The following is a 60,948-nucleotide window of genomic DNA, read 5'->3' as shown; positions in this document are numbered from 1 at the left end:
CCTTGACTTTACCTAGATGGAGAATTTACCAATAAACCAAGATGTTTTCTGCATCAAAACAATATTCAAGTCAGTCTGACTTGGAAATCAATAAATTAATACAGCAGCTGGATCTTTACAGTGAGCTTGGAGAATTGTTATCCAGACATAATTTTCCAATTCATCATTGATTTTTCAATTGGTGCAGACTCTGGGATGATAGTACATTTAGTACATTCAGTAATCTATACCATAGATCATTTAGATCTTATATCACATATTCATCAATTATTATAGTATCACATAATATCAATTATGCATCTTCTTAGCAAGTTCCTAATTACTGTAAAAATGTTATTTACAACATGTATACATGTGCATGTATTTTACTTTGATGGTTTTTCATGTTCATAACAAGAAAACAAATAACTTATCTTTAACTACAAAAAAGGGGGTGAAGCAGAGGCTACGCCTCAGAAGAACAAAAACCCTATATATTTTACATTCTCGAGAAAAACGTGAAAGTCTTATATATATTGTAAATTTTCTGAACAGTTCTTTCTGAACAGTTCTTTTACAGAACAAGCTCCACCAATTATCAGGTATTTTTCTAACGGTTCTCAGGAGAAGTTGGGGGAAGATCCTTTGGTGCTGGTGAAAAATCCAGAAACAAGACAGATTAGAAGTCCATTTTAATTAATAACCTGGAGGAAAAGGTATCCTTGTGTAGCCACAGGTTCAAGGCAGAAGTAACTTCCTAGTGAAGAATATGGAAACTTATTGGCTGCAGAAACAAGCGGATGACCCCAGGAGCAGAGAAGTGAGCACACAGACATGAACTGCATCAAGACCACAGTTGACAGCCAACAGCTTTTATCCCACATGCAGAAGCAGTGAACTTTGGGTTTCATGTAAAAGTGTGGGAAATTATTAATATGGTAACACCTTGTTTGTAAAATCATGGTGTGAATCGTGTTAAGATGCAGAATCTCGTGGAAGAGATACAGCCATTGAACATGAAACTAAATCATGTATCATCCTTGTGCCTTATCACTTTGTTATCACTTTAAGTGATGCTATCTTACCTGCATCACTTCTTTTGACTGACTCAAAACAAAATGGTTAAGTGACTCTGGCCAATGCATCAGGCCTGGGCACCATCTGCTTGACTCACTCAAATCCAGAAAAGCCATTCTTGACTCGTTTGATAAACATGCCAATGAGTGGATGGCCTATTACAAAAAAAATCCCTCCAGAAACTTTCATGGTTCATTTTAAATCTTACTAATGGATAAAATATCTAAATCAAATTCCTCCATGAGGTATCCTAAGAGCCCCGAGAATTAGAAATCCTTGTCTCAGTAAGAATGGAGTTGTGTATAACATTCAATTTTTCTCTGTTAAAGCAGAACAAAGATAAAATTATAGATGTCACTCCAAAACATGCTTTATACAAGAGGTGACATCTTGGTGTAACTTCACATCAGTCTTTGGCATACCACCCAACCATGGTCCAGCCATTGCGATTACCAAAAAATAGAGATTTTCTCATTTCTAGAGATAGAGTTTAGCTCACCATTCCATCAAAGGTCAGTGATGGTCCATGTAGCAATGGGAAACTCTGCTGACACCCAGCATAAAAATGATAAGAGAGGGGAGTCACAGAGCGAAGAAGTTTGTCAGTCAATACACACCTGATTGCGATGAGTTTACTCATGGAACTTCATACAGAGATTCATAGCAACTCTCCTTTCACCGCCAAGTAGCTTCAGCAGAAGCCTTGAAACAATTAAACAAATTAAGCTACTTGTTACACAAGCAATCTCGGTCCACCTCTCTTGCTTTGAGTGGTTGGTTAACTGATGTTCAAAGTGAGACATGCCACTTTGCAAAACAGAGTAGCAATCGATTTCTTCTTATTAATGCATAGACATCAGTGAAAGAAATACCCAAACTCAAAGTTTAAAAAAGGTCATGGTTGAATGGTTTTTTTAGATAGTTGAATTTTATACCATCATAGAGAGAACTTACAATAACAAGTATATTCATATTTATTGTTATCATAATTCTCCTGGTGTTTATACCTTGTCTACTTCATTTGATCCAACAGATGATAGACAGGGCTGCTAAGGAAGTGTTCTTAGTTCAAACAGAAAGAAGGAGGAGATGTTGGAGCCAGAGGCACAGTGTCTGCCCTTATCTATGATACCTGGCTCTGACATCCAAGAAAGCACTGAATTTCATATAACACGATGGAAACAACTGTTAAACAGAAAAACTAGGAGTGTGAGTGTAAGTTAGAGAGTTTTCTTAAGTCACTAGGTAAAAAAGTTAGAATTTAAAGTTTAAGCTCTTTTAAAAAACAAAATATAAGATGGAGCATTTAGGGTGTTGTCTCTTCTTCCTTCTTCTTTCTTCTTCATGTTCTTATTCTAGGGGGCTTTGGGTAGTAATAAATGATCGGATAAAAAGTGCTGCAGTGCAGCACACAGGTGTTGGGTCATTGGGTCACAAAGAAAAATAATTTACTTGGCATTTATTAATTGGGTAAACAGACATATAAAAAGCCTTGAAGAAATTCTTTGTTATCCATTTTGCACCTTTCTATCTCAGTACATGTAATATAGATAAGAGAAGAATTAACAACCAAGTCTGAACATGAGAAAACAGCCTCTTTCTTATCAATCTCAGTCCAAGAGAGAAGAAGAACCCAGCCACCAATGTTGCATTCCCACAAGTGCCAGCTCTGCAGTATTAATAGCATGTGATGAAAGGTTCCAGAAGCTTCCAGTAAGGTCTTCTTTTTAAGGCTTGTCATTCATGGTCACCTCTTTGAAGGTTTACAGTGCTTGGACAAGCTGAACATATTTTTTATGTATTTTTCACATGTACATGGTCCTGAAAGCCCCTGTTTCAGTGTGGCCTTCAATACAAAAGGCAACTACTGCCACTTCTGAAGTAGGTGTCTTCTCTATGACATTTTTCTGTACACATGCCAATATTTTTGGGTGGGTAATTAATGTCTGAGATGTGACATAACTATGCTACATCAAAGTAACCATACGGGTAATTTCTCTAATAGTAACCATGAAAGTTACTAAAGTTACTAAGTTTACTTTCACCTAAAGATTCTGTGGAAAGACGGAAAGTTAGTTTGGCTAGTTAATAGTCTGTAAACTGACTGAATCCATTTAGAGTGGATTTGAGTTTTCTTACTTCTGCCTTCCCAAGACCAGGTCACAAACCTTATGTGGTCAGTGGCTCAGTGACACCACTTAAAACTGCAGTCCTGCATCCTTGAATGGTCACAAATGACAGTGGGGATTCCTGCCATGATTTGCATCAGCCTTCCCCCAGTGACTGCATCTATGCTGTCAGAACATCATCTGCTATGATGTGACTTCCTAGGAATTTTGTTTATATATCTTTCTGGTAACATTGGAAGTTGCCCTCAGTTTTTACCCCAAATGTCATTCTTTGCCATTTCTATCAACTTAGTGACGCACCAAATATAGTAAAGTAGCTCTAATGACATTTATTAATATCCATTGTTTGCGCTTGTTGCCAACATGTTTTGCTGTTGTCAACTTAGTTTATATGTCTCCTTTTGCAGACCTTTGATGTCGTCTTTTTATTACTTTGTTTGAAGCATTAAGGGTCTCTGGGAAATAGCTTGTCTGATTTCTAAGGAAGTACCATGCTGCTCATCCAGCCATTGGCTTCTGTGACGACATGATCTGCTTTTCCATTATCTTTGAGGCTCCTGTTGTCAGTTGTTTGGCTCATGTCATGGCAGCAGCTCCTATAGTAGCCAAACTCTTTAATCTATTATCACATATAACCGGTCTGGAAGATACTCTTGCCCATCAGAAAATAAAAATCCAAACATATGGTAATTGACTAACTTTCCAGACCCCTTGGCAGGGGGATTGGACAAGATAAATTCCAGAGTACCCTTCCAACCTTAAGTATTCTGGTGGTTCTGGCCCATGGTTCTGGCCCTTCTCTTGCATCTACTGCCACACTGAGATCTACAGACATCTGTTCATTTGTGTGTTTTGTGATTGGTGGTTTCCTTTGTGCTACACTGAGCTCATGTATGTGCAAGTTGTCACTCCTTGGATGCCTGCTTGTTTTTGTGGTTTTGTTCCTTTGTTTCCCTTTTTTGTAGACTTTTTTTCCTCATGACATTCAGAGGGTTTCCAGTTTCTTTTTTCTCTATTTGGGCATGTTTTTCCTCTTTATGCCACCACATATTCTGGCAGCAGCTGGTTTTTGTATCTTATCTTTGTTCTGTCCTCAAATGGAAGGTTGTATACTAGACTTGCCCAAGTCATTCTGGAGTTATATGGCCGCTTTGGTAATTTTCCTTTGAATGCCATTTCCTTTCATCCTGATTAGGAATCTAGCAATAACTATTTCATGTTTTAAAGCTGCTCCTTGCTCAAGTCAGTGCTTTTGCCTTCATTATAATTTGATCAGTCTCTTGTTCTCTTTTTTTGAGTACTCTCACTCAAAAAATAGATGATTGCTTTATGTCTCTGGGAAGCTGAGTGTGCCTTTTGAGTGTTTTAAGATTTTGGATGGAGCCTCCCAGTCTGCCATTTCTGGATGCTGCTGTTGCAGGTGATGGCATTTCCCACCATCTAATACTGCATTTAGTTCTCAATTTTACTTTCTCTTTTTTTAGCCAGCCTCTTGCAGTTTTTTAGTTGTTCCATCACAATCAAAAGAAAATAGTTTTGCCAAAAGAATTAATAAATTCATCTATTTTCAAAGGCCTCTGCTTTGGAATAGGATATTGGTCACAACCACAAGATTGCTTTCTTCATCTGAGGAGTTTAGATTTCACTGTTGGGAGCACTTCTGGGTTTTTTCCTGACCCTGATTTGTGTACTCTTTGAAAAGTCTTCTGTCTTTGTCAGCTGTATTTTCCTGAAAAATGGCTACATCTGAGTAAAGACCACAGTCCCCTTCTCCCTTAACTGAGGGACTGACTGCCAAATTGCTATAGCTTTATAAAGAGAATGAATAATGACAGCACCATCTTCTCTTAGGACAAAATCTGTGGGGAAAATTCCAGGTGTTCTTCCAAATACTACAATATGCTCTAGCCTGCTCAAAACTGCAATTATATGCTGTCAGTATTTAACAATGCTTCACAAGGAAATGATTTTCCTCTTTGCTTACAGTATAGTCCATGCACCAGTTGTCTTCTCTGTCCGTATTACAGACGTGGGAGACAACATGACACAAGTTTATCCGTGGTGTTGTGTTAGAAGTATTACGCATTGTGCTTAAAAATATGCTGAGCATAATAAACAGTGTTAAGTGCATCTGTCTCATGGGGGGGAAGGGGAAGCCAAAGGCAGAGAGCCTTTTGGAAGAAGTACTTCCCACTTTGTGGGAAATTCTTCCTTTTCCACTGCAAAAATGTGTCTTACAGCAATTCTTTCCCAAATCTCTGCGTTAAATCATGTTGTGATCAGAGTAATGTAGTCACAGTCATATAATGCAGGGCATTCCTCCTACTTTTGGTCTGGGCAGCAAAACATTAACATTGACAAGCTACCACACTAATGTGGTGACATTAGTGAAGTGCAGGGTGGGAATAGCAATTTACCAAGACATAATTCCTCATGCTTTGGCCCTGAACTGTTTAGGGTGCTGCTGGTCCACTAAGGCAGCAGGCTCAGATCTGTGAACAAATCAGACGAGTTCTACGGAATTAACAAATCAGACCCTCTCAGAGAAACACTCTGCTCTTCTGCCTGTTTGAAATTTCCAAGCACCAGCAGTCTCCCACATGCTCTGCACAAAACTCTTGTGATAGCACCCGCGTTCTTGTTGGCCAGACTCCTTGGCTTCCCTAGCCTTTCAGCTAAATGAATCCATAATCTGGTGTGACCTTGCTGTTTGCTGGTGAACGAAGCTTTGGCCAGACTTCCTGCACACCACCTGAGGCTGGTGAGCAAACAAGCATGTTTGTGGGAGGCTGCAGCATACCCACTCCATCAGAGAGGCTTCCTGGGTTGGTTAGTGCTTGGTTTAAGTTATTGTTATCTTGATTATTTATGTCATTATTATGACATTATTATTATTATGTCATGGCACTGTTGGCACAGCTGCTGAGGAAGTAAAAGGTAGGACAGCAGCTTCCCACCAGCCTTCATGATCCTTGTCAGACCAAGAAGTACATGGCAGAAAAAACCTTACCTAACCTCCAAACACTGTTCACCTCATGCTGGAGACTCTTGACACTCACCCTGTGCCCAACAGCAGGAAAAAATATTCAGGATATGCACTTCTATGTCTGCAAAATTTTTTGTATAGTCTATAGTTTTGGTAACAAATGTCAAGCAAATTATAATAATATGTCTACTGCTTTTAGATATTGATCCCTCAAACCACCTTGTAAAAAAATAACAATTACTGTAAAGAATATTGCCGATCACAGCTAAGCTTCAGGAGCTCCAGCTGGAGACTGGGAGACGGGCTTATCTTCTGACTCATAACCCAAACAAGCTCCTGAATATGTATTGTACATGGGAATAGATGAGAATGCTCTGGAGGAACAGAGCCAGTAAGAATAGTACTGAATGCAGATAAGGTCAGACCAATTCTGGTAATAAAGGCTAATTAGTAAATCAGCGATGGAGTGTTTCAATAACACTGGCTGCATTGCATCAGAAAAAGGAAAGTCAGAGTGCACCAAATGTCTGAGGGGATGCCCAAAGGGATGAAGTCAGCACACTAAAGAATTATCTCTACTTAACCATTGAAGGGCTGTGTATGAGACCCATGATTTTATTCACTTGACATTTTTTCAGTTCTGGAGACCAAAAATGCTCTTTGTAGAAAGAGAAGTGTTGAATGATGTATTTTCAGCATGAAAGGGAAGCAGTTGGTCTTAAGGAAGGGTTTAGATTGAAAGCTAATGTTCCAGAAAAAGGTCTAGCCCCACTTGAAAAAGATTTTCAAGGCAGAAATGACAGGTCATTTAAGTGCTCAAGTGAAAATGTAAGTATACTATGTTGTTTTGCAATGAAGAGGAGAAATACCAATGACATGATCTGGACCAAGCATTAGTATACAAGTCATACCACAGATCCATATCAGATTTGGCATCAAACATTACTGAGACTAAAAATGTAATACTGTAAGAGAATTTCTGAGAAAAAGAGAAGTGAGCAAAGGAATAATTAACATGTGTATATCACTTATGTTTGCCTTTGTGTGTCAACAGCCCTGCCTTTTCAGTGAGAAGGAGTAGGACTGAAAATAGGAACATTTCTTTTGCTGTAGAGTGCAGTGCCATTTTTATGAAGGTGTCAAATGTTAGCGTTCCCTGAGGGGGATGAGCTGCAGCCACTCAGACCTGCGGCTGAAAAGCAAGAATGAAAGACAGCCTTAATCTGTCAAAGGGGTGACTCTTCAGTGCCTGTGCAGTGGAGATCCAGTGGGGAGAGCTGATTGCCTGGTGAAACAGACTGCTGACAGCACTTCAGCACTGCAGACATGACAGTGGTCACAGCACCATGTAGAGACTCCACACCATGGGATTGCCAGCCTTGAGACAAAGGGTGACTTCTCTTCACATCGTCACTGTTGGAGTCTGGAATACAGAGTGTGTGCCCTTGTTTCTGATACTTAGTTATAAGATCCAGAAAAACACTGAATTTCATATAATATGAAATTCATGAGCATGTTTTCATGGTGATACATGAAAACAAATGTTAAAGTTAGATAGAAAAAGCTAAAACCGTAAGTGTGTAAATTAGAAAGTTTTTTTAATCACTGGGTTAGAAAAAGTTAGTTTAGAGAACAGGAGACAAGATGGAGGATTTAGGGTGCTGTCCCTTGTCCCTTCTTCTTTCTTCTTCATGTTCTTCTCCTAGAAGTTTTTGAGTAATAGTAAGTGATTAGATAGAAAATGACGCAGTGCATCACAGAGGTGATAGGTCATTGAGTCATTAAGAAAAATAATATACGTGTCTACTGTTAATTGAGTAAAAATAAGTATAAAGATAAAAGAACTGCGTAGTTCAGGGCCATTTTGTGCATCAGACATGAAGTGTGCCACAAGGCCTTGTTTGTACCATCAGAAGAAAGAAATGTACCAGATTGCAAAGATTAACCTTTTATAAACAGCCTGGAGAGACCTGTTAAGTTTTGTGATCGCCTGTTAATAAACACAAGAAACAAGATTTTACCGAGCTCAAGAGTTTTCTTCGAACCAGAACTGAGATAAGCAGGGCTCCCCACGAGGGAGGATCCCAAAAAAATTCAGTCCAAAAGAAGCTGAGAAATCCAAGAATATACAGAAAATTACAGAAGAGATGTAGCAAAAACAGAAAAACAGAAAAAAGATTTTTTAGAGAAAAGTTACAGTTACCACTGTCTTGACAGCTACAGGACCTAGCTACACAGCTTCTAGGTGAGTATCCCAGTGACCCTGGGAACAAATCTCTGCCCTAACAAATAGTAAAACACCTCCCTTGTCCAGGGAATTTCTATTTTTTTCATCAAAAATGAAGTCTAGAGTACTCTGCAGACTAGGGAGACTAGAATGAGTGAAGGGCTAATGAGATGGTGAGATTACATAGGACAAAACACTCATTAAATACAGGTGGGAGCGATGGGATTTCAAGACATCCTTTTCAAAGCTTTGTCATTGTAGGGTTTTTGTTTGTTTGTTTTTCAAGGGTTTTTTGCTTTATTAACACCCAGATAATATCAATTATTAATTAAGAGGTGAAACTAGGAACCTTTTGTAAAAAAATCCAGTCTTCCCTGCTTTTCACTCAAATAGCTAAATGCTCCTGAGACTTCCTCTTCTACTCCAGGAAACCCAAAAGACCAGAATTGCTCCATACAAACTTTTTTTGTCTGCCTTCTGCCTCTCCTTCCCCTCTACCTGCTAATAACAATGCTACAATATATGGTCTCTTTCTCAAAATTGATAATTCACTTCAGACCATCCTAAATCAAATAGATGTTATCCACAGCAGTCTTGGTGTGCATTTTTTGTTACAAAATGGGAAATGGTCAAACCCATATTTAATAGAGAAACATGAATTTGGAGGGATTATTTTACTCTATTGATTGGATGGTGATCTATAGCAGAGTTGGAAAGGAAACTGGTTTTTTGATTAAAGCTTTCCAGGGAAAAAGAGGTGATTTATTTACTTGTGAATGAACAGTGTCCCAATCTTAGGAGTCTAAACTCTTCTTCCAAATAACTAGTGTAGAGAAAAGGTATCATTCCCATATTGCAGGATGACAAGATAATGTTCTTGATGAGAGAGACTTTCTTTCAGAGTATCCAGAAATGAGGATATATTTATCTGGGCACAGTTGACTTAGCCAGCTACAGGGTCCCAGTTGGGATGTGTGCTCCACCTTGGGCTCATAGGCACTCCAGCTGTAAGTACATCCCCTTCTTGGGCCCTTATGAGGAGTTGTTCAGCAGCAGATGAAAGCAGTTGATATGATGACCACTCTCTCTTTGTGCTTTCCACACTTTTTTGTATTCAGTATGCTCAGGGTATATGTGTGACAATGAGCTGCAAAGTTAAATAAGTAGGAGGAGGCAAAACTTGTGAATTCCAGTAAGACTTAGTCGTGAGTTACTCCCTGGACAGCACTGTCATTTGGATGTCTACCTGCCAGCAAAAAATATGTTCAGATTTAGAATCCTTTATTAGAAAATCAGATTCAGAAGAACCTACATTGTCAAATGACAAGCTGTGAGCAATAGTGGTGCCTGGCAGCCAAGTTTTGATGCTGACAGAGACATTTAGGCTAACTCTAGGCAGCCTTTATGAGCCATGAAGGGAGCCTCCCATCAGCTGGTGAGGGAGCTCACGCCTTTTATGATCAGCCCCTGAGGAGAAGAGTGACTTCTCAGCAAAACTCAGAACAAACCTTGTTGAGGTATCAGTTCCAGAGTCCTTCATATTCACTCACCAGTGCTCCCCTGAACTTCACTCCTCACCATCTGTGCTGGACTCTGCACTAGGTCACACCAGAGCACACCAAAAAAAGGCAGCACACCTTCTCACACATTAGCTCCCTGGCAAAGCTAATCCTCAACTATTTCCTGCCCCACTTGCACCTGCAAAATTTTGCAACATGATAGCAGAAGATCTTCCCTGGGTTGGCCTCAGCCTGGAAGAGCCTGGGGCAAGCCTAAATGAGGAGTACCATCGGATAGGGTCTAACTGCAGCTCACAGATCTCCAGACCTCCTTTTCTTCTAGCTTTCCTGAACACATCCCCACTTGCTAAACAATCTCAGTTCTGACTGCAGCCTATGGTGGTCTTTTACCCTGTGCAGGGAAGATTTGGGGTTATACACCATTGTCTGGTACCATTGGGATTAACCATGTGAAACTGCCAACTTAGAATGCAAAGTTTAGAAGAATGGAACACCATGCCTAAGGTGACTGGATGGGAGCTGAGAGCCTCAATGGAGCAACATTACCATGTTTAGAAGTCACCACGTTTAAAAGTCACTCCCATGGAAAAGGTATCAGATGATGCAGTCTTAATGGATATAAAAATAGAAAAAATGACATCGTAGTCACACAGATGATAGATGTTTTCAATGCCACTCTGAAGACTCTGTATCCACACTGCACAGAAAAGATTACCTATTTTTGGGCAGGAGCTGCTGATATGCTCCATACTGCCGTCAGTGGGCCATAGCAAGACAGTGCTAAACAATTTCTACAAGTCTGTTCACAAGGACCTGCCTCTCAGATGGGAGGCAAGTGTTACTGACATCTGAGCAAGTGTAGTTACCCCAACAACAAATGATCCTGAGCCTGGCTCACCCAGCAGCAGCTCTCATTTGCTCCCAGAGGTCTGGTTTCCCTCTGGAGCACCATCTCATCAGAGTCAGGAGGGAGAAAGATCCAATGGTGAGGATGCACTCCCTCTGGTTCCTCCTATTTAGTGCTGAGGGGTGAGGACATGGAGATGGCAACTGGACTCCCTGGTCTGTTGGGCTTGAGACAGAGCCCCAGGCCCAGACTAGATAGACATTGAACATGGTACAGGAGCAGTGGTACTGTGAAGACCTCCTCATCAAAGAGTGAGTGCTGCTTGCACATTTGTGTAAAGATGCATTGAACCTTTTGTTGGAAAAGGTTGCATTAAACTTCTGAAATGCAATCTGACACAGCTCATCACAATGGTTGTACCTTGTGCCAAACTGTTTTGCCATCTTGTAGGAGATGATGGAGTCCTGAGGGCATCTGGGATGCCTCTGAGCTGTCAGCCCCAGCTTGCCCCTCTGTGCCCCTGCAACATGCTAGTTGTTGTTAGTATACCAGTTCAAGATAAGACAAATGTGTTTAAAGAAGGAGTCTTGACAGCCCACAAGAACTGTGTTTTTATCTCAGGAAAGCAGTGGTGTCTCATGCATACATAGGATGTGGGGGAGCCCACAACTTACACAGATAATGTTGGAAGACTTGTGGGCAGAGCACTGAACCCTTGCACAGTTCCAGATCCCCACTGGCTATGTAGAGCAGATCCTGGAGCAAAGTCCTCACCCTGCAAAGACAAGGAAGCTGAGGAAGCTGGGGCTGTTCAGTCTGGAGAAGAGAAGATTGCACAGGGATCTCCTAACAACCTTCCAGTATCTGAAGGGGCCTACAGGGAAGCCAGAGTGGGGCTCTTTAGCAGGAACTGTAGAAATAGGACAAGGTGTAATGGGTACAAACTGAAAGAGGGGAAATTTATATTACATATTAGGAAGAAATTTTTCCTTGTAAGGGTGAAGAGACACTGGAGCAGGATCCCCAGGGAGGTTGTGGATGCCCCAGTCCTGGCAGTGTTCAGGTTGGATGAGGCTCTGAGTAACTTGGGGAGGTGCCCCTGCCCCTGGCAGAAGGGTTGGGAGTGGATGATTTTTAAGGTCCATTCCAAGCCCTTGACATCTTATGATGCTACAATTCTGTTCATCAGCTCTGGGTTCCCTCTTGAGAGGAATTAGTTAGCCCATGACTCAAAGCTCAGGAGTTAACTAGCACAATTGCAGTGCTGGTCGAGATCCACAGGAACCCATGGAGAAGAACTTAGTTTCCTTCCTCTCCCTTGGAAATCTGGAGCACCCAGTCCCTCACACAGCCCTAACAAGCTGGCAATGCTATAATTGGAAAAAGTTTATTCCTGCTTTGAACATTCTTGTGTGAGGGGTGGGATGGAAATATTTTTTTTAACAGTGATCCCAAGACATTGCACATATATGGTCTCCTTGTCCTGGCGAGTTAGAGGAATAGCTGCCCTGCTCTGTGCTCAGCTGGGGATTTCCAGAAGGATGAGAGCTTTCCTTCCTGTCTCTCTGATGAGTCCACCCGGTGAGTTCACCAATTCCCCCTTACTCTGCTGTAATCCTGCACATTTGAACCAAGGGCACTCATTGCAGAACTTAACCAACTAACAGTCCAGGTTTTCTGGAACTTGATTAAATTCCCAGAAATCCAGGTGGCTGGCATAGCGTGACTAAACATGCCACTAACCACAGACCCTCCTCGGGGGCACTTCCCATCCCCTGCTTCTTATTTTCCTATAATTAATCCCCCTATCTAATTTCTTCCCATTTTTTAACTCACAGAGTTGAGAGCTTCTTAGTAACTGTACCTGAAGGCTGTGCAATGCTGTACAGCAAGCTGCTTTTCTCTCATGTTAACTTTAACAGCCTCTTGCACTCAACAAGCTGTTTTCTGACACTATAGGCTGTATTTGTTATACTGAAGGATATTATTTAGAACCACATACTGCATGTGCAAACAATTACATTTTAAAATAAATCAGGTACAAGGTAAACAAATGTAAGAGCAGTATTATTTAATTTTATTTTTTTATAGATTAAAGCCTATATAGGAAATTGTATTTCTGATTTAGAGACTTGTAGTAAAACTCAACTGCTGGGTAGGAAGTGCATGTGGAACTTCCTGAGTAATAACTGGGCCAGTTTACCAGCATGATTAGAAAGGGTCATAGTATTTTATCAAAACTGAGATCTTGATCAGATGGTACTCATTAGTTTTAATGCATAAATTACAAATATTTTTCTTTAGGTGAAGTGAGCAGAACTTTGCTAAATTACTTTCTCTTTGTTTCTGGTATAAACCACATCTTGGTCTAGGCTGATTACAACTAAGGTGAAAGTATTGTATGCAACACCATTGATACCTGCAGCAGGCACCTTTCACCGCAGAAAGACAGTGAGACAGAAATGCTGTTCTCTGGCGCACCAGAGGAGATACTGCATTACCACAATCACTGTGAAGTGGCAAATGTTATTTTAATGACGCCCAGCTTGGTAGTTTCCCAAGGGTGAAATCAATATCTTGATGGTTAAACTGAAGCGACCATTATATTAGTGAGAACATATGTATGACCTCATTGACAGCACTCAGAACATTGAGCTGAGAGAGGGCAATCTCCTTCTTGAAAGGCTGCAGACGTCCAAATCCATCTGCAATATAGAGAAGACGTGTTCATTTAGATAATGCTAGAAAACAGCAATAAAGTAGACATAGCTAAATGTTCATTATAGGCGAGGTTCCTTCTGCTGCTTTTGAGCTTAAGCAGTAAAAGGTCATACTATCTCTAATTGAATTGCTTTGTATTGTTTCAATCTACATAATGCACTGTTTACAAATAGAGCATCATCTTAAGCACTTTGTGCCATGTGGCCAAACATTGAAATTTTGCTCTTCGTTGTACTTATGCATTTTGTAATTAAGTAATTAAGTAATTTCTGTGGCATCAGAAAACCGTTGGTCCTTTTAGAGATTTATGCTACCATGAATGGACTGTTTGTATTTAGTGTATCTTCATTTCACAATCTTTTATTTCTAAAATATGAAACTTGGATAAAAATTAAATAAACATCCCCCCCCAAAGCAAACACACAGCCAAACCCACAAACAAAACCTAAATACACACACACAAAGAAGCAGAAACAACAAACAAAACCCAAACCAAACAAATAACCAACAAAACAGACAGAAGGAAGGAAATGCACTCAGACATGAAGTGCACATCACAAAAATTTTGTGGATTTTTAAGAATAAGCAATATTGTTAAGAAATGAGAGAAGGTATAAATGAATATATAGAGAGCTATTTCATAATTGCACTTCTGTACCTTTATTGGCTGAATGGTGACTGTCATCCAATCACAGCAGTGCCAATACAGGGTTCACATACAGGACACAGTAGGTATTATTCTGGTTTGCTGAATTTAATGCAATACTCCTTATCAAAATCATCCACTGCAGGCTTCAGTTGCAAACAACTGGCAAGAAAATACAGGTAAGCATTCAGGTGAACTGCTGTAAGACTTTTCATATGCAAACTTTTTAATAGAGCATTTCTAATCACAGGCAATATATGAAGTGAGAATACGGAAGCTGGAAATGGAGTTGGTATATGAAAAATATTTGTGGCATTACTTGAATTCCAGTACCTATTCAACTATCGGTAACAGGCATGAAATATCATCCAAAAAATAATTTAAAGAAAACATTTCTTCCACGTGACTTTTCCACTGCACCGTGCTTAAAATGCATGTTTTGTATATCATTTGCATGGTTATCTAAAAACCACTCTCTTCTTGACAGCCAGGACTTTGACATGTGGAAGGCAGCTCAGCCTATCTTGGTAAGAACTTAAAATTCAAGTCACTTTGACTTTAAGACAAATGCACTTCATCTGCAAGTGTATGTGTGTACTTCATTGAGCGCTCATTAAATTCAAGTAGCTGCCTAGTAATAGTAAAAATAAAATGATAATACAGAACTTCCATAGCAAATACCAGTGGTTCTCTGAGCAGCAAAGAAACCAAATACTGTATTAAACTTTAAGTAAGCAAGAACCAACCTGAATCATTTGGATGACCAGGGAAATTAGGAAAGACTATTCCATTCTATCTAGCTTACTAATGAGGTACAATTGATAAAAAGCTGAGAGGCTTTTTTTAATCTAAAATACTTTTCCACTGAAAACGTCTTCTTTTTTTCTTTCTTTTCTCCTTGGGTTTTTGTTGTTGTTGTTTTGTTTGTTTGTTTGTTTGTAGTTTTTTTTTCCTTAGAAGCATAAGTTCTAGGAAAATTCAGCAGGAGGAAAACAATTTCAAAAAAATTTGATAATCCTTCAAATAATATTTTCAAGGCAGAATTTGTTTGGAATGCAACAAATTTGTTGACTGAAGATTTTTAAATCTTTTTATTGCTTTGTTTCTCTATATCTTCACGAGGTCAGTAGTTGTATATGCTCTTACACAACAGAGCACATATGCAAGTAAATTAAAAGACACATGATATAGAAAAAAATAAACACTATACTCAAAAATATTTAACTTAGGCTTCACGTGTTAGAAAAAATTTGAACATATTTGTTTTTCTAAACAGAAAAGAAAATTAATTTTCATTTAGAAGTTTCTAAGAAAAAGTAACTGAATTTCCATCACTCTCATTTAAGCTGTTCCCAGAGGTCAGCACATTCACTGGCTCTTGCTTTGCTGGTAACACAAGCCCACATGGAAGAAAAGAGCAATGTCTGAAATCTTGTTGTGTTTGAAAATTCATGTATATTCAGTCACCTCTGACTGTCATACTCACTTTCCACAAGCACTCATGTGCCTTAAGTGTTAGTGTCATGAATACTGAGGAACCAGATGGCCACACTAACCACCACTCACTTAAATGTCAGAAAGGTCAGTTACAACTGAAGCGCTTGTAAATAGGGAAGTCATCTCCAAAACTGTGTTTCTTAGCACTCAGAGGGATTTTCTGTAGATCTGATGGCTTTATACAGTTGGCAGTTTTGTGAGCCGTCTGGTCCCCACAAAACAGCATGTGGGCTTGTTGGGCAATGACAAAATGATGGCAAACATTAGCTGAGTGGGTGTGGGTGACAGGCAGTAAGTGTCTGCAGGGAAGATTGGCACAAGTGTACCTGGCAGATCTACTGTAATTAATGTTTAAAAAAATCATCAAACTATTTAATCTGTAAGATGCACATGAGCAGGAAAAATCTGAAGTCTTTTCCTCTCTCCCCCTCAGCTGAAGCCCCAGTACATGTCAAGGGAGAAGAAATATTTTTATTGAAGTACAATAGTCACAACTTGAACAATCTGTTCTTGCTGTATATTTGAAGTTTACATTCTCCCCTCTGAAATTAGTGGATTAGAAAGTGGAACACCACGTATAAACTATTTTTGATGTGAATAGTTTTGCAATGCTAAATAAGCCTATCGATGACTCCCTGGATGAAACAGCTGAAATTAGTTTTCAATATATTTCAGTCTACTCCATTATATATTGTCTCATTAAGCAATATGACTTCTGAGATCTTCGTGTGTTAATAAATACATGCAAAGAAAAAACCCACTCCCACTGCAGCAGGTTGTCCCTGGTGCAGGAGCTGTAGCACCACTTTATTCACTGTTACTTTCCTCACATTTATTTCCTACCTGTAATGCCACTCTAACATTTTTAACATACAAGAGGTCAGGCTTGAAAATATCATCTCTTACAGTACTCTGTGTGTCTTCCAGTGCACAGCCATTCCTTTTGCATGCCAGAACCTCAATCTTTATCTTGATCAAGCAGCACTTGTGTGATTTCCTGTACCTTTGTCAGCTGCAAGTGTTTAGGAAAGAAAACACAGTTGGCATTCTAGGTGATGCCTTTTTCTGGTCTAAAAATTTGAGAGCCAGACACAGTTAAAGGTTAAAGTGGTTTTTCCTCAGTGTTTAATAAGGATCCTTATGGTGCACCACTTTACCAAGGTGGAATGTGCTGAAATGCACACCCACAATAGACCACATATACAATTTATAGACCTTACAAATTAGCATATCTAACAAAGCTGCCCTAATGAGATGCTTGGATGAATAGCATGATATCCCTCCATCCCAAGGAATTCCTGCCTGGAATAGGGGGAATGGATGGGCCAAACCTCTAGTTTACAGGATCTATTCCAGAGGGGGCTTCAGTTTCTCAAGGTAGTGTAGGGTTTTCCAGCCTCCAACTGCGAGGCCTTTAGGATGTTTGGTCTCCTGGCCTTACAGAATACTAGGGCTATGCAAAGATATCAGTCTTAAGGAATTACAAGTTTGCTAAGAGTACTGAGGATATTGACATAAAAGGTACATAAAAGAAAAGGCAAAAAATCATCTTGGCATCATAAGGAGAATGATACATAGCATAGCAGTGTCTCCGGCAGCTGTGATGGCTCTGGGGGGAGGACTTACTAAAGCCTGTTGTAAACCAGTTAGTTGTCCTTGCAAGCGTGATATGGGAGTGAGATACAGCCATCAGACAAACTTTTTTATGGAGTAGTTTTCCACACTGGAAGCAGACGTATCAGACAAGTAAAACTTACCCAAACTGATGTGGACACCAATAAAACACTGAACCATGCTATGGAAAACACTCCCATGAGAGTTGTAAATAGTCGAGCCTCCATTTCAGTGGGCTTATCCCTTTTAATGATTATGAGCAGTAAAAATACAAAATGCCAGCCTTCTCTGCCTTGTGCATAGTTCCATCTCCAAAGGCAGGAACCATTGGTCAATAATCAGACAATCCCAATCAGACAATTGCAACAATCCCAAGACTGATCCCATTTTTGCTTCCCACCTGAGAAAAGTTACTTTAATACTCAGGAAGACCCAATATTGCAGGATTGGGGCTAAATGCAGAATTCAAACTTCTCTCACACACACGAAATCTGTAAAAAAAATCTACAAAAATCTGTAAAAAAACTGTAAAGATGACGTTTTTGTGCCCATTGTTTCTTGACACTGTCTGGTAGCCAGTGATTGACTCCTGACTTCAAGCCTCCTTATTCTAGGGGTATTTTTAATATACTTGCACTCTGATTCAGCATACTGTGAGGACCATACCCATAATTTGTTCCTTATTGCACCTAAAATGTTCAAGATAATAATGCATTGCATCTAGGAATGGCTGCTGCCTTTTTTGTCTTGAAAATAAGATACATACTGATTACCAAGTTTGGAAAGCTATTGGAACCAAGTAATAAATCAATGGAGAATTTTGTTCACCTCTGTGAACAAAATCACCAAAGCTACTGGACATGAGAGCATTCCAAAGGGATAAGTTGCTCATCAGTCTGTCCAGCTGTCCCAGTTACCAAAGTGCTAACAACAAGTTTCAAACAACAAACTTCAAATATATATTGAGGTGTCAGCTTGACCCAGTCTTAATGTTTTGCTGCCCTGTTTGCAGCTCCTCAACTAAAAACTCAAGCTTTATCAGATATTGAGAGCAATATATGGACAGAAAGACACCATTAAACTGTCAAAATTTCCTTGCCATTAGCAAAATTCAATGGCAGGGTAAGGACTGAACAGAGAAGAAAAGGGAGGAAGATCAGGGGCAGTGTGCATTTCCATACAGAATAATTCTGCTCCTTAGCAACCCCACAAGGAAAGAAAACACTGGGGAAAAAAAAAAACAACAACTCAAATCTATTGTTTAAAATTTGCTTCTTCTGCTAATGCAGACTTTAAGATTTCATTTTCATGACAAGTTCTATGAAACTTTAATAGCTGTGGAATGTCCTTATAAATGTACTTGGCTACAACTGGACTTTATATTGCATGCAGAACAGGAGATTAAAATCTGTTAAGAGTTATTTTTGCTCCTCAGTGTATCATGTGAGAAGCAAATACAGTAAAATTACGTCAAGGCAGGTGATTTGCTTGAAAAACCAGTGTCATGTTTATTGAAAAACTGAAAAAAAACCATAATTTGCCAGAAGAATTTCTGTTAATGAATGAGGGTGGGAACTGGGTAGCATGAGCTTAAGCAGTAACCAAGGACTAAGATGAATTTAAGGATCCTGATGAGAAAATAGTTAGCAAACAGCTGTTAAGTTGGCAAAAATAACAGTACAAAAAAACCCCCACCAAACATAAAAGGTGCCAAGTACAAGTCATGGTCTGGACAAGCCTTGCTCCAAAGATTGAATGGAACAAGAAGTTAATGAAACAACAAAGCGTTGGGTAAATGCCTCAGTCAAGATACTTACAGCAGACATTACTCATCAACTCTCTTTTAATAAAAAATGGCAATAACCTCCCAATGACCTCTACAAGGGGTTATAGTCCAGTGACCTCTGCAGTTCAGAATGGCTTTTGCTTGTGCAAATCTGCAAATTCACACATATGCAAAATCACAGTTGGTGGAAAATTTAGTTTTCTTTTCTAATCATTTTCCACTGCACTAGACTTTGATATTTTTGAAAGGAGGACCACATCCTGTTCACACCATACAGAGCTTGACACCTTCAGTGTGACTGAGGTACCTCAGCCAAGCTAGAGACCAGACAAGGTAGCACACACACAGGAGGGGACAAGCAACAACACTGTTTCCACATTGAGTATCATGACCCTCCTGACAGTTCTGTTCTGAGCCAGCATCAGTCTTTAGGGATGATCCAGGAAAGAATGGACTACTAGGACTGAACAACCATGTCTAGTGTCTAATGGACCTTCAGAAGATAAATGTGTCTGCCTGAGGAGTCCCTGCACAACCTTCTTGAGGTTGTTAACTCATTAACTCATTAACTCATTTCTAGTTCTACATAAACAGCATAGTCAGGTTACTTCAATAGGGCTGCTCCATTTTCATATATAAAGCTACAGAATCCAAATAATGCTGCTTGCATTGGGTGGGCTGGACCCCCAGCCAAAATGTAAGCATGAGGGTTTCTTTTCTGTGAGTTTTGAAGGTCATATATCATACACATTGTAGAGTCCTGGTTATAAAAATGTGTGGTAGGGTGATAATAGTATTCTGGAACTGCTTTACTTAAAACAATTAAAGAACATTGGTAGTTAAGGCTCTTGTGTTGTGTGTAGGAGCAGGATGTCATCTCTGCCATTCTGTTTCTGACTATCCTCCAGAACAGTCACCAATTACAAATATGTAATCCACATATTGTACATATGTAAGCATATGTAAGCAACAGTTATGACAAGGTGGTGCTTCTTAAACACAAAACCACCTTTACAAGTGGACACCAAAGCTGCTGATTTATTCTAATTGGCCCCAACAGACATCTGCTTCCCAGCTGCAGCTGAGAACCCCATTTCTGTGGCATCCTCCACATAGGAAGCCACTCAGTGTCTCCCAGCTTTCCCTGGTATTTCCACATGGACATGCAGCAGTGACAGAATGACAGTTTTATAACTCAGTCTTTCAATTATGATCTCTTTGATTGATGTCCCTCTGATGGAGTTACCCAGATAGGAGACACATCAGGTGTAGCTGAACTGTGCTGGAGAAATCCTCCTGCACCAACTGAAGTACAGTGTATGGACACTTCTAGCCTCAAATGTGTGGGGTCAGATGTGTTTCACTGATGTTCAAACCACCATCCTTTTTGCCGAGGAAAACATAGTTCGTTATTGTGGCTCAGCTGACGCACATGCCCTTGTTCCTCCCAAGGACTGAGATCTGTGTCTGAGTCCTGATTGGGCAGGACACAACCTCAAACTGTCTAAATGTCTGAGATGATGTTTTATTGATTTCCTCTTGCACAGCAGCTGTACAGCTGGAGGGAAGTGACAGCACTCTGTGCAATTTGTTGCACAAGAGCTCTGGGTGATGGCACTGTTGCCTCCTCACAGACAACCGTTGTTTTTGTGTTTGGCCTTGACACATAACACATGCTAGGTCTGTGGGCCAGCACCAAATTTTCTTTAAAACACCTTGCAGGACAGAGCTATGGGTGCAAGCACAAATGCTGCTCTTGCAAATTCCTCAGTCATGTCTTAAACTTGAGCAGCTGTGCTCCCATTTTTGCCCCTCATTATATTAGATAGCAGGTTGATGATTCTCCAGGATTTTCTCCACAAACCCTTTAGATTAAACATGTGCATTGCTACACACAAGGAGACTTCCTTATCAGCCTTTTCTGGATCTGTGCTTGTCCCTTCTGGACATCTGCTCAAGAGAGTCACTGAAAACTTCCCAAGTGCTCAGGCCCTAGAAGCACTGGACACACACCTGTATCATTAGGATAAACATTGCCTGTAATCTAATATCTCACTTTTACCTGCACTAGTTCTGTTCAACTAACCTGATTCCAGGATGAAATTTCAAGTACTTGTATCACTTTTTGATCCAATGCCAGTTGTCTGTTTGTCGTGTCTTCTTCAAAGCAACCAGCTGAGGTCTTTTTCCTGATGACACCTTCCTTCACTGATCTTCTACACAAACCTAGCCCTTCAAGCTCTGCTTTCTCTCAGTCCAGAAGAAAGTTCAGTGTCCCAGAAACAGTGGTCCTTTTGGTCTCTAGTTATTCATGCATTCTGTAGTATTTTCATCTCCCTAGTTACAAAATTTCAGTGAAACACCAACAACTAGAGATGCACTTATTTCAGCCATAGTTTTCAAGCATCCAGGGGCTGTGATTAGTCTCCTCTATGAGACATCTGAATGAAACACCAGACCACCAGGTGCTGATCAAATCAAAGCTGATCCTTTCTGTCTTAACTGTCTTAACAAGTACTTCATAGGGAATAGACCCAACACAGCTGCCTCCTTACAGGTAGACATCCTCTGGGACTCTTGTTCCCAACTATGCAGGAGATACCAGGTACAAGACGTGTATTGCACAGCAGCCTTGGAGATCATCAAGGTCCCAGCTCCTGGGCAGCTGTGTGATGGATTGTGGTGCTTCTCCTGTGTAGCTGGTACCTCTGTGCGGGCACTGCCTTGGGAAAACAGGTCTGGTCCTTTGTGTCCCCTGCCTTGACAATAGAAAGTGAGCCACCTGTGATACTTCTGCATCACTTCTTGTCCCTGGCCACAGCACAGTTCTCCAGAAAGACAGCAAAAAGACAGTTATACAGGAGGACTCTAGCAGTAGCAGGACCTGTTCTGTAATGCCATGGGCAAGTGACCAATAAGTAATTTCAGAAACAGCTATTTGCTCAGTGGGAGGTTTCAGTCCCTTGGATCATGCAGTGGGAGACTCCCACACCTCAGGATGAGCTCAAAGATTTTCCCTGTTCTGTAAAGGAAATACACAGTGGGAAAGAGATGAGAAACAACATACAGAAAGTTGTAGGGTTTTGTATGCATCTTGAGTAAATAAATGTGTCACTTCATCTTTAAAGAGTGGAGAACTTTATAGCATCTAAGTTCAATTCACAGCTCTGGACACAAGAATATATAAGCTAGACAGAATTTAAATGTAATAAATTTATATAAGGAAAAGAGAATCCAAATTCCTTGACTCACATCCATCTGTAGTAATGTATACATTTAATGTAAAACCAAGATTTTAAAAGTTCTTCCCTGCTTTCAGCTAGCTGCTGGACTTCAAGATCTGCTTCACATGTACAAGGTGCTTATTAAAAGGTAGTCAGTCTTATAAAATTAAAAAGGAACCTCCAAGCAAGTCTGACAGTAAAAGTACATGTTTCTAATGAACAAAAAAACAATACCTAAACCAAAAAACCTGCTGATAAGACTGACTAAAATAGAAAAGGGCATATCTTGATGTGACTTACCACCAGAAGCATTTCTGTCATAAAGCAAAGGCTTGGTTTGTGTGTGTTTACACCTTTAAAGTCTTTGGTATCAAGTTCTATATGGGAGTTGTCTCATTATTTACTGTGAGAAAACATCAGAGACTTGAAGAGTAAGCCACAAACTGCTATTTTTGAAATTCTTGTGGTGTATTATTTCCCATTTGACCTTTTCTTGAGGTACTCTTGACCTTAGGTCTATGCACTCATTAGTCCTGGAGTCTAATGTCAATCTCCCCATGTCTATACTTCTGAAGATTCCTTTGGAGTTTTAGAAGTGTTTCAAGACTATACTTTTTTTGAACAAAAGTACATCACTTCTGCCTTGAATTTCAGCTGGGGATGGAGTTCAAAATAATACATGGATTTTGTGATACCTCTGTAAATACATGTACCATATACATACGTGTATGCTATACATGACTCTAGTGACTGCAAAATTTTCTGCTGCTGGTTAACATACTTTGGGTTGGAAGAAAGAGAAAGTAAGATCTGTAATTTTATTTTGTAAATAGACAGGTTTGGGTAAGCCAAGGAAGAGCTGCGGTCTCCAAGATTCACCTGTGGGGTGAATATTTCAAGGCCTGCCAGTTTAAATCTCATTAATTCTTCTGACTGCCTCATGCCAATCACTGGATAGGAGGTTTTCACGGAAAAGCATCAAGACTGTGTCCTTTGTGTAGACAGTATTTTGTTGCTTCTAGCCACATGATTTGAAGGGCTCATTACAAAGACAGAATATCTTAAGAGCTGTCTTGTTCTCTGCTGTTGTCAATAGCATTCACACACCACAGATCATTCTGCTCAAACCTTCACCAGTTGCACCCAGACTTCAGATGGAAATTAAACAGCTTTGTTCCAGCTGATGACTCTATCATCTCAAACAACTGTTTCCAATTTCCAGACTGCTGGAAGACACAATGAGAAGCAATGAGGTTTGGGACATAAACTTCACAAGAAAATATCTGACTATGAGAGTAGTCAGGCTCTGCAATGACAGGGGCTAGATTAGAGGAAGCCCAAGTACCAGTAGTGCTACTGTTGTCATCTTGATGAAGGCGAATTTTCAAGTCATTACCTAGAAGCGGTGACTTGGTAAAGAAGATTAATGCAGAGATTACTGTCTTTGTCTCTTAATAAAGAAAGTGGAAAGCATAGTTATGTATGTAAAGGCAGAGGAGGGTCATGCAGGAACCTAAGGCAGGAGGAAGATGAGACTGCTGGTGAGACTGTGACTGTGTGCAACTGTTGTGCAAATCTTCTATGTGTGGCTCAGTTGTTGTGCAAAGCTCCTGTGTGTGCCTCAGTTACAGTGGAGGTTTGGTCTTCCCATGATTATCTATGCCTTAGTGAGGAACTTCTATAGAAGGAAAAAGTGAGAGATTGTCTGTTTGCTACTCTTTAATCATTCTTTGGGAAATTATAGAATAATAGTTCTTTGGAGAATATGGAGCACTTATTTTGAATGACATATTTTCCATACATAAATATTCAGGAGCAATTTGAGATGTAAAAGCAACAAGTGCAAATGAGTTCACTATACTGAAATGTCACTGAGGATTGCAGTGATGACTCCATCCCAGTTCGAAGCAGGTCATTAGCATTGCTTTTATCACAGGACTGATCCTTATGGGGGCCTGAATATCTGTCCTTACAAGATCCAGGGAATGGAACTTCTTTCCATGCCACACAAGTATGTGCAGATGTGGTCATGCAAAAGCCAGAGATGCCATGCACTATAATTGATCTTATATTCAGAAAAAAACATACAGTGAAACCTTAATATAACTTCAGAGCTTTTTGTTTTGTTTTGTTTGTTGTATTTTTGTTTGTTTGTTTTTGTTTATTTTTTGTGAAAACAAGCAAAAACTCACTACAAAATTAAACTATATTTTCAGGTCATACTGTGCTATGAAAAAGTGTGGAAGACTCTTTGGCTGTACCTGTTGAAGGGGCTGACAGCCCTTCTCTGGGAAGTGGTTTGATTGCACCAAAGTTAAAACTTCCCTGGCATGTCTTTTGTCCTCACTCAGGAGACTCAGGTGTGCACATAGTCATGGTGTTGCTTTAGATGCAGACTCTTACAACCATTTATTAAAGAATAAAACACTCCTACAAGCATGAAGTTATTACAGCCTCAATCCAGAACAATAATTCATCCTCCAAGAAAAATAAGCTAAATATATAATTAAACTTCCCAATGTGTTCCCCAGCATGCCAATACCTAGATCATTTGTTGTTCTTCATAATTTGGTGATGACTCCATGACACATTATGTGTATGAATTACATACTCCATACAATCTGTGTGTATGAATTGCGAAACACTGTATGACGATGAACAGGTGTATGAGGAACCTGACAAGAATCAGCCCTATGCACAGTCTTCAATACTTTCTCAGTGATAATTTCATTTTGAGGCACATCAATAAGTTGATTTTTAATCCCTTTATTACAATCCCCATAAATTTTATAATTCAAGTGTTTTAAATCAAATTGTCATGGAGGATGCCTTGCAGATGTCAACAATTGTATGAATACAGTTACCTGTCAACCAGACTCACAGTCATATCAAACAAGATTGTTGCCTTTCTTTGATGACCTGAATTCCATGAAAATGTAAGTTACATGCACTTTCACAAATTGTAACATGTTAGTTCAGAACTAAGTAATAAAAAATTAAATAAGAAAATACTCTGTTCTGATAAGGTCAAAAATTAATCCAAGCTATTAATTTTTCATTTTTCTAAGTGTTTTCTTACTGAAATAGATATGTTTCACCTAATTTCATTCAACATTTCATCTAAACATATCAGAGCATAATTTTTTACATTGCATTTACATTTACATTTATATTTATATTTTTTACATTTACATTGCTCTCTTTGATCTTTTTTGACCAGCTGTGAAACCAAAGCTCTTACTACTAATAATTTTCTAACAATTATGTCATCAGTATTGTCAATTGCCTTGTGAGTCATCCCTATGAGGCTGATAGCACACAGGCTGTATATCACAATGTTCTCAGGACAGATGTATAGCTAAGTCTTTTTATGCTATCAGCACTATTTAATATGCTGTGTATGTAGATCCAACAGACACAATCTTTACATGACCCATATTGGGCAGCAGTAACTTAACAGCAAGCTGACAGAAATGAGCCAGGGACAGAAATCCTTAATCACCCACACAGCCCACTCCCTATGTCTATGATTCTTGAATTTTTACCTAGGAGTAAACTAGTCCAGTGAATGTGGGGAGAGGAATGAAGTGAAATTTTCTAGCAATGCCATTGTTCAGAGGAAGAGGAGGAAGTGCATGCTTGCAGATCAGGAGTATACAGGGACATCAGTGGTCCAGGACCCATATAGTGATAGGGGTATAGGAGATGTGGCACAGAGAATTCACCCAGCTTTACTTGCTGGAAGTGAAACAAACACTCAGCTGGTGCTGCATTCCTGTTCCAGTGCTTCACGTTCAGGTGCATAGCAGAGCTTGGGTGTACATTGGCAGTGCTGTTTATTTACACTGTTCTTTCATTTAATTTACTTCTAGTCTTGCAATGGAAAGCCTGACATTCAGCCTTAATTAATATGAGTTTTATTTATGTCACCCCTGAAGTCTGTCCCTGAATATGAGAGCAAGGTAAAGAGGGAAGGAATTGAGAAATATACTGAAATGGCATAATAACTCCAAAAAAAACACATACAACCCACTTCAGATATATTTTAGAGACTTGCTGTCATACCACAATGGTATGATTTTGGAAGTTTCCGATTTGTAAGCATGAGGCCAGCCTTTCAATCCTGCCCACCATCAGATGGTCACGGGGAAACAAGTGGGACACCAGGTCTGAGTATAAGGTTGTCAGCACAAGACCAAGGCACTGGCACACACAAGCATTCTTGCTCTTATCATCCTCCTTCAATTATAGCTCTAAGTACCTGGTATGGTCCAGACTTCTGCTGCCTCCAAAACAAAAATTGCTTTTTCACTCAGTCACAGAAACTAGTACACTAGTATATTAGGAAGAAAAAGCTGATTGCCCCTAGATAATGGGATTTCACATACCATACACACATATATATATATATATATATATATATATATATATACACATACACAGTATGTGTGTTTATGTGTAAACAAGTAGCTGCCCTTCGTACCTTGTGGTCACATAGTAATGTGACCAAATAATTTTAAGTACTGACATCTGAAGGCAATTGTGATTGTGTCTGCCTAGGAAAAAGCAGCAGTGACTGGCCCTGAAGCTGGTGACACTAAACCTATTTTGCTAGCCCCTCACCCCAAATCAATCACCTTCACAGGCCTGTGGAGTCCTGGACTGTACATAATTATTTTACCCACACACGTTTGTTAAAAAGAAAAAATCTGTGAAAGAGTAACTTGCCCTTGGAAGCTTGACACCAGCTCAGGTGCCCCACAGCCACGTGAGGCTGGTGCAGGACACGAGGACAATGCTACCTCTATGCTCTATGCTACCTCTGTGCTACCACAGTGCTCTATGCTTGTGACACCAAATAGAAATGTGCTTTGCAACCTCACACCTTGTCTGCATGCAATTTGAGTTGCAGGATGAGCTGGTGGGGCACAGATCCATCACTCAGACCCGCAGGGTTGCCTGGCTTCCCCTCAGTTCAGTCCTTGGAGGTTACTTTCAGCCTGATGGCAAACAGCGCCCTGAAATCTGCCCAGCCCCTGGCTCATGAGCTCAAGCTGCTGCCAGTGAGGAAAGGCGTCACTACTCTAGTGGGAAACAGTGTCACTACACCATATCTGCACTAACACTATACAGGGGAGATAAAAAATGGGCATAGGGTGGGATTCAGCAGCAGATACAATATCCTTTGCAAAGTGAGCTTTGTTGCTGAGACAGTCTATCAACTTCTTGCTCTCAAGTTGAAACTGATGCAAATGTTCTATTTCCCTGTTATAAAAGACACCTCAATCTACATTGATTGAAACAGCATTTTACAGGTCAAAATTAAATTTCAGTTTAAACCAAACCATCAGCAACAACAGTCTCTTAGTCCATGCATGTATTCCCTGGTACAAGGGCAGCCAAACCAGGTGGTTCTGATTGAGGAGGGAGGTTGAACTAGATGACCTGCTGTGGTCCCTTCAAACCTTAGCCATTCTGTGATTCTGTGGTTCACTGGGCTCAGTTTGGTTACCTGGAGCTAATGAAGTGTGCTGGCACTTCATCATAAAACCAGGGACAGTGTATATACTCCCCATCTTCCAAAGCATCAGGAAGAGAGCCCTGAAAAGCTCTCTGAGGCTGGGCAGAGGTTTGCTATCCGGATGTGTCTGACAGTTCCCAGCTGACAGGGCTGCAGGGACAGTCTGCAACTGGCTGCCTAGAAAGAAAGCCCTACTGCACTATGCTATTTAAGGCTTCTTCATTTAACAAAACCTTTGTAGCCAGTTTTGCAGAAAAGCCAGGCTGGCAATGTTCATCAAAGTCACCACAGCCTGTGCAGGGCTCTATTCCAAACAGTTTCTGATAGCTTTGGATCTCATGTCTGTACCAAATAAACTTTGCTGATTTTGAAATAGTTGGAATTGTTGACTTACATAAGGACATATTCATTGTCATACATCCCCAACGATAAATAACCAGACTGCTGCCCTCAAAGGAGATGGACACAGCACTGCATACATTGTTTCTATTAACACCAGCTTGAGATTTTCCAGTCGATTTTCTTTTCCTTCAGAAAAAACTGATCAGATAAAATGAAAAAGACAATATAAAATTATTTGGTCATTGGTTATAATTTTCAGTGGAAAACTAGTAATCCTTTTATGTGATAGTCCCATGTGATTTATGTTGCATTTTATTTTCACCTAAAAGTTAAGCAATAAAAAAATCAAACCAAGATGTTTCGGTTTAATCAAAATAAGATATAGGGTCCTTTTCCAAATAATATATTTAATGTAAAGTCATTCTTAGCATTTCCAAAATTAAATATGCAAAGTACTTAATTTCGTAGTAAATGACAACCTTTTGAATTTTGATGTCGAGCATGGACAAAAGGTATGACTAAGGAGCTGAAACTTCTTATGTAGATTTTTTTTTTCTGGATTGAAAATGCAATGCAAAAAGCTGTAATGCAACAAGTTGTAACTAGGTAAATAATTACTCATAAATATTTTGCAAAGAAGATTAACAGGGCTTTCCCAGGACTAGAGGAAGTTAGGGGCAATAGGTCATGAGTACAAAACAGCTACTTAAAACATCTTGTTTCACTATCTAGATGGCAGAGATAGCAATGGGGAAAATAATTTCATTCCCTGTAAAACTGAATTCTTGAGGAACAAGAACTGCCTCTCAGCACAGAGATTACATGTATCATTATGTGATGCACAACCATCACAGGGGAAGAGGAATAATTCAGAGTTCAGTGTAAAGCAGACCAGCAATCTCATGCTGGCCTAGTATTCTCTTGTCCACTAAAGCATTAAAACACTCCCTTTTAATCTCTTTTTTGTTGTTGCTGTTGTTTTTCCAAAGAGCATGGCTCAACTGAGGGGAGAATCCAGCCTTGTCAGAAGGAAGAATTCTTAAATAATTCCTAGGTCCTTTGGAAAATTATTGGTAGCTTGAAATAAGAATATTCCAGGGGAATTTAGACATTCTTTCACCTTGGCTATTTTTTTATTGTTAGCTTTAGGATCTGTTTGCTCGTTCTTTACAATTGTGAAAACATCTGACTCTTGTACACAGGTATTCAATGGAAATAAACATCTATCCTTTGGTTTCAATATCTCAGCAAATATTTAAGATTATTTCATTTCATTTGAAGCAGACATTGGGGGCTTTTAGACTTCTATGGCTGAGACACAAACAAAAAATGGTCCCTAACTCCTGCTGCAACACCTTGGAAATGGAGGCCTGCTCATTGCACTTCTTGAAAGGAGAGAGGAAAATATTTTAGTGAGTTTAAAGAGCTGTGCCCTGTTTGAAAAACTTCCTTTTGCTAGTATTTTAATATCAGCAGATCTGGGAAGTTTTCTTAGGTACTGTCTGGCTCCATTTTGATCTACCCAGAACTGGCTTTATCTCCCAAGTGGTATTTGCACTGTGTCTACACCAGGGTGAAAGAAGTTCACGGTGCTGAGCACCCAGCCATCCCTTAAAGCGACTCAGTCTTATCTCTGCATTTGTGTCACAGTTAATTCTCAAAGACTCGTGCAATAATGAGTTTAATATCTACTTTCATTATGTAAATAGTTAATTTGCCTTTCTCTGCTAGCATCGCCTACATTGGTGGTAGGCATCCAGCTGGCAACAGAGATCATCTAGTGAAACCATTTTACAGAGACTTGTAGAACTGCAGCACCATCACTCCCATTACCCAACAGCCCTCATCAGGGTGGAGATGTTGATGATGAAACATGATTACACAAAGAAAATCCTCAGCGGACTCAGCAGTCAAAACTGTAAGTGAGATAAATACCTGGGACCTATATGCTGACTGACTCTGCACGTCCAAATTTAGATCTCAGTTTAAATGACTGAACTTTAAGGAAGTGCACAAGGAAGCACATTCCTGACCTTTTGCTTTGGGTGCCCCATATTGTTGGACATGGCACAGGTCTGGCCAAGACCATCTATCTCTATGGCATACCATTCCAAGAGAGACTTACTTTCTTTCTTATTGGCCAGTAATGCATCAAACTGCAGTTGCGTGTACCAAACCAGACAGAAGCACACCTAGAGCTGTGCCAACAGATGGTGAGATCCTAACCTTCTTCAGCTATTTCCCATCCATTTTCCCACAAGTCTTCTAGCATCCACAACTGTGGATGAACTTCAGTCTAAGCTAGAGAGCTCAGACTCGTGTCCAAAATACAGTATAGGAGTATCTACAAAAATCTGTCTCTGTCTACCTGAAAGGTGAATATTCAAAATTGCAGCTTCTGGAACTGTTGATTATAATCTTCATGAGATTTAATATGTACTTGAGAATTTAGGAAATGCAATGGTAAAATGTTAACACTCTAAGAAGAACTAGAAAAGAGAATGTTTCCTACATCTGGTCTGTAGTTCTTGCACTGTGTGCAAGTGGCACAGTAAATCCACTTTCATGTAAATGCTGGAAGAAATATTTATCTACTTGTGATTTCTGGGGGCTTTTCTTTTGTAATTTGCAACTACTGTGTTACTCACACAAGACTCCAGACCTATTGGTAATAATCTCTTCAACAGACCAGCTATGTTTGCTAATATTTGTCTCTGCCTGCTCATAAAAGAATAAAAGAGATTGCTTATAAAAAAAGACAAAAACATGTTGACTTTATGGATAATTGCCAGGCTGAAAAACCCAGGAACTATTACCACTAAAATCAGTACCAAGGGGCTGAGATTATTAATTTTAATTATCTTTGTTGTCTTGAACTCTTCTCAACATCTAGACTTCAAAAGCATGTTCATTACTACCTTCATCCTCATTTGTGAGAAATGAGAGGCTTTGCCCTTGCTGAACACAGGCTCTGGTGCCTCCCACATTTGCTTTTTTTCCCAGTCCCCAATTAGCAGTGGATAAGGAATATTTGCACTTAAAATTAATAACTTAGCTTGTTCTTCAGGGGAAAAGAAAAGGTCATAAGCTACATTTCTGCCTTTTAATAGAAAAGGATTTTTACCTAACCTTGGTTATTGCAGGCATTCTGAAAACTCAATGCTGTACATGAATTTGGCTCCATGGGGGTAATCCTAGGTGCATTGAGAGGAAGAAGGGCCACATTCCAGTGGACCTCGGTGTTTCAAAGTAATGTGGAAGGTGGTTCATGTCCAGGGAGGCTGAAGACCTCAGTACCCATCTTGCCATGCCCACACCACAGCTGGGGACCTCATGGGCCCCCTGGCAGAGCTGCATGGAATTCTCGCCTGCTGCAGTGACTTCAGCATGGCTGTGTCTTCAGTTTTTCTTTTTTTTTTCCTTTATTACTCAGTTCTGTCCCTGAGGAGAGTGGTCCACATCTCCAGCTTCCAGCAGAGAGAGAAACAAATGTCACAAAACTGATTTGCACCATGAAACACATTGTGATGAAGGCCTGGGCCCTCTGCTCTGAAGCCTCCCATTAACCACTTGATTAAGGAAAAACTAAAAGTATCTCAAACACAGCTTCCTACTTAGCTTCCAGTTACCTGGATTTAAGATTCATGCTGTTACACCAATCAATTATTATTTCTCTTTTAATTCTAGTGTGTCTGCACAATGCAGACAATAAAACATGGGCAGAAGGAGCTGCAAGATAAGAAAAGGTAGAGGTTTGACCATTTTTCAAATTAACCCAATTGCTTTCTTTATGTCATTTGAGAAGATAACATGCTTTTTCCTTTCATTGCTAATAAAACTGGGGCCTCAGAAATCCCCAGAATGGGACAGTTTGCTCAGCCTCAGCCATGGTCTTTTAGCAGTTGTCTGGGAAGAGCAGATCACCACAAATGGGGCCGCTACACTCGTGTGCCAGAGCAGGCACACTCATAGACAGACACACTGTTTTTAATGTCCAGCCACAGCATAATGTACTGACTGTCCTTCCTGACCCCATCCCAAAGGGAGAGGATTCCACCCATAAAAGAGTGCACTCCTTAAACCCAGTGGAGCCCAATCAAGTTCTGAGCACAGTCAGAGCTGTCAGCCACATGTGGTCCCAAACCTTTCAATCCTATAAATCTTCCAAAAGCTTACATTTTTCTACAGCATGTATGCTAAATTAGAGTTCAAATTCAATTCATACCATTTTTCTTTGATTTGCAGAATAATTGTACACAGCATACAGCATTTATGGGTGCTTTAAAACTGACACATTGTGAACAGCACAAACAGCACAATAAGCTTGGATCTGTGCCACACTGAAAAAGCTGTCATTTTGGCAAATAAGGAAGGTACAATGGTTGAGTGATGCCTTGTAAGGACTACTGGGAGCCTAAGGGATTTAATAGGGAATTTTGAATACCTTCTAATAGTAGAATGAAAGAAATCACTGAAAATTCAGGTTCATTTTATGAAATGGAAAATGGAAAGTAGTCCAAGGATAAATTCATTGTTATTCATGGATACCTCATTCTATTTCATGATATTTTTCTAACTCTTTAAAGTACTTTTCAAAGTCCTGTTACAGTTTGTTCCATATCATGCTATGACTAATCCAACTGTGGCTGTTGCTTCAGACATAGACTCACAACATAAGGAAAACAGGCTCTAGAGGATTAAACAGAATCATTTTCATAAATATAAAATAATAAAAAATTTAAGTAATAATTCCACTTGAAGGCCCATTTTAAGGTAGTACCCAAAAAAATGTATCTGTTACCTATGCATACAGCCCAAGTATCTTCCTAGGCAGTTGTCCAGAAAATGTCTGTAAGTGAGAGTATCTGGAGACAACACAGAACATTTGTGCAAGCCTTTTCTGGAATAATTTTCTCTGAATATAAAACATGGACCCTAATCCACCCAAAAACAATGCACACTGCTTAATTCTAGGCATATGAGAAATTCCCATTGTATGGTGTACCTGGGCAGATCAGCTACCTGTGCTTCTGAAAAGCCTTTAGTAAATAAGCAAATAAATTTTAGCTGCTTTCAGCAGGACTGCACATGTGCTTCATATTAACTACTGTGCTAGAGTTTTTCCCTCCCAAGATGGGGTCTATTTTCTCTTTCCCTTGATCTGGAACTAGTTTAAGCAAAAATATTCATCACTTTTAATTCTTTGGGACATGCAAGTACCAAAAAAAATGAACATGCTGAAGCTGCAAAATCTGCTTGAGGACTCAAGGCAAAGTACAAAAAAGATGGTGCTGAGTATGCGATGGAGGGTGCTGTTATACATCTGACAGCCTTTAGCCTTGCCCCAGCTGCTTTTACCCTGAAGTTTCAGGTGCTTTCAGTCAATGGAACCCTCAAGGACAGGGCTTGAGGAAGGAAAACCTGCAGCAGGCTCAGAGACAAGGCTGGAAGCAGCAGTAACCAGCAGCAAGGGTCCCTGATGGTTTCCTGCTGACAGAACCATATTTATGTGGTGCATGGGCAAAGCCTCTTTCCAAAGTGATCAGTGCAGTTCTGTCCTGCGCAGCAGCAGACAGCCTTCAGCTTCTTTCCTGGCAGCACAGACTGCCAGAGCCCTGGGGTCACCAGGGTACTGAGAGATGACTTCTTTACTTATACACATGCATATCATCTTGTGTTGATCCCAGCTCAGACATTGCACATGATAGGATAGTTTGCAAGGTCTCAACCAACAAATAACACTTTTTTAGGGCACACATGTTGCCATTTGCTTTTCAACACCTCCCTGTAACTTTACACACATGGCCTGGGTTTATTTTGAAACAACTTATCACAGCATAAAGTTTATAGCTGTCCTCAGACCCACTTCCAGGAAAGGACTCTGACTGTGTCACCCCAAACTGCCAACCTCTGCTCTGTTGAGTTCATTGTGCATCAACTCAAGCAGGAAGAAGATCTGTTGGAAGAGTCAACCTTTCCTTCTGTTTCCTTGTGAATTCTAGCTACAATCCTTGCAAAAATCCCTTAGAATACTATTACTCATCTTCTTCCTAGTAAGAAAGAGTATGAAATATTTGATGGATAAATTATTTTTGGCTCAGGTAGTGCCTGCTCTTTCACTCCATCACCACTCTAATGACCATTATGGCTTTAAGGCTCTGCTCCATTTAAGTGAAATAGGTATAGATCTACATCCACCTTTGAAGCCAAAGGAAAACACCTCAGCACTTATGGAGCAACCTGTCAATTGCCTGCCTGGGCAAGGAGGGTACCAAGATAGAGTAATACAGAGTCACAGAATGGTTTGTGTTGGAAGGGAGCTTAAAGATCATGTAGTTCCAAGCCCCCTGCCATGAACAGGGACACCTTCCACAAGTTCAAATTGCCCAGAGCTCCACCCAGCCGGGCCTTAAACACCACCAGGGATGGTGCATCCACAACTTTTCTGGGCAACCTTTTCCAGGGTCTCACCACCCTCACAGTAAAGCCTTATTTCCCAATATCTAATCTAAATCTACTCTTGTATAGTTTGAAGTAATTTCCCCTTGTCCTGTCACTACATTCTCTTGCAAGAAGTCCATCTGTAAATTTGCTGAGGGTGCACTTGATCGTTTTATGTCATTAATGAGGATATTAAACAGTACTGCTCAACCTGTGGAGCCTTGAGGGTCACTGATGTCCATCAGGAGGGTCTCTGATGAAAACATGGCCCACTGACCATTACTCTCTGGATGTAACTACTCAGCAGGTTTCTTATCCATCTAACAGTCCACACAACAAATCAAGGCTTTATTTGATAAATGACATCTCTAGGCCTTTCCTCATGCACTGGTCCTTGAAGGCCACTAGGGTTGGTCAGGCAGGACTTGCACATGGTGCAGCTATGCTGGCTGTGCAGAATCACCTCCCCATTTTCATGTGCCCTAGCATAGCTTCTAGGAGGATCTGTTCTGGCCTTCCCAGGTACAGAGGTCAGGCTGACAGGCCATTAGTTCCCAGGTGTCCTGACAGCTGTAGGCTTCTGCACACCTCAGAGTAGCTATCTGCATGCTTCAAACACTGGCCTCTGCCTGCACATAAGGTCAAGCTTTCAGTTTGTGTTCTGAAGGGATGAGGTATCTATTTTTAAAGACTTGGTGTCAAAATATAAGCAAGCTGGCATTCCTGTGCCTCCCAGAGTCTCCACAGGTCATTGCAATACTTTGGAATACAGCAAGAAGTACTGTATTCCACAATCAGAAATAAAGATACCTATGTACCTCTAGATTTCTTAAAGAAGAAGGAATGGGAGAGAAATAATTCCAAACAAACTCTCAAAATTACTGAAATTCACAAAACCCTCCATTTTTATTAAGTAAAGAAAGGCTACAGAATGCTTTCTGTTGTGATTTCAAAGCAGACTGAGTGATATTGTCATCTTATTCATGTTCATGACTGTTTAGAACGATCATGTTTAAAGAGAAGGTAGAAATAAAGGACAGAAACACCAGCAAGACAGAAACACACTGAAAAATAGGACCAGTCGCTTGTCTTCTGTATCCTGAAGCAGCCTACTTATGGGTTAGAGGTGCTGGACTAACTCTCTCCTGGCTGCCTCATCAGAAGGGCCAACATACCTGTGCTCCTGGAAAAGGAGAGACATCCCACTGAAGTCAACCTGGCATCGGTTCAGTCAGAGGGTGTGGTCCAATGCACAACAAACCACAAGGACAAAGCTGTCAATGTCAAGGCTCTACTCTGTGATGATTCAGGACGTTCAATCTTCCAGTAGGGCAAACTGATGACACTAGTGAGTGAAGATGTTTTGCATCAGCCCACAGACTCCAGCAGGCTTCCTGCAACACTGTTGATCCAGCTGTCATGCTCTCCCAGCCTGGCACAGAGAAATGTGCCAGGCCCAGCATCTGGCTCTCCACATACATGCTGGGTTTCCATGGCTGTTGCCATAAACAGTCTGACCTTTATTTCAATAGTACATACGTACTCTTTGTGACCTCCATGTTTTCATCTTTGGCTACTCACTACACCCCTCCTCACACTATATAACAGTTCTTTTCTCCACCATCTTCTGCAAGGAGCTCATTTGTCAAAGAGACAAGATCTTTAAGGATGTAGAGGAAGAAGCTTGTCAACACTGCTTTTGTCCCACCATTTTTTTTGGAGGGGAGACAGAGCCCAGCTAGCCATGAAGAACATGGCTAGTTTCTTTAAATGAACTTTAAAATAAATGTTGGTCAAGGGCACAGTTCCCTCATGTCAATGAAAAGGGGCCCACCCTGGAAGGAAACCAGATAATTTGGGATGCCAGTACTCCCAGCCAGAGGCAGCCACCTGCCTTGGGTGTTGCAGGTGCAGGGGGACCACATTTACCCCCTAGATACTGCTGGGAGCAGAGACAGTGCCAAATTGCTTCTGGTGTACATGATTTGAGCATAAAACAGAGAGAGGCAGTGTGAGGTGGGCCAGCAGCAGCTGACTGTGCTGGAGTGAACCCCAGACATCACAGCATCTGGGCTTCCTACGATGCCAAATCCTTGGCCTCCCTTCTCAGCTCTACACCCGGATTTCTAATTTTGAGGCTCACTAAAAAAAATGTGGCCTTCTTGACAATGTAAGATCTGAAATGCTTCATAGAGATAAAAGATTTTAAAAACTCCCTGTCTTGATGCAAGTCCCCCACAGGAGAGGTACCCCAGATGAGCATGCACAAACTGCAACACCATCACCTCCTGGGGCATGATGTACAGCAGGGAGGTGAGGGCTCATTCTCCAGGTGCTGGGCTGATCTGCTGAGGTAGAGTTGAACATTCACCTCATCATTCACAACTCTTTGAAGCAGTGATTTTATTTTTTGTTCTTTTTTTCTCCCAAACTCTTCCAGTGCCCAGTGCCTTCCTGCAGTGGTGAGGTGAGGCTGAAGGCTCAGAAACAAGCACTTCCTAGAGGAGGCTCAGAAACAAGCACTTCCTAGAGGAGCACAGCCCTAGGGCTGGCAGACAACACCACCAGAAACTGCATGGAAGAAAAGGAAGCACTGCAGTGCACAGAGCTCATCAGTAGGTACCAGCTGGGTGATGCTCTGCTCTGGCCAAAGGGCAGCCAGAGCCGTAGTCACACCATCATGGTCTCTGTGAATGTTTAATGCTCTGTTGTTTAGAACAACAATTATTTCAGACATGCAAATCAGACCAGTGCCTTTTTCAGGTTTTAAGGTGAGTGTGAAATACTGTGGCAAATATCACAGCTCTGATTCAGCAGGGAATGGGTACAGCAAAAATTGAGAGAATTTATCCTAGTGGAAGCAGATATGTTTCTCCACTAGAGTCTGGGGTACCCTATGCAGAAAGGAGACCTGGATGGTATTTTGACAGCAACAAGGAGCCAGGAAATCAGTTTCATGTTATGCCCTACTCTGTGTCATCAGTGACCACCATGCCACTGCCCAACATCATTAGAACCATAGAATCATTTAGGTTGGAAAAAAACCTCTAAGACCATTGAATCCTATAGTTAGCCCAGCATTACTAAGTCCACCACTAAAGCATGTCCCCAAGCAGCACATTTGCTTGTCTTTTAAATTTGGAGAAGGTCCTTCCCCAGTCATCTCCATGCAGTGTTGAGTGTGGCATTCACTGCCTGTTCTTTGCCCTCCCCAGATCTGAAGAAGGATTATTCAGTCCTTATTGTCGATGTCTGAACGGAAAAGCTATGCAGTAGGTCTGAGTCACAGAGACAAGGTGAAAACAAACTGGAGAATTTAGAATGCCAGCTGCTTCCTGATGACAAGTCAAAATTAATCAGGCTGCTTGACCACTACTGGGATTGCTAACAGACAAGTGTATGTATATTGTCTTGTTTTCCCTCTATTGCCCAGCCTGCCCTGGGGTCGTATAATTTACAGGTAATTAAGTTCAGCAAAGATTACTGAAAAACAGAAAAGGATGCCAAGCTAACTTACTTTTATTCATCTGCCAATGAGGCAATAGTATGCTTTTACACATACCTTTGGAAAGCTCTCCTACAGACTCATGCTAAAGGGAGCTTAACTATGCCAGAACCTAAAGGGATCCCCATCCCTTAGAATGAATTGAGTCAGACTAAAAATCCCTTAGGAAAATCACCTCTTCACTTCTTCCGGTAAAAGGCCATTCAAGTCTAATATCACCCCACTTGAGTTTTTACAGGTGTCTAACTCCTGCAGAAGCTAAAGTGGAGGGTGCAATTTTGGGTCCAGGGGAAACATGTCTAGATAGGTCATTAGAGGGACAGAGAAGGATTATTCTTCTTTATTATAGTAATCAGGATATCACAGAGTTTGGGCTAATTCACACTGATGTGCAAGAACTCTCATGTTCAAAGAGATCACAGCATGGTATGGCATCTCTATGGAGTAAAAACTATGGAGCATTTAGTGACTTCCTGACCAGCACCCCAAAAGTCTTCAAAGTTTGAAGAATTTCCTTAAGAAAAACACAAACAAACAAAGAAAACCCATCTTATTTGTTTGCAGGTAAAAATTATTTCAAAAAAATTATTTGAAGAAATACAACTGTGAATGTGCTCTTTGATTTTCAAATTTGAAAACTAGCTGAAATTTGTGTTAATGTGAAAATCACTGCTGTATTTGTTTTGAAAATTCATTTTAAATATTCAAAAACATGTTTAATAATGTTTTAAAAATAAAATACTTAGCTCTGGTACTATTAAAGTTCACCACAAGGCTTAAAGGAAGACCATCTTTCCATGAGAACTTCTATTTTTTTTTTCATAAGAATATAAAGTATTTACACTTATAATAGAGGTCCATCTATCATGGTACCTATCTGCCAGTGGCTATTGACAGCTACCAAGGCGAAACATTATTCTTTTTGAGCTTTTTACTCACAGTCCAGCCATGATTTCCTGAGCCAGAGATCACACCCAGATCATCATGAAACACACTGGAAACTTCTCCTACCTCAATATGGGGGTTGGTTGGTTTTTTTTTACCTTTTATATATCTGGACTATAAAACAACCTGTGGCAACAAGTTCTCTCCATGTCCTGTGTGAAAAAGTTCTGCCTTGACATTAATTTTGTGTTGGCTTTGTTTTATCTTTTACAGTAGTTTCAACAACCTTGTTTATTCAAGAGGCGCAAAACGTTTTTCAAAACTAGAAATGTGTATTATATATTCTTCTTAGTGATATCAAGATAAGGTAAGATAAATTAGAATATGGTCAAATTGCCTGGGTTTTGTCCAATTTATAAGAATGTTTTCTTCATTACTTTCACAATTCCTCTGTTTAATTCACCTTGTGCACAGAAAGACTGCTGACTTTCTCCCTCTCAAGCCAGTTCTCATGGCCCAGTGAATTTGCACAGACTTCCTATGCTGAGTTGTGCTTTCTGTGAGCAAGAAGGTCCTTCTAGGGCCTAAAGTACATCTCAAAAGAAAAAAAAAACCAAAAAACAAAAAAAAAAAAAACCACAAAACCCCCCAAAAAACCCCAAAAACAAAAACACCAAAACAAAACAAAACATTTTTAGACAGATGATTTCAGAAGGGTGTCATGAAAACCCATTGAGCTAGTCTAGATTCTTTTATGGTCAGAATCTGACCTAAATTCCCCTAAGAAGCATATCTAATCTTAAAAAAATTCATTATGTTTACTCTCATTGCCTGCTACATCTTGCCAGTGTGTGGCATGAAGCCATTGTGAAGGTTAGTACCAGGACAAAGCATGATTTTAAAATGTTCTGAATGTAATTGACTCAGTGGTCAGGTTTCCAGTCCTAATGCGCTGGCTGCTTCAAATTAAATTGAGTTCTGGCAGGCCCCTTGTCCACATCAGAGGAAAAGAGCATGCAAATCAGAACTGGAAAAACTGAGGCAGTTTGTGTTCCTGCTTATGAACAAGCAGACAAGTTAGCAACTCAGAAATCAGCAGCTATTAGTTTATTGGCAATTCATGCAGTTTAAAAATAGGCACAGAAATTTGTAACGAGACTACTACCACCCTTCCCTCCACAAAAAAAAAAAAAAAAAAAAAATCACCTGTGATTGCAATAAAACAGTAAAAAAGTGGTAAATTCCTAAGGCAGCTGTTAAACTGGAGCAACTGAAAGGCAGAGAAAGAAGCTTACACACATTGCCAGCCCCAAATATTTAGACCTCTTGAGTCAGAATCATGATGCTAACTTGAAAATGCTCAAAAATTTGATGCCTTGTCTCACAGATTTTAGTCTGTAGATTTTGAATGCAGCAGAGGACCAACAAACAAACATTTCCTTAAATTAATTTGGGAACATCCCTCATTGCACATCCAGGAAAGCTTTGGGAAAAAGACGTAAATGCCAAAAGCTGAAAATATGTCCCGATCTAAATGAGCAATAATTGTCATATCAAAATAGGAGAGGTCCCACCACTGACTGACATGAAAAAGCAGAACAAAACCTGTACAAACCTTTCTTCTACCCCAGTTAAGTACCTTCCTGGAGTTGCAGTGTTTCCCCAAGTGATGGTTTCAGGGCCAAGAGGTCATAGGGGTTCAGGGTGGTGTTCTGGCACCTCTCACCTCAGAGCTGCAAGCTGTCCTGGGGGAAATCAGCAATGACCAGGCTGGCTGTTCCTAGGCACAGACATGCCTACGTGGTGCTACGCCAGAACTAACAACACTGGTCATTCCAAACACTCTGTTGAGTGTGACGCCCTGACCTGGCCCACAGTGCATTGCTTTACACTCTGTGGAGGTACTGCTGGGAGATGGAACATACCAGCCTGGAAATCTTGAAGTAAAATATTTAACCATGCACTTGGTTGTGCATTTTGTTTGACTGTAGCTTTGGATTGGCTTTTTTGGTGTCATGTTCACTTAAAACCAGCAGGTTTCCTCTGTTCATCTGCTACAGGCCCTGAGGCTGAGCTACCAACCTTGCTGCCGGGACAGGGAGAAAAAAGAGAAGAAAAGTCTCCTGTACTAACTCTAGTTCAGCTTATTTAGAGAATTCAGACTATTGTTATGTCTCTTGACGAGTGAATTGCTGCTTTTACAGATAAAAATACGAACAGGCTTGAACACAAAGATGAACACCTATTAAAGAGGAGAATGCAAACTGGTTTAAGACCCTCTGGTTGGCCCCATTCTAGAAATGTTATTATTTTTGTAAGTAATTTACGTGACATTTCCCCAACCTCTAGACAACATCTACAGAAGTCAACCCTGAAGGACTGAGCCTTTCTTATTTCAAGGTTGTCTCAGTGTACTCTTCCAGATGTAAAGTCAAACAAACCCTAGCCCTAACCTCCTTTTGCAGACTGATTTTCAACCATTACAGTGTGTCAAATTGGTATATGCATCACACCAAGTAAAAAAAAAAATCAAACCCCAAATCCCAAACTCTGAATCTTGAGTACCTGTCCTGAGGCTTGTTTCTAAGGACTTACAGCATATAAAAATTTTTCCAAGCTTGGAGAGAATATTGGAATTCGGGAAGTTACAGTGGTGATTCAGTGAAACCTTTCAAGGCCGCTTGCAATTCACTCATGAACAAGCCCTGATCATCCCTACTTAGGTCCTCATGGCCACAATAAAGCCCTCACAGGCTTGATGGCAACAAGACAGCAGGCACAATGTCTGCACTCAGCACAAGCAAAATCTCTGACTTATTAATGGGTGAATAGATAAAGCCAAGAACATAGAGATTTGTAACATAAACAAGCACACCTTTGTGCACACCCAACCGCACTGCAGTTGTCTCACTCTTCTGTTTCAACTTCCATGCCAAGCAGTGCCTTCTCCCAATGTCTTTCCTATCATTATTTACTATTTCCTATTATTATTACTATTTCCTATCATTATTTCCTATTATTTACTCTGAAGTTAATCTCCACATGTACCTTGAAAATTTTTATGTACTTCTTTCTAAATAAAGGCAGAAAAATCCCCTGTTCCCTGGAAAGAGAACGATCTGAGATTATTCCTTGCCAAATCACCAGTCCCAGGAATCAGCAAGAACATTCCCATTCACAGGTTTTCATATACCAAAGTACATTGTGTTTAACATTGCTTTAATGCATAAAAAATGCACTAGGCTGGAATCCCCCTGATGCAGCAGAGCAAGTGGGAATTTAATTTTTTGTAGCAATGTCCTGCATGGAAATAAGTTCTTGATCACCAGCTAGAAGTTCGCTTGTTCACAGCTAGTCCAGATGTATTTTAGCATACAGAATCTGGTACCTGAGGGGAAGAGTAGATGTTTGTGACCACAGGTGAGTCTAACTGCAGCAGAACAATTGCACAAGGGAAATAAGATGCACGGACAGCAGCATGGACAGGACTTTCTGGACACCTCTACTAGCAGCTGCCTCAGCCAGCTAAACCATATGAAGATGGAAACTAATGCAAAATTTTGCCAGCTGTGCTGACCACCTGTATGGCTGATGGTCAGGAAGCTGAGACCACCAGGGGTACATAACAGTTCTCCATCATCTTCACAACCTACTCCAGGCATCTCAATGTCACAGAGAGGGTGGAAGGCATCAAAAGGGCAGTTAGGAACTCTGCACATGGGAGGTGCAGGTGTACCCTGCTGCAGTCCATTCAGCCTGTACTCTGCTAGACCCACCACTTCAAGAGTAGCCAGATCCTTGCATGCAGTGGTAAAACTATTATTAAGCATTTTGATTTTGGTTTTTTGCTCAAGAATCTGGGTAGGTACCTGGGTAGGCTTCAAAGGTGAGAGAAGGCCACTTGAGTGATGTCTGAACAAAAAAGAGGCCTGAATTGCTTCCACCCACCCAGTACTACAGGGAAGCATCTGTTAGCACAGCAGGGCCAGAGATGGGTGTAATGGGTGCTGATCTACATTTTTTCCCACTCACTGTAGAGAGCATAAGTAGAGGCAGTCCAGTTGACAGAAACAGTTTCCACAATAATATGATAGGTGCTGCTGGAAAAGATTTTTATTCCTTAAGTACAAAAAATTACATAGGTTTGTGGCTCAGGTTGCCTTTTCTTGCTGCTGTCTTTGAAGTGGGTTTGGTTTTTTTGGAAGGAATAATCCATTTTATCACAGATAGAATGTTTTTTTAAAATAGGAATGGAAGAAGTAGGTCCAGATCCTCACATATTCTTTATGCCAAATCCATTCAAGTTGTCGCTCTCCACATGTGCTGCTCCATATTTTGTGGCCCACATATTCCAGAAGAATTTTCAGAGGCAAGTGGCAGAGACTATACAAGCCTAAGTGAGCTCTCTCAGAAACCTGATCTCCTCCCTGACCATTTCAAATGGCAGCAAAGCAATTCTGAATGTTCCGCCCAAATGAGAAACATAGATTAGCTCCCCAAATGCATTTGCTGTAACGTGCAGCCAGAGCAATGCTAATCCTAACCCAAAATCTGCACACTGTTTTGGGACACAGGAACTTGAGTATCTGCATGGTGTCTGTGCTTTGGTCAGCCTGAAAGGCAAGTAAAGTAGTTTGCCATTGGCAAATCCTAATCTTCCAAATACTGGTGGTATCTACTTGCCTTACCTCTCAAGAAAAGGATTGACAGCCACATTTAGGAACCCTTGAGAAAGGCAGAAAACAATGTCATATGATGCTGATGATCAGACCATCTTGGGTGTTGCCAGTCAAATTCCCTATACTTGCCAATATTCCATCTGGAGACTTTCATTTGAAAGAACACCCTGCTTTGCTGTAATCTGTCCCAGAGTGGGATTTCACAGTGTTATGCCTGTTCAGCAGACTGGCTTATCTCAACCAGTCTTATTATCAGACAGCGCAGTTTACAATAATAACGAGACACCAGTTAACCCAATTTGGCATATCTTGTGGCTGTCATGAGAGACATGCTTCTCCAGGACAGAGAAGGCTTTAAAACAAGTTGCCCTTGTTTGGTGAGAGCTGAAGCTTCTTTGTTGAAGCCTGAATGCTCTGTCAAGTAGACAGGATTTATAAAATACATTGAGCCATGAAAGGGGCAAAGATTCCCTTTCAAAAACAGTTGTTTTCAGAAAAAAAAGCAACTCATGAAAACTAACAGAGACTTTTTCCCCCAGTAGAGAACCTAGTGCACTGCACGGATGAAATGGAGAGAGATTCTGCAGAAGGAATAAACATGGAGATCTTTAAGTCCCAGAATGGGCTGCTTCATCAGAGGTGAAAAGTTAAATGCACCCTGCAGCAATTGTTCAACTTGTAAAGATTAGAATTAATGTCTTGGCAAGATACTTTTGGGAGTATTATGGAGAGTGATTAATGTAGTCTTCTTTAGTGGTCATTACCTCCTCCACCTACACCCCAAAAACTTGATCATCTGCATTTCTTCCTTTTATATTTATTATTTTAAGATAGTTATCACTATACTGATTTGACTGCAGCTTCTGACCAGAGAAAGAGCACAGCCATCACGCCTGTGTTCAGACAGACCTGCCAGCTATGGAGTAATAGATCAGCATGAGCAGAAAGGAGGGGACTGGAGTCAGGATGTGCTGTGCAATTAAAGTAACTATCTGTTCAAGACAAAAGCAAGCTTCACAGGCTTACATTTCTATTCTTGTTAGAAGGTGTGGAACATATTCATGATATGGGAAGCTTTGTCACTGCTTGCTGCTTTAAAATAAAGTGTGGAGCATGCACTTCTTCAATTAGAGAAAATCTTTCTGATTTGGTCAGCAAGAGGTAATCACATGAGTGATAGGTACTGTATGTAGGTTCACATGGGCCATTTCACAATGGCTTTCTTCTTAGGAAACTGCCTCAAGAACTTCATGTGTAAAACCAAAACCTCTAGTGTCCCAGCGTTTTGAGACTGCCTGGTAGTTTCAAAGGAGTGAAAAAAGGCTTTCGTGGCCCATCCAAGACAGATATGTACCCTGACTAGATAGGTGGGCACTAGAGTAGGAGAGAAGGTTCTGGAACAAAGTACTTAAGCATGTGATAGTACCCCAAAAACGAAGGTTTCCAGGGATTCTGAAATGTATTAATAAAGTTATAGAATCACAGAATTGTTAGCTTGGAAAAGACCTATGAGATCATCAAGTCCAACAGTTAACCCAGCACTGCCAAGTTTACCACTTCACCACATCCCTAAGTGCCACACCTACATGTCTTTTAAATACCTCCAGGGATGGTGACTCAGCCACTGCCTTGGGCAGCTTGTTTTTCCTAACATCCAATCAGAACCTCTTCTGGTGAAGCTTGAGGCCATTTCCTCTTGTCCTGGCACTTGCTGCCTGGGAGAAGGGGACAGTCCCCACCTGGCTACAGCCTCCTTGCAGGCAGTTGTGGAGAGTGATAAGGTCTCCTCCTTTGAGCCTCATTTCCTCCAGGTGAAACAACTTCAGCTCCCACAGCTGGTCCTCATAGAGTTTGTCCTCCAGACACCTCACCTGCTCCATTGCCCTTCTCCAAAGGGCAATCCTCAATAGTCTTTCTGTGGTGAGGGGCCCAGAACTGGACAAAGGACTCAAGGTTTGGCCTCACCAGTGCCAAATACAGGGGGAAAATCCCTGCCCTGCTCCTTCTGGCCATGCTATTGCTGGTAGACATCGGGATGCCACTGGCTTTCTTGGTCAACTGGGATCCTTAAGAAGAACACCTAGAGAAAACATCTCTCTACTTTCCAATGGGCAAATGGCATTTGGTTTGCAACCAAGTCTTGTGTCTGTCTTGAACACTTCCCAGAAGAAGGCAGATCTGAAATATCCCCACAGCACCTCATCAATCCTTCTGGCTGTAGGAGCCAAGCAGGCTCCTTACTGGCTACATGCAGATGACCTCGGCCATGTCTGCATAGCTTTGTTTGCCCCTACATCCACTGCCATGCTCTGTACTATTCAGAGGAAACCTTCAGCTTCCTCTTCAGAAAAACTTCCTGTGCCAATGAGGTGGTGTTAAGAAGAGGGCAGGTGTCCCCTCAATAAACTTTCATGGGGCTGTAAGTTCGCTGGGCACTTGATGTCCATGCGCATAAGCAGGCCAGTCCAGCTCTGGAGAATAATCATCAGCACAAATATTACATGCCCTTCCTAGGCATACAGCATTTTTTCTATCTATAACATTAAAAAAGAGGCTCTTGTTTCAGTCAGCATTAGCTTTAAATTTAGCCCTTTGTTGGTATGTCAATATAAAATCACTGGTCTGTATATTTGACTTACTCAGATCCATGCAATCCCACTGGTATCAATAAAAATGTATGGGTATGAATCAGCTGCACAGGACTGGGTAATAATTTCAGTAGATTCAGACTTAAAGTCTTGTTTTTCACACTGTTAATGTTTTAGTCTCAGAAAGGATTTTGGTGACTCTTGCTAGAGGGTTTTATGCTTTATCTAGTTATAATGTTTTAGAACAAAAAAAACCACCTCCCCAGCCTTACAACAATCTGAACAAAATATTCATTATCCTATTGATAGATCTGCTTAATACAATATGTTGTTCTGTCCTCAGTCCAGCCAAGACATCTGTTTTCTTGGCTTTATGGTACTTAGCACAATGAATCATTCGCCTCCAGTCATTTTCTGTCCTGGTGTGTTATGCTGCCTAACTCTTAGGAAAATTCCACACAGTCTCCTCCAGATAATCCAGCCATGCTGCACTCCTTACTCCCACAGCAGCAGCAGCGGGATCTGCCTACTTCCTCCTCCTCTGTCAGGACAAACCCTCAAGATCTGTAGTTACAAAGTCTCCCCTGTTGCTTGCACAAATTGCTCCTTCCCAGACACATGAAGCTTGTTTTGGAATGCCTTCATGGGGCTCTCCTGGTCCCTGTGTATCTTTCTCATAGCACAGCCCAGAGATGCCTGTCTCTACAAAACAGCATGATCCAATTTGAGCCCACTTTCAAGAAGAGCTCAGACTTACCCCGTGGGACATGTCCCAGGACTGTGCTCACTGTAGAAAGGACATGTAAGGGGTAGGGGCCTTGGCTCTCCTGGGTTTTCTAGTCAGTGAAAGGTAGCATCTGATGGGGTGTACAGTGCACATCTTGGCAGTCCCAGCTGCCTGCAGACAGGGTGGCTGGCTGAGGGCTCTCTCAGCAAGGTAGACAGTCTGGAGCAGGACAAGGTGGGAGAGGCTGGCCAAAATGCATTTGCATGCATAGCTGGCTTTCCTCTGTATTTTAACTCCCATAAAAAATGTCTTTGTTTAAATTATCCAGAGCTGTTCAGTGGAGTGTCAGTGAGTGATGAGGTAGTGTCCTATGGGTCTGAAAAATTACTTTTCACAGGCCACATAGTGGTCTAGGATTGAACTGAGTCCAGGTGCTGGGAAGAGAAGTGCTATGGGGCCACAGCAGGAAAATCCTTCTGGCATGGGGGCTACCTTGTCTACCCATGGGGATTTTTTTGGAGTTTTCTGTACATGCTTAAAACCCAGGCAGATGAGGTAGAAAGCAAAGGCAACCCAGGGCTAAGAGCAGACATCTTCTGGTGGGGACGGCACAGGGGCTTGAAGCCTAAGCCTCTATCCTGAGAAAAGGATCCCTTTCCCTTCACACCTCCTGCGTTGTTCTGGGAAAAGGCCAAGACTGCCCCAGCTGAAGGACACCTAGCCTATATCCATTCCCAGGAATCTCCTGCCACACCTAAGTGAGGGAGGCAAAAGGACCTACCAAAGACCAAGTTTGGAACCCAAAGCCTGTTACTTGCATAACTCTCCCAGAAAAATATTTTGCTGCACAAGGTTTGCATCTCCCAAGTATGCTCCAACTGTAACACCACTATCCTCTTCCAAGGATTTTGCAAGGTTTGCAAGTCTTCTTAGAAAAAGGGCAGAGCAGGAGACACACATTTCAGAGGGAGCATGGCAGGACACAGGCAGTGCCCTGCTGTTTCCCCTGAACTGGGACTTGTCATGAGAAGCCCGTCTAACACAGTTGTAGACACTCTGTGAACTCCTCTCCCCCAACCACAGAGGCAATAATTTCAGTTTTCTGTAGCAGAGGTTTTTAGAGATCTTAACTATAAGCTCCTGGGGAGTTCCCAGCTGTATGTCAGGCTGATCACAGGGCAAGATGCTATTTATAATCTATGGTATTAAGTACTAGTGAGGAACAAGGGTAAATGTTACAGCACTGCTTAAGCAGCCTTCTCATAAGAGCTGGCCTTGGGCAAATCTGGCAAAATCAACCTTTGGGCCTCCGTCATGTATTCAAGAACCTGAAAATAAAGAGGGAGTCTCTGAAACAATAGGTCTTTGACAGGGCTGTTGCTGTTTTCTGGCTGTAGCTGCTGGTGCCAGAAACTTACAACTCTAGTTTATAATACAGAAAATGCCAAATACCTGATGACAAAGGAAAACACTAAATCTAACATTTTCTCTAATTTCTCAAGATGTTTGGGGAGTTTAATTCATTAAGTGGTACAAATAGGTAGCTCAGTATCTAGAACAGTATGAAGGCTTGGAGTACTATCAGTCAGAAGCTGGAATGGAAAACAAACTGAACTTTTTTACACTCAAAACCAGCCTGAGCTTCAGGCAAATGTTATCATCTGCTTCAGAAAAGTCAGTTCTGCCATTGCTCAAAAGAAAACTGGAGCATTTTTGGATAACAGAGGCGAGGTGAGGCAAGGCGAGGTGAGGCGAGGCGAGGTGAGGCGAGGAGAGGGATAGACAATCTGCATTTCTGGAAACCAATTCTTTTCAACCTGTGCTGCCAAAGGAAAGGGATGTCTGACCAAAGAGACCTATGACAATTTACCAATTGCAGCAGCTCTGCTGACCACCCATGTCTGTTGGGAAAGTTCTTTGGCTCCCAGGCAGCTGCACAAGTGTTGTGCACTGTGTGAGGAGGTGCTCTGTTATTTATTGAATACAAATGAACAGCCAAAAAACCCCTGTGAGTAGTCAGAGCAAAAAAAAGTGAGATTTTTTTGTCTTTGGACAGAGCAGCCCTCCTACTTCAAACCTCTGGCTTGACAGTTGGGTATTTTTTGTCTTTTCCCAAATATCCTTGCATATTTAAACCATGATGGGACTTGCTGAATAATGGCAAGGCATTCATTTGTCCCTTCTCTCATTAAACTTCTCTAAAAAATATAAAACACATGTAAATATTGCTACTAAACATTTCAAAAGCACTAATAATTCCTTGCTTGGTTAGTTCCCTTCCTTCAAGGAAAATCTGTTCAGTGCTCAACCACTGTTCTTCCCTAGGCTGTGGACATAAGGGAGCAAATCTGTTTTACTCTTTCACATTTAAACTAGAAATTTTTAGACAGTGGCCAGTTTACCAAGAACTAAATTTCTAGAGTGCTTCATGTAGAAGCAGACTGGGAAAAAAAACCTTCTGTCTTGCAGAATATGGTCCACAAGACAGTGGCAGTATACAAGCCCTTTCATAAAGAGACTTTTCCTCTATATTCTTGCTGACAGGCTATTCCAGACCATTACAAATTGGAAACTTGAGATTAAGAGGTGAAAGAGAAGGGGGAAAAAAAATACTAGCACAGTATTGCAAATGTTTAAAACAAACTAATGTTCTCAGCCAGCTTCCCCAGGTCACCAATTTAATTCTCCCAGCTCAGTAGGATATTGCAAAGTGATTAGTCCAAATGCTTAACCTCAATTCTGGATGCTGCAGATTGCTTCTAAGAGGAAACAAAATTGACATTTTATTCAAGACTTTGTCTAGCACAGTATGACTTTTCTTATAAAGCACTGACAAATGTCCTACTTTCCCCACTGCAGTGGGGCACTTCCCCACTCATCTCTCTAAGCATTTTCCTGTCCAAAACTGGTCTAAAAATGTATGGTTCCTTGGCCTTTTTCTTCCTTCTGACACTCCCTTGATCCCATGGGTACCACCAACTAGATCAACTGTCACTTTATTTGGGTGGAATTGAACTCCTCTCTCACTTAATCCTTAGATATGGTATCTACCATCTTCGGTGAAGTATAGAATTTCTCACGTATGTAAGAAATACTAAGAGTCACCCCTTTTTCAGCTTAAGTACATTAAATCTTGTAGCTCCAAATGTCCATACCTCTCTGTGTCATCCCTCAGCTGAAATATTTCACCATGAATAGTATCAAACCCAGGGTACTTTTATTTTCCCATTGCTTGCCCAGATATTAAATGGCAAAAGACTGCACTTTGTCCTGTGGTCATTGATTTGCTTCCATGTATCCCTCTTTCAGTGTCTTACCAAAAGGTCACTGAGAATCAAAGTAAACAATTATTCTTATGATTGTCTACTCTAGCAAGCCTCAACAGCTTTCAAGTGCTTGTTTGGTCATGTGCACTGGGCAGCACAGACCACAGTGCAAGTGACGTTTTGGTGATTTCTCTGTAGATACAATATCCCAATCCACAGGATTGCCTGCTGCACCCCATTGCCTCAGTTTTCCCTCTCCTCTACAGAAAGCCATGCATGTACCCATCCTCATTTATAAGAACATAGCCTGAGAGAGTGCTGTCAGAATAAAAGGTTTTAAAAATAATTTACAGCTGTTCTGGAGTCTTCTTACAAAGTAACACAAGCTAATATGAGAATTGTGTCTTTCTTTAAGTCTATCATCTATTTAATTTATTTTAGGGTTGCTGAATGAGTAATGTCTGTCCTCTTTAGAAGTGGAAGCCTCTAAAGGAGATCTGGGGGATCTACCATCCACTGCATATTTCAAGTAGCACTGTGACACATCAGCTGTGTATTAGATCAGTCATCTAATCTCCTGTAAAAGAGGCCTAAAAGATGTCTTTCCATATTGTTTTCCTCAGTTTACCCTGATACAGCTCCCTGTTTTGTTTTGGTATGCTTCTTAAATGGTCATGTTGACAAGGGCAACACAGTTCCTCTTGCTTCCTAGAGACTGAAGTAATTTGAAGCTATTATTTACCCTAATATCCCTGGCTCTCTAAAACTCATATCTTTAACCTTTCTTATTTCTCCTTTATGTCTAAGGTGGCAGTGTCCGCTCCATTCCAAGGTAATTGCTGCACTGGGATGTGTGTTTATTTGTAAACACCAAGGACATTTGAGGAGAAAATGGCAATTTGAGACTTAATAAAACTTTGGGTTGCTGCTTGATCATGCAGATCTTTCCCAGAATCTGCAGGGCAGCTGTGGGGGCTCCAGGCAGCACAAGAAGTCAGAGAGAGTCCAGAGAAGAGCCACAAAAGTAACCAGCGGGATGGAGCACCTCTTCTGTGAGGACAGTCTGGGCAAGTAAGGACTGTTTAAGCTGGAGAAGAGAGGGCTTCAGGGAGACCTTATAGCACTTTCTAATACCTGAAGGGAGGCTAAAAAAGCTGGAGGGACTTATTGAAAGGGCATATAGTGATAGGACAAGGGGCAATAGCTTCAAACTGAACAAGAATAGGTTTAGATTAGATATTAGGAAAAAATCCTTTCTTGTGAGGTACTGGAACATATTTCCATTCCAGAAAGAATTCCAGGCCAAGTGGATGGGACTTTAGCAACCTGGTCTAGTGGAAGGTGTCCCTGCCCATGGCAGTGGGGTTGGAACTAGATGGTCTTTAAGGTCCCTTCCAACTAAAACCACTCTATGATTCTATGAAAAGAAAGGCACATACACAGTAAAAGATAGTGTCAGTATATCCCTCTGTTTCCACTTGAAAAGTCAAAGTCCAATTTGAGGATGATGAGAGGGTGAAGTCTAGAGGAACAGGAGATATAAAACCAAGTAACAGGTGTGCCTATATATTGCATGTTCTCATCCTCCCCACAGGAGAGAAAAGCAAATTGGAGAGGTATCTTTTCTAGTATGTACTTCTCACATTCCCAGCTCAGAGTGAGATGCTACTGGAGTGCCAGACATAGAGTGGGGGGCTGATGTAGAGACAGAATCATTCTACAAATTAGGGCAATTCAAAACCCACAAATCATCATGACAAGCAAAGGAATTAACCCTGATTATTAGTGGAGACTAGAAACCAAATGTCAAAGCCAAGGACACAGCCCCATTCGGGGCTGGAGATTTTCCAGCTGATTGTAAAACCAGAGAAAATATGGTGCAATCCCAGGCCTCCAGATGGAGAATGGGGTTAATCCACTAGAAAAAAAGGTACATAAGTATCCAAAACCAGGAAAAGGAGAAATCAGATTTCTCTTGTCCAATCAGAATAGAGAATAAAAGATGCAGAATTAAAATCTGAAGCCTCATACGGCCTATTTTGGGTATATTGTATATGGAGCAATTTTGTTGCTGGCTTCCACAGACTGTAATACTCTAATAACTTACTGAAATGGAGAGTTGATGCAGAGGAATATCCAGTTATAAGGTGCCAGCTGCAGCACTAACTGCTACTGATCCTGTCCACTGGTGCTGAGGCCATATGCTACTGGAGATTTCTGTTTCTGGCAGTGTCCCTGTGTTCTGCCCCCTCTGCCCACGGCCTCCTTGCTGCACACACTTTTGAGCATGAGGCAGTATGTCAGCAGGATGAGAAACAGACTGGTGTCCACAGAAAGATTGAAAATGGGAACAGGGGCCTTTAGACCACAAGCAGCTGCTATCTGAGCTTGCACAACAGCTTGAGAGAGAAATCAAGAGCAAATTAAGGATGGCATATTTTTCACTAAAATCATAAGCAGGCAAATGGGCCACTTCTTTAATAGCTCAGCTGTGCACACCCTTATGTGTGCTCTCCCACAGACACCCACAGACTTGCATGTGTGGTGTAATGGAATACCTCCGCCAGTGAGCCAGGAGCGCAAACTAATCTGCAAATTATTTTTGATGGCAAAACTACAATTGCATTAGGAATAAAACTGAATAGAGAAAAAAAAAATCAGGCTATTTTCATGAAATCTTGGCCTGTTCTATTATTCAAATAGAAGACCACCAAAACAAAAGCCAGTTGTTCCAAAAAATCGTTTTAGTGATTTAGTATATCATATTTTTCCAAGTCAATACTGAAATCCTACTCCAGCAGATGATTAGGAAGAGCTATGCTGTTAGAGGATCTGTAAAAGCAAGTGCTCTTTAAAAGGCCCCATGGCACCTTATGTGAGAGCAAGAGACATTAATCAACGTGTCCAGAAAAAAAAATCTGTATTTTGACTGTTATATTCCGAAAATGCTTAGAGTTCTCTGCAGTTTATCATCTTTATTTTTTTTCCCTGAATTATTGGATGCTGTTGCTGTGCTCTGCTTAGCACTTTCCCAGATTTCATCCTGCCAGTGGCTGCGTACATTAGTGAAAGAAAGCACATTAAACCATGCCTTCTAAATAATGAGTGACTTACACAGATATTCCAAGCATTACTTTTATTCCTCAAGATTCTGGACACTTATGTAAACTAGGAAAGCTACTTTTTCAAGCCTTATCAAGTTTACGCAAAATGCTATTGGAATTCAATCTGCATTCATCTTCTTACAAAGTCTTAGATCCTAACTCAGCAAAACATTTCAAACTGGTTAATGATTGCACTGATTTTAACCCACAATTAAAATTAAGACTGTATTTCATTGATGTTGGCTACATCAGCATTTTATTTTTCTGAGTTCTAATTAAAAGTGCTCAAGAGGAGTAACTGGAATCTTTAAATTGCTAATGTTAGTCTAAGTAAAGGCTGAAAACTGTGTTTGTCCCACTTATTCATTAGAGACCTGCAAAAAATTCCCACCTCAGCATGATCAATGCATGACTTGATTGTAGCAATGCCAAAATTTTGCTCCAGTGTTCAAGTTCCAGTATGCCTGGGTCTTCCCTCTTGGTTTGTAATATTGCCCATATAATCACTTGCAATGCAGAGAATAAAAACCAAGCTTTCTTAGGCACTTTCACACACACTCCTGTTTGGTAGATGCTGTTACCCACTGAAAGAGTGTACTGCCAGTAAAAATAGTGTTTGAACAAACCTGAATTTTTGGGCCTGTGTTATTCTCTCAGGCCCCCTTTAGTGTCACTTTGAAGAGTAATAAGGAAGCCTGTGACATTCTGCAAGAGCTGGCACTGGCAGCAGGAAGTTTGTACCAACTGCAAGGGTTAATGTAGTTCCCATTGCATAATCCTGGGAGAGTGGTTTAGGAGGGAAAAGAGTTTTATCCTTCCAAATCTCATCATTACCTATTCAGCACAGGTGTATTCGCCTCTGAGGTGTCAGTGATATTTGACTTGTCTGCCTTGAAAGGGTTCAAATAGACCATGCTTTCTCACCTGCTGCGCTTAATCTTGGCAGGCATACCCCATAAAAGGAAACACAGAAGGTTACCCCATAAAATGAAACACAGAAGGTTTTGCACTGGAAAGGACATTAAAGATAATCTTGTTCCAACCACTGCCTTGAGCTGGGACACCTTCCACTAGACCATATTGCTCAGAGCCCCATTCAGACTGATAAGTTATATCCAAAGCTCATTTATTATTCTTTAAATCTTTACTGAAGTTTTATTTTGTGAGGTTAAAGAAAAAATGGAGCTCTTTCATCCCACTCTGCAGCTCCTGCAGCTGCTCAGACTGGCAGTGCCATCCCAGCACTCCTGCATGTCCCTGTCGTGTCTCCAACTGCATCCTTCTCTGGGTCTGCACTCTTTGCCTGGTTTAACTGGGGCTTCCTCTGCACCTGGATGATGTGTTGGGCAATGCAATCCTGTCCAGCGCCTCTCTTTGGGTGTTCACGTAGCATCTGTGCCTGTAATGTCCTGCAGCCAAAAGGAAAGGCAGGGCTGTCCTTGCTCTGAGCTGGCCAGCCCTCGTGTCTGGGGAGAGTGTGCTCCCTCAGCCTACCTGCTGCAAGGAGGCTCAGGAGGAAGGGCACACAGCTCTCACGCTCTGATGAGAAGGCTTTGCTTGCCACTTAAGCCGTACCTATTGCTGCTGCCACCTCGGTTTATGGACACGGGAGCACTAACACAGGGCTTCAAAGAGCCAGGCCCACTCAGCGCTGGCCCTGGTTGCAGAAACAGGAGTTGCTCGGATGGTTTCCAGACACCCCCTGTGAGTGCAGAGCTTGGAAGGAATGCCAGGCAAGTCATGCTGGCTGGCAGAGCTGTCGTGCACCTGAGCTCGGTGGGCTCACTGCAAATTCGGTCACAGCATCGCCTCGTCACCACCGCAGTCGGAGCCTGGAGGAGCCACGGGAGCCAAGGTTTCCTGCGGCTCTGGGGACACGGCATTGCTCGCCACCCCTGCAGCAAATGGACACGCTCGAGCATGGAAAGCTGCCACATCCTCAAGCCCCTTCCCACACAGTGTGCCTCCCCAGCTCAATTTAGGCACTTTATGGTTAGAGCTGCTCCAAAACACAGGTGGCTGCAGCCACGGGCAGGACACGGTGCTTGGCTGCTCTGTATTGGCATCTGATGCGCAGGGCAGGGGGCTGGGAAGGGACAAATAGAAAGGGAAGTTTGTCTGCTCCCCAAATGAAGTGCAGAAACAGCAACATAATTACCATCCACTCATTTCATGGCCCCAAAGCTGCAGCCACGCTGCTGTTTTTAAAAAGAGGATGTAAATGGAAGCCCAATTCATGATTTATCACAGAAGGGAATTAGGTCTATTCTTTAGTTATAATGGCTCATGAGATCATCATGTCTTATGCGATATTCTCAATTTTTCTCTTCCTTGAAGAGATGTTCTATTGCAAATGAAGTGTCTAAAGTGCAGAATTTTATGTGGTTATCACTGTGCATTTTTCCTAACAGAGAAATAAAATGCACATCTATTCTCCAAGTCCTTGCACTGCAGGGTTCCTGGTGCACCTTCCCCCAGCTCCACTCCCTCCCTCCACCCAGCCTCCAACCATTTAGAAAAACTACAGGAGGGGGCCTTTTACTGCACTAATCATCCCTCATTTGTACTGGAAGTAGCTCAGGTCAGGGCTGCTTTACATCAGTCCAAGCAGAGGCCAGGCTCCTCAGAAAATCAAGCAAAGCATGGTTTACTTTTCCCTGGTGCTGTTACCTTTCTGAATATTTGGAGCTGGATTCGTGTGCCCACTGCAACTACCATGTTTTAAAATTTTGGAATATGCTAATGTTTTACTTTTCAAAAGGAGAGGACTGCTACAAACCTAAGCCCCACCTGCAGCATAACCTGACATTGGCATAAAAGACAAGGTGTGGTGTAACCAACAGCTGAACACCAACTGGAAATGGTCCAACAATGACCATGGTGACGGTGCCCATCACGTGCACATGGACACTTTGTTCTTGCCCTCTGAAGGAACTGATTCCATGCACAAATCAGAAGAACAATCACCACAGAGGATTTCATAGTCAGAGAAACAAAGCAGGGATGTGAAGAGCCACAGGCCCATGGGGCAGGGCAGGGAGAAGCTGGAATTTCAACACTTTATGCATTGTTCCAGTTTCATCCCTGTAAAAGTGAGAAGGAGAGCTGGAAAAATGAGGGCCTGGCACTGCCCTCCAGTTTTGGACACCTGACTTGAATGGTATGACAGGACTGCTCCAGCAAAAGGTTCTCCACTGCTCAAAGGAATTTTTCTGAAAACTTAACTTACTCCCTGCCTCATTACACTAATACTTGAATATTTCTTAGGGGGTTACTGAGGCTTGGGGCACAGTAACCACAGTAATTATATCTATTTATGATCACATATTGGGACCTTTTACTGCCATTTTTGCTGGCTCCCTTTTTCTGGTGATCTTTTATATTATTACAAAATTTTAATTTCTGTGTCCCCATTCAACAGTGGGGGATGCTTGCCTAGTAAGAAAGCCATGTCCTACCAATATTCTGTCAGGCTCCATTTTATTCCACTGGGTGAATGAAGTGCTGTACCAGTTGGCAGAAAGCAGACTTCCTCTGTGTCAAGGACAGGAGCAGGGATCAGCTGCCTTCTCAGAGGCAAGCTAGGATCAACACAGCAACAAAACAAAACAGATTTCCAAACATCACATGCAGTTAATTCTCTGGCAGTAGTAATTTCTTGCTAAGCCATCAAGCATAATAAATGAAATCTATGTGAAATTTAACTGGGGAGCAATAGGAAAGTGGGGAAGGCAATGAAAGTGGCTTCTTGCTGCCATTTTCAGAAGGCAGTATTGCCCACATTCTCCTTTTAGACAGAAACAAAGAGGATTTCCTACAGATAAAAAATATCCTGACCCCTTGAGAGCTGGATAAGCTCAACATTGGTACTCATATCCTGAGAGGTATCTGGAAAGAGCTGCTTTGTGGAAGGGCTCTTCAGCTTTGGCTGTTTATCTGCTTGACCGTGGCACACTGAAAGGTGTCAAGTTTTGTGTGAAGTCAAAGCTTGTGTGAAGCTCTTCCAAGTCTTATTTACCGTGAGAGAGGTTAAACAAACAAATTAACCTAGGGAAAGCCTGGCAATCTGTGCAGAGGCAGCAGCAGTCTGTCTTTAAGAAAAAATCCCAAGCCAGCCATGCCATTTCATCCCTGCTCATGCTACTACCTACATCCTACCTCCCTCCCTCGTATGTGTTCACATGTGATGCTGTGGCATGCAGCTGTTTAAACCAGCCACCACAGACTTCTGACATGAAAAATTAATTTTATACATACATACATACATACATACATACATACATACATGTATGTATATGTATATGTATGTATGTATGTATGTATGTGTGAATTTGTACTGATGTCCAGCCTTTCAAAGCTAGACCCTTCACAGCAGTCTTTTCCCTTTTCATTCACCAAATGGTTTCTCAGTGAGGATCAAACCATAGCCCCATCAGCAACTGTCACATAATATTGCAATCATAGACTCAACTGGCTGATACGTGATCTCTAGATACAGTGACCTAAGTCTAAGCACTCCTCCTGCATCTGTGAGGGAAAAACTAAATTTAAAAAAAAAAAAGATGCAGTCATGAAACAGTAGAGTAGTACAGGTGCTAAAGACTCGTACTCCAGAGGACATCTTCACAATGAGAGAGGAATATGGCTATAAAATCAGCTTACAATATTTTTAATCATATAGTCTTGTTCAAGTCTTATGAAAATAATAATTTTGTTCTGAAGAGAGATAGTCCCATAAGACTCGAATGCTTCGAAAGGTTTCCACCAGGAAGCACAGCTCCCTGGAAATGTAATTTTAGAGTTCAGCTCTGTGAGGGACATATTGCAGAATGCAGGATCTAAGTTAAATCCATGTTTGTACATGCCACTACGACAACCATAAATCACATCATCCCCTCCAAGGTACTGAGTACAAGTTCAGAGTCCTAATGTGCTCACACTGCCATCTTGACATGAGCACCCACACTGAAACAAAAAAAAAAGATAAAATGTTGGACCTAAAGTAGATTTTTCTCATGCTCATACTTAGCATGGATACTTTCCATCCAGACATCTTTCATCAAAGAGCATTATCATCTCCCCTAAAAAAAGATGTAGTAGAATCTAAATACATCCAAACTTTGCTAAACCCCAGGATTAGGAGCGTGATTTATGTGGAAGTGACAAATCTCAGAAGCATGCCAGGATCTAATAGGAACAACCAGAATCAGTCAGCTAAACACGTTCTGCTGGGCCCTTGGCAAACTGCTCTGTGCTGTAATGCATGGAGAGAGAAGTAGATTAGAGAATCAAAAGGGGTGTATTACAGTCTCAGAAGCTGGAGTTGGTTATAAGTCTATTAGCATAACAAAAAGGAATGTAACAGGGCAGGAGAGCTGCCAAGGGGAGTGCTGGTAATTGCAGTCTCAGGAAGAGCAAACAGAGCTCCTGCGGGGGCTGGCAGCAAGCAAGCACAGAGAAAGCCAGCAAGGGCTTCCAAGGGCTTTGGGGGAAGTGGAAAACTCTTATCCCTTCTGGTTTGATCCTGTGCGGTTGTGCAGAAGGACAAAAGAGCTCACTCAGCTTTAAGCAGAGGAAAGAAAGCAGTTAACAAATCCAAAGGAAGATTGTCTGTCTGGTCATGGAAAAATGGGTACAGCAGGTGTCTGAATCTGTGTCTGGGAGCCACCAGTGGAGCAGCATCTCCATGAATCTGTCAAAGAGCATTTTTCTATCCCAGATGGCTTACAACAGTGAAGTAAAGGCCAGTGTGCTCCTCCCGGTCAACAGCTATGTGCCCCCACGTCGTCTCCCCCCCCATAACCAGGGAGACCCTCTGAGCCAGGTGACTGCAGAATGGGGAAGGAAAGGGCAGCCCTCCACCTGGAAGAACAGCAAATTTATTCAGCTTATTAATTTTCAACAGGGAGGAAGAGGAAACATAGGAGGAAATGGTTCAGTTGAGAAGAGGGGGAAAATTGTGAGAACAGAAAGGAAGATGAAGAGCAGAAGAGTAGTGAAGAAGGTATTAGTAGTGAAGAAGGTATTACAGGCAGATGCCTCCCATCCTGAGGTGCTTATCTGGGGCTACTGGGAAGTGATTTGTGCTCCAATTAAAGTTTTCATTTATTTCAGGATAAAGAAAATGGTTTGTTTAACCAAACATAGTCTTGGTTCGAAATGGAACGCTCCTGAAACTCCTGAATGACTGTTTTCCTTTTTTAAAATAAAAAATTTAAAAAACATACTTTCAAAAAGTCTCCATAGTCAGGATTAGACATTTGAATAGAACTGTTTGCTGAACATGACTTGAATTTATCAGGCGTTCTATCCTACCTATAGCTGAATGTTTTTGGAGAATTTATAAATAAAGGGCAGAAACAATCTACCTGTTTAGCTTCTCATCAGCCCTGTGCAAGATCTGGATACATCCATCTCCCACAACAGCACAGACCCAGGTCCCACTCCTCCTGCCAGAGCAGGCAGTCATTGTAAGCTCTCAGCAGCTAAGGAAGACAGAAGTGATTTTCAGCACTTCTGTGCACATCTTCACCCTGTCCACAGCCCTCACTCCCCCATGGCACCTCCCAGAGGCATAGCATCCACGATGGGCACCTGAGAAGCTATGCCTAAACTACATAGCTTTGGGCTACATTATGTGCTTTAGATAGTGGCATACATGTGTCTGGGTGTCTGTAGCAGGACTATCAGAAAAACAAGAGAAAAGGCAGCAAGCAAGCATTTGATCTGACTGAAATACAAAGGAGAAGATTAGAGTCAAGAACTGCTTGAAAGTTGTGAATGAAAAGAATGTCTTATCCTGTTTGCTTCCACCTGAGCCAAGGGCAGCAGCATTGTGGTAAACAGCATTAATTCAGCAACACCTGACTCCATTGCCTGTTTTCTCTGAGAGCAAACCACACATATGGAGGGCCTTTGGCTGCCCATCTCGGTCATGCGGGAATAACAACATGATGGGAATGGATGTCTCGTGATGTTATTTATTGGGCTAAACATGCCAAGTAGTGCAAAGAGGCTTACACACTCAGGTGAGCTGTGTTGTTATTACAGTACTTACTGCTCATGCAACTCTCTGTGCACCACTTCAAATGTTACCTGGCTCTGCCACATGATCTCCGAGCAAGCAAGCCAAGACTTATAACAATATCTGTTTTCCTCTGTTTCACAGGTCAGTGCTCCATACAAACTGCCAGTGTTCTCCTGAAAGACTGATTGTGAAACAAAGCATGAAAAACATTGGGGCAAAAATAATAACAAGCACATTGGTTATGTTTAGGAGGGACTATCCATGTGATGTAGGTGCAAAGAAATTTCCCTGCTTTAAAATACACATTTTTTTCTAAGCAGATCATGGTCCCATAATTCTGTGCAGCAATTCAATGGCACTTATACAGAAAATAGTTCTTCACTCACAGAACAAGCAATACTGGGAGGCTGACTTCACTGACTCCAGTAAATATTTTGCCAGTGCAAACTTGTGAACCGTTAGCAGCCAAATACTCTTAAGATTTATTCAAGACAGAGAACTACTACCTAGCAGTTCAGACTATATTTCTTGTCCTGCTCTTCCTTAAATTATGAGCTTCCACAGGGCCAAGTTGCTTGCATGTATATTTTCTGTTGCACAGCAAGCCTGC

The 60,948-nt window shown here is 41.3% G+C and overlaps 1 long non-coding RNA gene across 1 annotated transcript; it reads left to right on the top strand.

Moving 5' to 3' along the window:
* Positions 1-12,258: 12,258 nt before the first annotated feature.
* On the top strand, positions 12,259-24,548 carry LOC111941517 (uncharacterized). The gene is made up of 3 exons (XR_002870083.2): positions 12,259-12,346; positions 14,620-14,659; positions 24,470-24,548. It is a non-coding gene; the product is annotated as an uncharacterized LOC111941517 (long non-coding RNA).
* The last annotated feature ends 36,400 nt before the right edge of the window (positions 24,549-60,948 follow it).

Source organism: Cyanistes caeruleus, chromosome Z (assembly GCF_971803275.1).
Source record: "Cyanistes caeruleus chromosome Z, bCyaCae1.hap1.1, whole genome shotgun sequence".
Classification (NCBI taxonomy): domain Eukaryota; kingdom Metazoa; phylum Chordata; class Aves; order Passeriformes; family Paridae; genus Cyanistes; species Cyanistes caeruleus.
The sequence above is the reverse complement of the archived record's forward strand: the minus strand, read 5'-3'. Positions and strand labels throughout refer to the sequence as shown.